Genomic DNA, 72,089 nt, shown 5'->3' on the forward strand with positions numbered 1-72,089 from the left:
GCCTTTTCAAGGTCAATAAACACCATATGCAGGTGACGTTTCTTCTCTCTATACTTTTCCATCAATCTTCTTATAATGCGTATTGCCTCTGTGGTGGAACGCCCCGGCATGAAGCCAAATTGGTTCACTGTAACCTGGGTTTCCCGTCTAAGTCTAACCTCAATCATTCTTTCCCATAACTTCATAGTATGGCTTAGTAATTTGATTCCTCGGTAGTTACCATAACATGGGGCGTCTCTTTTGTTCTTATAGATAGGGACTACAACGCTACTCCTCCACTGGTCCTGGCATCTTACCAGATTTGAGGATAATATTGAAGAGATTAGTTAACCACATGACTCCTTCCTCTCCCAGACACTTCCACACCTCGATGGGTATGTTGTCTGGGCCAACCGCCTTAGCTCTTCCCATCCTCCTAAGTGCAGTCTGGACCTCTTCTCGTGTTATCCGTCGGCAGTAACAGTTATTCGGTTGTTGTCGTTGGAAGGGTGTGTTGTCATGTTCTTCTTGGTAAGCTCTCCCATTGTTAAAAAGATTGTGGAAGTAAGTTTGCCATCTTAGCTTGATGTCCTGCTCCTTGACCAGTACATGTCCATCTGTATCCTTAATGAACTTCACAGGTCCTAGATCTTGCCTTCTACGCTCCCTAGCTTTGGCAATCTTAAACATAGCATGTTCCCCCCTTTTTGTTTCTAAACTTTCATACATCCATTTATAGGCCGCGTTCTTTGCCTCCACCACGGCCTTCTTCGCCTCTCTCTTGGCCGTTTTGTAGGTCTCCCTCAATTCCACTCGCTCCTCCTCATTCGTGCACCTCAAAAGCTCCCTAAAACATCGTTGTTTGTCCCTTATCTTGTCTTGTACGGCCTCATTCCACCACCAAGACTCCTTATGCCCACCTGTGTTTCCTGTTGTTACCCCGAGAGTCTCCTTTGCTACTTGGATAATGTTTGTCGCCATAGCTTCCCATATATGAGTTGAGTCCTCATTTAGTCTAGCTCGTGTCTGCCTTATGAGTTTATCCCTAAACAGAAGGAGATTTTCATCCTTCAAGCTTCCCCATCGAATTCTAGGCGTACCTTTCTTCTCTCGAACAATTAGCTTATTTCTAAAGCCTATATCTGTCACCAGCAGTCGATGTTGAGCCACGATTGTCTCCCCAGGTATGACTTTGCAGTCTTTCCACCAACGTCGGTCTCCTTGTCTCATCAAAAGGTAGTCAATTTGCGTGTCGCGTCCGCCACTGCTAAAAGTATATGTCATTAATATATTAAATATTAATATTAATATATTAAATATATGTCATTAATATATTAAATATTAATATTATATATTAGGCTGAATTACTCTTTTTAAGTAAAATAGAAGATATTAAGTATTACATTAGTAAAGTACTTGATAAAGGGTGAGTTTACATGCAAACCCCTAGTCATGTGATGTTATACAGGTGTTAGTCTAGGGCTGTGCATTTCGCTTGTATAGGTCATGTATACGATAGTGCTGTGCATTTCGCTTGTATAGGTCATGTATACGATAATGGAACGGCATATGCTCGTATAGAGCAAGCGAATGTTTCCATCACCATCATCCTCTCCATCTAAAAAACATAAAGCTTTTAGCCATGCCCTCAAGATCCTCCACGTGCACTTTTACTTGATCCTTGACTCACCAGCTGAACCCTCAACCTCTAGACATTCTATCAACCCCTTAAACCCTCCATTTTTCGGTGCCCGTCCAACATATTTAGTAAAGGTGTTTATACAGCAATGTCCTTTATAAAATTAGATATCACATTGAAAATTAAATATTTTATGTTCGAGTTGGATCAATTGCATATGCTTATATATGCATGAAAAGGAGATAGGGTGTTCTTAAATGATATATTTAAATTAAATACATATAAACTTGTGACATCATATACAAATCTTAACAACGAGGACTCTGAAATCTATCATGCGAAAAAACTCAACTAATACCTTGGGAAACTCGCAACAGCCCATAATGATAAACCAAATCCGTGATGTTAATTCAACATACGGCTTCCCATCATGCGTGATTATGGCCGGGGCACGGATTTAGAAATGGTTCAGGCCACGTACATACTCTAAAACTTCATTTTGTAACCTCTTCGTGGTATAAAAATACAAACAAAATTGTGTGTTACTAAATATGACCATGTTATTATCGTGTGATCATAAATATGAGAAGAACCAAGCTGCATTATTCTTCTGTTGAGTTTCTTGAATCCTGAAGACATTGACATTCTGGAAAAGGGTGCGCATAGATTGAATTCTGTCTTGTTGATTTCTTAATTTTGGGTACAAAAACACCCTTGTGGTCGCTTTCGTCTATCATTACTTGCATTTCGTTCTTGAAGGCATGCCAGCTGCAAATCAAACAAAACTTTATGCTAATATGTTTGGTAAAAGCATTAATATATATTTAAAAAAGGAACTCACCTTATAGTTGTATTATCCAGCAAAACAACGAGCTTACGCTTATCTGGCATTATGCTCTTTGCATGCCCGTATTTGAATGTGCGGTGACCCAACAGAAAATGTGGGAAATTTCCTCCTTGTGTGGTTACAAACACTTCACTAAACAAACACACGATATAGTCCAAAGCAGCCAACCTTGAAGAATAGCCCTAAACGACCCGTAAATAAGATAAATTAAGTTCTAACACATATGTTTTTATTAGTGAGGTGAGAACCCATTACAAGTAGAACTCATGGGACCCCACAAATACCACACTAACCAATAAGATCATATAAAACACAACTTGCACTGGCCAGGTGGCCTTCCATGGGCCAATGTTTTCAGAACCGGTCCAGACATGAGACCAGACGTCTTATCGATCTGACGACTAGACCGGTTGGACCAAACGATGTCATATAAAAATAATAATTTAAAGATATGAAATAAAAAAAACTGCAACTTTATTTAGACATGGATGGGGAAAACAAATTATAAAAAACTGCATATGTTTTGTTACCCTTTTGTAACTAAATAAGAAGTACGAGTCCTGTATATATAAGATTTAATAGTAATATATAAGTAATCAATAATAAATATAAATGTAACAAATACAAACCCAATCTTGTAGATTACATAATTTATTTATATATTATTTTAAATTTAGTAAATTACGCAAATAGCGCTTATTATTTTTTACTAATCTACATAAATAGTCCCTTAGTTGTGAAAGGACTGAAATGCCCTTTCATATAACAGAAAAATCTAACAGAGTTGGCCAAAAGAACTCAAATGTTTAAAATTTTGAAACTCAAGCCACGATAAGAGAAAAAATGAGACTCCTGGTTAAATTGGGTAAACCTCATGAACAAAAACCAAAGTTAACCTATTATAATATATACATATTTTAGTTGCATAACTAATAAAAACAAGTTGATAGCTCAATTGGTTAAAGCCTTTAATACCTGAAATGATGCCAGCTCATCTGAAGAAGCAAGCAAGTCTTTGGTGTGTAAAAGGGGGAACATTTTCTTCAAAGGAGCTATATTTTTCTCAGCCTCATAAATTTTACCAGATGCTAGATATATTGGAGTTGTATTTGAAAATCCCATACCCCTTAGCATCATCCCTACCTATGCTAACAAATTTGACCAAAAACAACAAATTTACTTTCATATAGCCACATAATATAATAAGAAAACTAATAGTTTTTAAACTAACCTCCAAAGGGGTCATGGGGCACCTACCCATGATTCGGTTACGAACCGGATCTATGATATAATATTTGCGTTTAAACTTATCACCCCAACCCTTTTCGCGTATTTGCTCCATTTCAAGTTGTTCATATTTTCCTCCATCATACACACAACATGAAAATGCAACCATGTCCTGTATGAAATCAAACATATTGGAAAACTTAAAAACCGATTATCTAAATTAGAGGCGCGCATTGGTCGATTTCGCTCAAACTGAACAAAAAACCAAACATTCGGTTTTCGAAAACCGTTTGGTTTCGGTTTTATCTTGGTCCTTACCATTTGGGCTTGAAAATTTAGGGCCGAAAAAAAATGCCCCTAAATCCTGAACTTGGGCCTAAATTTTTATTATAATTAATGATTGATTGATTATTACACATTTGGATCTAAAATTTTTGGGCTACACACCTACACCATTTGTTAATTTCTTATAAATTACTTAAAGTTGGTTTGTTCAGTTCGGTTGACTTCCAATCGGTTTAGTTCGGTCTTTGGTTGATAGCAAAACCAAAGTCCAAAATAAAATCAAAAAACCGTCTTTAATAAACATAATACCAAACCATCATTTTTTTACTTGGTTCGGTTGCGTCAATTATTCCAGTTACGGTTCGGTTATTTCAGTTTTTCGTGCACGCCCCTAAATTCTAATTTGATATATGAGTATACAAAAACACGACAATAAAAGAATAACAAAAAAATAAAAGATTGCAAAGGTATCATATCATACCTCTTCAAACCTAAGGTGGACGGAAACATATTTACCACCCGAACCTGAACTTGAACTATCACGGGTCATTCTTCGTACTAGAGATTTAGCAAGTGTTGTGATGGGGATAGAGAATCTTAACGCATGATAATTTGTTAAACATCTAAGATATTGGATATGAGGAGGGAGACTTGTAGCCAATCTATTTGCAAACGGAGCAATCCGAATGATCCTGCATTTTATTTGTTTATAAACCACAAAAAAAGTGATAAGTTCTTTTAAGAACACTAAGTTGCTACATTTCTAGCAGAAACCCTCAAATTCATGTGAAAATACTGACATGGCTGCTAATGTGTCCATTACTTTTGGCTATGTTGACTTTTTTCTGATGTGCCATTTGGAAACTGTAATGGATGACAAGTTTAGAGGATAATCAGAACTATTTAAAGTTCCGAGGGTTTCTTGTAGGGGTGAAAACGAGCAGAGCCCAAGCTCGCCACACTCGAGCTTGGCTCATTTAGGCTCGAGCTCGACTCATGAGTAGTTTACAAGCTTGCACTCGGCTCACTAATTATTTATTAATTAACTTAAACGCATTTACAAATATTTTTATATATATTTTTTAATTTTAATTTTTGTACATAACATACTATATATATAGTTATTTTTAGCATAATTTTATATATAAATATATAATAATAACTATTAATATTAACTTATATATTTAATATATTAAATAAAAAGTAGATAAGTAACATACTTAGGCTCATAAGCCAGCTTGAGCTTGATAAGTGAAGCTCGGGCTCGGCTCGCTTCAAGCTTTATTTCTAAAGCTCGAGCTCGACTCGTTTATTATTTACTCCGTATTAATTAATTTATATACATTTATAATTGTTTTTATATATATTTTAATTACAATATTATATACAACATAATATAAATTTAGTTACTTTTTAGCATAAATTTATATAAAGTATATTATTATAAGATTATGGTTCTAAATCATAGGCTCGTTTACACTCACAAGCCAGCAAAGGCCTGATAAGTGAAGCTCAGGTTGGGGCTCCTTTAAAAAAACTTACTTTCAGCCTCGAATTCATTTAAGCTCGGCTAGGTTGAGCTTTTAACGAGCCGGTCACAAATTGCTCAGGAGCAGCTTGGCTCATTTACACCTCTGGTTTCTTGTGGGGCAAAAGGTTATTTATCAGAAATACTCAAAACACTCAATATTTAAAAGACCAACCTTTCTCTTTTTAGGACAGGATCAACTTGTTCCAGATAGTAACTTGCATAAGCCCAAGCCGGAACTCTAATGGTCGGTATATTACTTATATTGAAATCATAACGTTCCATTAATTCCTTTGGAAGCTCCCGAACGACATCAACGTATTTTCTAAGGGTGGATATGAAATGTTCTTCATCATATATGTCCCCAAACTCACTATGAAAATGTCACATTTCAAGGGGCGATTTAACAAAATAGGATAATATGAAACTGTTGAAAGATAATTTATTAATTAACTTGCCTTGAATCCCTCCAAACGTTATGGAAATTAAGACGAGGAATAAGTAGTGTTGCATTTAAAAGACCTGCCACAGCCACCGCATTACATATCTGTCATTTAAAGGTTTACTGTTACCTAACACATCTAGAGAATAATATTAAGTATTCATTATTACAAATTTGCATCAATATATATCCAATTTGTGTGCTACAAGTCAAGAAATAAAGCCCTTTATATAATCTAAAAATTATAGAGCTAAAAACACATATAATGGTTACAAGTATGTGGCCTACCGATCCACGTTGCTGATTTAGACCACCATTTGCCGCGATAATCAAGTACTTATCAGCTAAGTATGTCTCTGTGACAAAAGTTTCGTTGATTTATAGCTACAAATAAAGAAAATGTTATTATTCAATAAGTTCTTCACAAGTATTAGTACCACGAGACTGTCGAGTAGTTGGTGTCACGCAACGCTTGTTCTCTTTCAACTTCATTTTATATCTCCATACATTAGACAACTAAAGCAAAAAGATACAACTTTCCATCAGATTCAAGCAGATAAAGCAGTTATCATATATACTCCACATTTTGGTCAAAGTAATCATATTCAATAACTAGCAAAGGATTATCAGTAGGAAAAGGTGATTACTGAGACAGGTTTAGCAACTTGTTATCTGATTATCTTATTCCCATTTTTCAAGTAGCAAAATCCTATTAAAAAAAACAAATGTCTTGAAACTAACTCTGATACATATAGACGGAAAACAGGACAGGAATACTATTATTGCAGCATAAATGATGAGCGTGGATCAAATCAAGTACAAACTCGAGCTTTCAAGAGAATTCTAAATAGCACCAGCAAACCTAGTATTCATGCATATACCAAACAACATAATCCAGTGCAAAAGACAATTGCCAGTTTGTCTCAACTAAACACCACTAACATACCATACATACATTTTTGCCAAATCATATGGGCCTGTGACCCTATAATACAGCATATATTATAGTAGTTCAGTACCTCTGTGCTAAATAAACACCACTGACATACTATCCATACACCACCAGCAAGTCATATGGAGCATATGACTTCTTCACCAAATCACACGGGCCGTATATGTGCCCATAATACATGGCGAAAGCGTTCATACGGGCCAAATAAGGTGTTATACAAGCTGTTTATACAGACTCGTATAACTTACTAGTGGTATGTTGTGTCAGTAGTCATTCAGGCTGTATGAAGTACAAGTGTGCTTAGGTTTGTGGTTTGTAAAATTCATACTGCGACTGATATGATATATGTACATTATAGCATAGTATTGACTGCACGAGTGAATAATCAGAAGTGTTTTAAAGCCTGCTTTGCATATATATAAATATATATATTTAATAATCATATATGCTTACACTTCAACATTTAGACCTACATGACTGTCTTACTGTACTAATGCAAATTAGGTATAAACAGATTCAATAAAAATAACAACAATAAACAATTGAGCCTGAATTTCTGATGAATTATCAAACTGAATATCAGTGAGAAGATTCTGGAACACCTCATGACTCCGGTAAATCGATCCAGGCAAATAATAATAATAATAATTAGAGTACAACAGCTCGAACAACGGACTTACGAACGTGATCGTACCGGACACGAACAATAAAAGCAGTAGAAGCAAGTACCGACATATCCGTCGCCGGAAAAACTTTCCGGTCAGAAAGTTTTCACGCCGGCGAGAGGTTTTAGTTTTAGTTTGAGTGAAATGAGGAGTGGGAGAGGTGGTACTACTGCTGCTGTTATAGTATTTGAAAGTGGCATCCATTGCATTGTACTTGTGTGACTCAGTTTGTAGATTAGTCAGATACTCAGATCTTTTCACTCTTGTTTGTTTCCCCATTTTATGGAGGCAGCTCATGTGAATTTAATTCTCACTAATTTCATACTGTATGGGGGGTTATTATTATTATTATTTTAATGATTGTTTTTAAGCTAAGTTGTTTATTTTTCTATTAAGTTTTATTGTAAAATATAAGATTCTACGATGTATCACATAATAGATCTTTTTAGGAGTATGGAGTGTATACGTTTAATGTGTATGTATAGCTAGGATTAAGAGAGGTTGGAGATCAAGAGTTCCGTCCTCGACATGGTACAATAGAGTGAAGGATGACTACGAGCTCTAGTGAGCTTAATATGTGTTGGTCGAGAATGATACCATTATTCCTTGATCTTTACATGTGTGCCGCGTAGTGTACCATGACTCATCATAGCACCCTAGGAACACATTCCTTCTCTTTATATGTGTCACACAATCTAATTAGTAGATAGGTAAAACATGTCAATAATAAAATACATTTATATGTGATCACATGAGTTATGATTGTTTGTTGTAGACAACACATACAGATAAAAAAATAACCATTTACATGTGTGCACATGGAAAGTCAACTCCTAGTACTGGCATGCCTTTTTGCTACTAATTTAATAGAATACGCATTGGTGACAAGGTTATTAAATTCTGAGACCACCTATTCCAACAAAAAAAATTAATAATGATCGTTGCGTATCAATTGTTTCCAAAAACCATGCCCAAACAATGATAGGCTATATTTGAAACACAATAGAGGTTGCCATTTTTAAAACTAAACAATTGCTAGTAAAAAATTTCGAAGTAAGTTTGTCGATAATGATTCTAATCCAACAAACACATGTTTGATGATAAATATGGTTTGAGTCCTAATCTCACCCTATTTTACCGGATCCTTGCTGTCGTGCCGTTTTGGCGGGTATGGGGGTCAGGTTTTATCCGGGGAATCCCTCAATAAGTGGACCGCTAGGGGCTCCGTCCGTCCGGACTCGTGGCTGGCTCGGGCTACCTTTAGCCAATGGGGGTAGCGTACGGAGTACCCGACGTTACTTAGTTGGTCGTTCCAAAGAAAAAAAAAAGAACAAACAACTAAAGATAAAACATGTTAGATTAAATAACTGGATACTCATCACACAAGTCCTAAGCAGATGTGGGGTTGTTTTATGGACCCGAACCATGATCGAGTTTATCAATCAAATTCATAAAAAATAGAAAAAAAAACAATTTTGCTCACTTAAACTATTAAAAATTAATGTATAGGGCAATATTGTGACATTCGTCAATTTCGGGTCTTGTTTATATTCGTTTTTTGTATTCGTTTAACATGTAAACCGACCCGTTTTGTAAACCGAAACTCATGATATATAAAATATTGGATTTTTATGTTACCAAATCATTCCCATTTGTTCAATTTGAAAAACTCCTTTTATGGATTCGAAAACGGACTTAAAACGAGCAAATTACATCAAAAACGAACTTCCGGACGCACAAACGAACCACAAATGTCACACCCCGACTTAGGGCCTAGGCGTGTGACCACGAGTTGGTACCAGTTTTGTAAATATATCAGAGTTTATGGGTTAATTTTAGCGGAAGACTTTAGGTTGAATATAATATTAATTTACATTGAAAATTTACTCGGGAATTAAATACCCGAGTATTTGTTTACAAAAGATATGTTTTCATATTACAAGGATTTTATATCAAAAATTGAGCCATCTTGTACGCGCTTCTATCTTCATTAAGACTCCAATCCTTGTTAATGCTACTTATGCTTAATTACCTGCAATGGGTTGGAAAAATACGTCAGCTATATGCTGGTGAACACGTATGACTCAATAAAACATTTTGAATGACAATATAATACAAATGTAGTTTTCTTGACAATCTCAGCGGAAGCATTTCTACTTCCGGTATATGTACCACTGCCCTACACACACAACGGTATTCCCCGAGCCAAACGGCCCTAAACTGAGAACTGGTCATGACCGTATAAGCTCGCAGCTTCATTGCCTTTGATTGATTGATTGAGCTTTAACAGTTATGTTTGGATCCAGACACATGCGTATTCGGTCTGAGTTGATATTATTCTCTACTTTGTATTATAATGTTTTAGAGATTTCATTATCTCATGTAGACATTGATTGACTCGTTAAGACAAACACCCGTTCGTCTCATTGAGTATAAATATGTTTTGACTGATTAAAAAGGTTTGAACGTATTCACCTGTACCTTCGGTGTTGTAAACCTTGACTGGTTGATTGATCGACTGTGAATGATATTAACCTATACATAAATAGGTTCGTATGAATGTTTTGAATGATGTTAAGCTATGATTGTAAGCTTAACCTTGAAATCGTTTATCTTTGATTGTGAATGAAAACACTTAGTTTTATGTGACGTTTGATATAGCATGCTTTGGCCTAATAGGTTCTATCACGTTGGTAAGTTTCTCCAGGTAAGTAAACGGGTCCCTCGGTTGATTGGGTTTTATGCGAATTACTTTTCCTTAGGTAAGAAACTTACTACTAGTGATATCTCTCTTCCAGTTACTACATGCCCGTCAAAATATATCTTTTGTTTAACATTACTTCATCATGAAGTAACGTTTATGAAAACATGATTGTGAATGAATGTTTGTAAAATACGATCAGGGTTAAAGGCCATAGCCTCGATTGATAGTCTAAGCTATAATTCAAATAACTTAAACATAACTCATATCTTAATTCGGGTGCTTAGTTTGATAACACGATAAGGCAGGACTTGATCTACTCGTTTATGTGATTGCTAGCTTAATTCCAACTTCGTTTCTTGCACGTATTACGAGAAAATGGCACGTCAGCTTGTTACGGCAACGGGGCACGTTTTCCAAGGCTATGTGTGTATAAAGAAAGGTGTGTTTGGGATGAAATGAGCTTATGCCCGTCACCCCCCTTTTATAGCCCATCCTGGACCCGTCGCGTACCGCGCCCGGTCCTTTGGGACTGGTCGCGTACAGCGACGCCGCAAAAATTCACCGCCTTATGCGGTGGTGACACGTGGCCTGTCATAATGCGCCACGTGTCGACACGGTGTTCAACACGTGTCCTGACTCAGCAACCCCATCGCACTACGCGATGGGTTGTTTGTTACCCCCGTCGCGGTATGCGACGGGAGAAGATTTTCAGAATTTACAATTCTGGTCCCTGTACTTTCTAAGTTAATATATTTAAGCTTAAATTAAGAGGGTTAGGAACGTGGTGTTACATCAAAAGACGAGCTGGGCCACCCCCCCCCCCCCCCCCCCGAGGCACGCCGCGTCACTCGACCAGAGGGAAAGGGGAGTCTGCGCAGCGCCTAGGGACCCCTGCACACATATTTCGGATTTTTCTTGTGTTTTGGGATTTGCTTGTTTGTTTAACCAACATATTCTCATATAAACATAAAAGAGAACCTTGTAAAGAAGCCTTGACTCTTACCCTATATATACATATCTATCTTCTTCATTTTACTCTTGCTACATCTCAAAAAACTCTCTCAAAACTCCATAGATTCAAGGTTGTTATTTTCTTAGTATTCTTGAAGTTTTTACTTTCAAATGTCAAACTAAGTTTAATCTTTATTTCTAATTTATTCATCTAACTTTACTAACACTTGCTTATGGTTGTACAACATATATATAATAATACCCCTTGTTACCTTTGGTAGTTACTTCTCCGACTCCGGTTAGTTAAGTTTCGGACCTCGTAAGGCAAGGCTTCATGGAGAACTTCGTGTTCTTGATATATATATATATACACTTACATAACTTGTTTATACATACTAACCATGTTTAACTTATGCCCTTTATAGTTTGTTTGTCCTATTTATGAAGTTCCATGGTGGGGGTTTGTAGAGACTAACCTCGGTTTAACCGTAAATAGTCCAAACCGTGAACCGAACTTGTTACTAGTTTTGTTAAATAATTGTTTTAAACATGCTTTATGTTAGATTTAAGTTTCTAAAAATTAATTTATACAAGTTCTTGGTTATTTGGGCATGTGGAGACCATCAAGGAACGTATTGTGAGATGGAAACCGAACCGATCCGATTTTTACTCGCTTAATACACACAAGTGTGTTTTTAGCTTTCAAGACTTGTATATTTCTTTGAAAACAGTTTACAAACTGATTTTAATTATTTTCTTAAGAACTTGGAAATGTTGGATCCAACTTGATCTCATAACAAAGTTTGGACCAACAAAACCGAACACCCGCTTAACGTACGTTGTTAGTTCTAAAACAATAGATCTACATACTTGGTTAAGTCTTATAAAGTTTTATTGAGTTATCTCATAACATTCATTATTTTGGAAAGTTGACTTTGGGTTTGACCAATTATCAAGACCCGAACCAACAACCCGAACACTCGTTAAAGACCCGTTTTAGTATCTTTAGCCTAACGGAACTTGCATTTTAGCATGTTTCCCACCTTATTACTTAACATTGGTTAAGTAAATATTAAGGTTAGATACTTTAACCCGGTTTCGAGCAAACTTACATTTTTAAAGGGTTATTATTCTAAATTCTTAAATAGTTACATTTTAAACCTTAAACTTTAATTGTTTACTTTTTGCAACAATTATTTTATTTAAAGATCTTCAAGGCAACCTTTCTAAATCCAAGACTTTCTTTTATTTAGGCTTCATACGTTAAACCCGTCGTTCCGGCAAATCTCCAAATTATCAACCTTCCAAGTTTATTACTTGAACGTGAGTAACTTCATACCCCGTTTTCTATCTTTTGTTTTGGGGGTGACATTTCATCTTATCTAAACTAAATGTTTTATACTTGGGTCTTAAACCACAAACGTTGTTGTATACTTTACTTGAATAATTGTTTGATTTGATGTTCTATGCTTATTTGCTTATGTGTTTATCGTTTTTGGATGGTGGAACTATAAATCCTAGACCATTTGGCAACCCCTCATGGCAAGGTGTCGTTAACGTAATGCAATTAACGATAACTATAAAATCCTATACTATTTGGCATCCCCTTATAGCTAGGTGTCGCTAACTTGTTTAGCGATAACTATTTTATCCAAGTTTATAGCTTTTATTTATTGTTTCGTATACTAGTTTTGTGGATTTTTCTTACTATATACATATATGTTCAAACTTATGAATTGCTCACCAACCTTTGTGTTGACACACTTTATTTTATGAAATGTTATAAGTTTACATCTTGGTTGATTTTGGATGCTTGAAGAAAACGTCACAAATACCATTAGGATATTAACAAAAATAAACAATATTTGATTTGCTATATTTTGTATTATTTTGTTATGGCTTGTTATGAATATTGTTATGTGAAATTTTCGATGTTGTGAAATGAATTGAGTTTATTAAATATTGTCGCTTAAATAGTGTCATGTGCTTATGGGCAATCGTTACACCTTGGCATGTTCCACCGCCTTTGGTCGGGGTGTGATAAATATGTTCTCCTCAAATGTGTTACAATATAACATGATATATTTAATAATAAATAAAATGCATTATTTGAATTCAAATCGAATCAAAATTCATAAACTGGTATTTGATTTGAAATTCAATTACTTACATCGAATCGAATTCGAATACTTGAATTAAAATTTGAATTCGAATTGAACCAAATTTAGATTTTTAGCACGACATGAATACTAAACACGCCTATGCCAAACCTATGTCATTTTTAAATATAACGTGTTCTTTAAAATATTACAATTTTTTCGAGTTGCCCGTTGGTAATTACCGACAGAATCGTTCCGTCAGTACTTGACCATTGGTGATGGTCATTGGTTTAGTAGTGTCTATCTATCAAGTTGGAATTTGAGCTCGAACTTGGTTCTTTAAAAGCCGAGCAACATTCAGTTAGTACAAACTTTGGAAGTTTAGAGCCTCTCAGAAAAGGAATAGCAACTAAAGAGAGATTATAAAAAAAATAGAAATCCCCTACATTTGAAAACCTAAATCCAAATGCATAATAGATAATACTCATGTAATTACATGACACGAATAAGAGGAAACAAATAAATCAATAATCCATATCAAAATTCATAAATCACACATGTAATTATAACTATATAAAGAGAAAATTCCAATTTGCTTCTCTGGAAAATATCATCGCGAGATGAAATAACCACTGAAAAAGAATTTGCGCATGTTGCGCTGCGCACCTGTGTTTCTCCGGCGGGTTTTTTTGGCTCCTTCCGTTAGTTGACTTTCTGTTGACTTAGTGAAGTTACCATTATGCCCTTTTATAATAATAATATCAACTGTAACAACAAATCTTCATCATCTACCCAGATTTTCACCATCATCATACTAACTCAAACCCAGATCTTCTTCTTCATCATCATCATCATCATACAACACCAAACCTAGATCTTCATCATCATCATACTCACACCACCACCAACGTACCCCCTTCACCAAACCCGGAAACCCTAAACCCATAAACCCCAAACCCTAAAACATAATTCCGACGGAGGTGACCGCCGGAAAATCAAGAATACGTTTCCAGAAGTTCGAGAAAGATGTCCAGATTTGAATTTGGGCGGAGGTGACCCGGAAACCCTAGCCGCCGCCACCACCACCCCCGTCTTCCTGTTGCCGGAACCCTAGCCGCTGCCACCACCACCATCTTCATCCGGTAACAGTTCATGCTGGCGGTAACCCTAGCCGGCGCCACCACCGCCATCTTCCTGTTGCCGGAAAAACGAACCGGTCTCCTACACCATGATGGAGCCATCTCCGCCACACATCTCTCTCTATCTCTCTCTAGCCGCCACCACCACCGTCTTCCTAATTTGTTCAATTTACAATCTTGATTTCAGAATCTTGAAACCCTAAACTCACTAGTTGGAAAGGGTTGAAAGTTTGATAATTTCAAACTGGTTTATGTTATGGATATGAGGATGATAATGAGATTCAGATGAAAAAGGAATCGTTATGGATGGATATGAAATTTAAATTCTGATGATTATTATTATGGATATGGATACGAGGACATGAGGATGATATAAATGATGATGATGATAAGATTATTATTATTATTAAGAGGTGATTACCAAAATGCCTTTGGCATCCGTCAGTCAACGACGGTCAACTGGCGGAAATGAGCCAAAAAACCCGTCAGAGAAACACAAGTGCGCAACATGCGTAAATTCTTTTTCAGTGGTTATTCCATCTCGCGACGATATTTTTCAGGGAGGCAAATTGGAATTTTCTGTTACATAAATTCTTATTAAACTTCTACTTTTAGAATTAAGTGGGTGTGCGGATGTGGCTAAAATGGCTTCTACAAATATATGTAGGGTTGTCTGAAGCCTTGGTGGACTATAAATCTATAGTTTTATTTTTTTAACATAAAATTCTTTAATTCTTATGACTTGAATAAAAAATCTTTGGGTGTTTACAAGAATTTCTCTTTGACATAGAGTCACCAACCCCAAGACTATTAAACTCGGCTTGGTCTTTATATGAGTCAATTTAGCTTGAACTAGTGTTTTTAAGCTAATTATAAGTTAACTTTAAGCCATTAGTTATTTCAAATTCTAAAAAATTCAGAGCCTCTATTATTGATGTTAGGTGTATTGATGTTCTTGATTAAATTAATACAAGTTAGTTTTTTAAAGTGTTTGAATGGCTTTTATCATTCATATTCGGTTACATGTTTCGTTATTCATTATGAGCTAGAACCACTACACTATTTGGAATTTTTATACCTTTATTTGTGAACGATGAAATTTTGTAAAGTTTTATCATTTATGGGATTTACACTCAGAATTTCTTTTAACTTAATCATTTATGTGATTTGCATTCAAGACCTTTCAAATTCTTCCAACCCAGTATGTTTAGAAGGCTTTTACTTTTACCAATAGAACAAGATTTTTATACCTAAAATTAAAATTATTGAAACTGGTATTGTTATTGTGATGTCAATAAATAAGTTTTATTCGTAACTTTGAAAACTAAACAATATAAAATTTTTGGCCAGTCATAACTTGACTCATAGGTGAAAGAACACCACTTATGACCTAACGTCACTTTCTGTTTACAATATAGCTTGTGTCCAAAAGATCTTTAGACGATCTTTTAAATAATTTTTTTATTAACAATACAATATATTAATTAAAACATCATTGTCCATGCCTTCTTTTTATCGAATTATTATCTTAAAAAATATAAGTTAATGTAACAAACTAAAAGTTACAATAAATGAACATGGCAAGTGGTTTCTTTGCTATGGACCACTAACCCCAACACTAATCTAGAAATAAAACATCCATAATGCTTTTACATGATTGGTGTCTATTTATTTTATTATAAATTAATAATAGTTTCTATGAATACAAACTACATAATTTTATTAGAAAAATGTTATCTTTTTTTTTTTAATATGAGGACTATGATCAAGAAATTTATAAATTTTGGGGTTGTAATCTGGCTTGCTAGTGTTTGTTCGCCTGAGTTTAGCTGAATAAACAAAAAGAAAGTTAAACAAAAAATTGTGTTTGTGTTACTCAGTAAGAAGATAAGAAGTTTGTTTCAGGGCCAGCCATAAGGTGTGGTCGGGTAGTCGACGGTCACATGTCGACACCCCGTTAGGTTCGAATTTTTTTTAAAAAAATTATATGTATTTATATTACTACAGTATGCATATTTAGTGTTTAAACTCAATTACATAACCAATATCTTGGTCTAGTGGCACATATGTTTTACTCCCAATCCAAAGGTTATAAGTTCTACTCTCATTTGAGGTATGTTTAATCATATTTTTATACAAAAGTTTTTATACAACTCAATTATAATCAAGTAAACTTATATAAAAATTAAATTGTTTAAACACAATAAAAAACTCTTTTTACATAAGGCCCCAAAAAATTTCGCTTTTGGCCTATATTTTTTTTGCTTTCTCGGAGCCGGTCTTGATTTGTTTGTATAGTGTAATTAAACAACACATAAACAGACAAAAATATGAATAGAAGTAACTCGAATAATTAAACAAACAAATATAGATAGACACACACAAAAGTATAAATAGAAGAAATATGATGTAGGGCCTTTCCAGAAATCCCCTAAAAATTCTAGGGGTCGGGGCAATTAACAAAATATGGGCCTCTAAAATAAATTCATCATTCTTAGTATTTGTACTCGAAACTTTTGGTTTCATATACAACACTTTTTTATTGCACGAAAGTGTTATTTTATAGATTTTTGTTTTAAAATAAATTAATATATAAAATATATTGAACTTCTATTAACGATTATAATGTCTCTGGGAAGAGCGGGTCTTAGACGCCCGTCCACCTCCCCACCATCCTCTAGGCCGGCCTTGATATGATGCAAGCCTAATGTTGTGAAACATATAATAACCTTAAATTATTTATCCAACATTTTTATTCTAAACATGCTTAATAAAATATAATTTTTATAGTAAAAAATTTATGAAAATATATATGTACAAATAAGTTGGTATACACTGAATAGGCTTTTAAATCTTCTAAATTTATTTTTCAGGCCAAGTATCATTAAAATGGAAGATTGAATCAGTTATTTACTTATGTACTTGCAGAAAACATGAAGATATTTATTGAATGTAAGTAACCTCCATTTGTTAAAATGCAACAAAGCGATTGAAAAAAAAAAGACAAAATAATCAAACATAAGAACCATGGGCTATGCATTTGAGATCCCATATCGATTGTCCAACCTCTTAGGAAATTGCTCAATCATCAGAAGTCATGTCGTTGATGCGTTGAACAACCAACAGGTCGTATATAACAAAACTCAATACAATTCATAATCAGACCATGGTCAATTGAAACAATTCAAATCCATATAAAATATGTCTTAAGTACAAAATATATTTAGAAGAAATCGTCGATAGGAGGATGTTTTCAAATAACGAATGCTTAAACCACTAAAGCAATAGTAAAAACCTTTGGAAACAAAAAAAGCCTCTATCCCGCTTAAAAGAAAACGATATGGATCTATTTTGAGCCAAGACTCGATTCACAAATAAGTTTTTAACTCGTTAAAACAAATAGACATTTGTGAGAGAGAAAATTTCAAACAATATAAGGGTTAATGCACAAAGCAATTTGTGGATCGAAGGTGAATCATGTGTTAAACTTTTGATTTTCTCTCTCAAATGTCTATCTAGCCAACTATCCTTCCAAGTTCCAACTAAAGGTGCAAACAAAAAATCAATTAACCAAATCAAATCATAACCGGACTGATTGAAATCGTAATTTCAGGACCGGTATGGGGTTTTAGGATAGGAACCAATTTGAAACCGGTGGTTCACGAACCAATGCGCCATAAAACAGTTTGAAACCATTACAAGTAAATATAGCCGTTGAGATTCGATTCTAGTTGTTATAAGACAGCTGGAGATCGGTTTTTGCACTTTTTTCTTGATCATTTTACCCCATATTTTAGTCCAAATAGGTATTGGTTGTTTTGATTAATCACAACACTCAAAAGTGCATATGAACACTCTAAAAAACGTAAAATCACACTAATTTATACACGTTTTCACAAGTCAACACTTTTAAAAATGGCAATCAAGGAATCCCAAGCATTCGTTAATGTTGGTGTTTCATTAGCGGCCTCCAAGCAGTAAATATTTTACCCACCATTACAAACCTCAATCTTTTTTAACATTTCGATTTATGCGAGATGTCGATAGTTCACGACGTAATGGGTACAAAAAATGTGGTATGTTTTTCAAAGGGGAGTCTAGCTCAACTATAAATAGTCATATAGGAAAACATTGCACGATGATTAAAAACACTTCGCTAAAGGTCAATCATTAATAGTGTTCATTGGAAAATTTTTGAAATTTTGACATTAATATGTTCGGCATCAATTTGCAAAGTTCGTGATTGAAGAGGGTTTGTTATTGACCACTTTAACAACCCACGTTTGACAAAAACTATTCAAGAAACTCTGCAACCTTTTCACAATCACGCAAGTCGTTCAACTCTTATACGTCATTGTTTACATTTATGCAAATAAGCAAAAAAAAATAAAATTAAAATTAAACTAAGGTTTTGAAAATTTAAAAACCAGTGTGGGACTATCGATGCTTGGTCGGCTCCTCACGGTTTACCAGAATCGTTCCTTTGCGAAATGCTCGTTGGGTAGATCCCAAATATAGGGATAAACAATATGATTTTGTTTCGATTTTTTTAATACTCACATACCAAAGATAACTTATTTCATATTTTGATCATATTTTGAACTATGTGACGCCTCGAACCCAAGGATGTATTAACAATTTAGTTTACACATATAACATATAGTTATTATATTTTGAAATCTATAAAACTTGCAGCGGAAATATAACGTCATTCATACTCGAAGGTATCGTACCCATATACAAAGTAAATTTTATGAAATATAACATATATAATAATAAAAAAACATGAATGCCATAGTCCCGTCGTAGTGCTATCCATACCCTCATACAATCACACCTGTTATATGATGTGTATACTAAAAGTCAATCTTGCTAAGTAGTTATAGCTTCCGTAACATTCATGCCTTCATGATTCATCCATTATTAAGTAAATTAATAACACATCCGTACTACACAGAGTACAAAACAATATCTTATGTTATAAGTAGTAAGGAGTTTAGTTGTCTAGATTTACCCATATTTCATATAAGGCCGTGACACCCCCTCCCCCCCAAGTCGACTATGGCATTCGCTCATCGCTAGTTCACGCATACCTCAATCATTAATGTATCTATTAAACAATGACTGCGTGAAAGAGAAAAAAAAAGTAAATGAAACTCTAGCCACACGTAGTTAGAAATGAAGTAAGAAGGATGGCATGCCTTAATGGCGTATGCCTGGCATGCGACCTGTCGGCCTTCAATTATCATGGACGAGTGTAAAACTATAAATGTTGACGTAAAAGTCATTCTTAAAGACATTTTAAACCTAAGGTTGACTAATTTATAAAGTACTCCCCGAAACATTAGACATATAACTCTCATTCAAAACACATCATTCCATTATCCATAAAAATATAAATTTAATAGTGAAACCATTGATTATGCCAAAAAGTAATTATAAGTTGCATAACTAGAAACAAAATCAAAAAGGTGTAACACAAATATAATGTTGTTCAAACCCACCCAGGGTGTCCAGGTTCATCCTCCCAACAAAGTTAATATATTAATCACCATTCCACTAAACCAACCAACCCATTGTCTTGTTTGTCTTCCTCATTCTTCCTTCCAACCTGCATCAATGGCGGCCATGACCCATCTTTCAATCAAAACCCAATTTCATCCCAAGACCCACAAAACCCATTTCAATTTCAAACCCAATTTCTCAAATTCGACCACTTTAATCTCATTCAAACAAAACCCAATTCGGAAACCGATCCGGGTCTCTTGCGGGTTAATCGAACCCGATGGTGGGAAGCTGGTTGACCTGGTGGTTCCGGAGTCAAAGAGGGATATTAAGAAGAAAGAAGCAATGGGTTTGATTCAGATTAAGCTTTCAAGGATTGATTTGCAATGGGTTCATGTCCTTAGCGAAGGCTGGGCCAGTCCGATAACCGGGTTCATGCGAGAATCCGAGTTCCTCCAAACTCTTCATTTTAACTCGCTCCGGTTAGGAGACGGGTCGGTTGTTAATATGTCGTTGCCGATTGTCTTGGATGTCGATGATGCCCAGAAGGAAAGGATTTCGGGTTCCGGTGCGACCGCGGTGGCCCTTGTCGATGGGGCGGGTAACCCGGTTGCCATTTTGAACAAGTAAGATGGTTTTTATGAATACTATAATTGCATATGTTAGTTGTGTGTTTTGTATGATTAGTGTAGTTAAAAAAAAAGAAACTTTAACGGTTTGGTTTACGGTTTGAAGCTCGATTTTTTTTTATTTAGATCATGTAGTTAGAGATGGTTATTATTAATTAGTTTTTTATTTGGTATTTTTCTTAAATTAGAGCATCACCAATTGTCGGTTTTTGGGAGTGTGTGACACTGACTTGGCGCCGACGATGGTTGTTTGTGACCAACGTGGCGTTGAGTGCGGTTGGACCAGGAATTGGGCATGGAACTGGTTTGGTTAAGCCTAGTTAATCGTTTTCCATTTAAACCGAGCGGTTACTGGTCAGACAATGAACCGGTTGAACTGGACCGGGCGTGGGACCGAATTCTCAATTATTTTCACCTTTTGTTTTGATTCCAAATCTTATTTTATAGTTTTAATTTTATATTATAGTATGATGTCATCCGGGTCTTATGTTTAGTCCAATCTATCTTAGCAGTCCAACCATTGAACCAATAAAAGACTTCGTTTTTAAGCATATGTATAATATTAATAACCTCGGATGAAGATGTTTAAATCATGAAACTGGCCCGTTTTTGCTGACCCAAGCAACCCGACCCGTCTACTTTACAGTTTGAACCTTAGTTAATTGTTCAGCCGAGAATTTTCATCAAAACGGGTTGACTGTACTGTGAACGCCTTTATAAAGTAGGGATAGTTTTTAGTTTTTGCATGTTGTATCCCTTCTCTTTAATAGCCACTAATCGTTTCGATTTAGAAAACATATTTAAAACGTGAAACCGAACCGTTTCTGCTAGTCCGGCTGATCCAACCAACCGGGTCCCTTTACTTTGGTGGGGGTGATTATGGTATTTCACAAACCAATAACAGGAAACAAAATACAAATTTTGAAACATAACATTTGTTTTCATGACACCAAATAGAAAAAAAACAAGTTATTTTGTTACGTGTAGTCGGATTTTCTTAGTTGTAAACATAGTTTATTCAAGGAATCATGATTGCGTATTTACACTCTTTCGTTTTGTGTATCTACTGTTTAGTATCGAGATCTATAAACATAACAAAGAAGAACGGATAGCGAGAACTTGGGGTACAACAGCACCGGGTCTTCCTTACGTTGAAGAAGCCATAACTGGTGCGGGAGACTGGCTAATTGGGGGCGATCTTGAAGTTCTAGAGCCGATCAAGTATAATGACGGTCTTGACCATTACAGACTATCCCCTTCAGAACTGCGTGCAGAATTTGAAAAGCGGAATGCAGATGCTGTTTTTGCTTTCCAGCTCAGGAATCCCGTGCACAATGGTCACGCGCTTTTGATGACCGACACGAGGCGTAGGCTTCTTGAAATGGGTTATAAGAACCCGGTTCTTTTGCTTCATCCACTCGGCGGGTTTACGAAGGCAGATGATGTTCCGCTTAGTTGGCGCATGAAGCAGCATCAGAAGGTAATTTTTTGTTCCACTTGACTCAGGTCGGTTTCAGGTTGAACCCACCAACCTGTTTAGCTAAACAGGATGTGCTGTGTCAACCTTGCGGGTTTGCAGGTTGACCTGTTTGATCAATATATTTTTGGTTTCGTTTATATGCCAAGATCTAGAACTTAAAGAGGAGTTGACGTAAGATTTTATTATCACTATGTAACTCTTTTATATACATTTGATTTTTTGCTGTAAAATTGTGATTTTAAAATGTAACTTGCAAAAGATAAAAAAATAAAAAAGATTGGGTTAAAGGGGTGTGCTTGTGTCAACCATCAATATTCGTTTTGTGTTCGGGTTGGAGTGTTGGACCCGCCAACATGACTTGTTTAGCACCTGTACCCAACAAGACCCATAACTCCACAAGTATGTTCATGCAGAAGAAATCAACCATAGCCTGGAATACCTAAATTACGCAACCCAAACACGGCCTACTTAACCCATTTATCTAAACGGGTTCACGGGTTTTATGTATGTTGTAAACATGTTAAATAGGTTATAAATGGTTGGTGGGTGTAATAAATAGGTCGACCTATTTAATTACACGGGTTGAACAGGTAAACCCGAACACAACTTGTTTAATACACAAGATATATACAGCCCAAAGCCTAATTATTTTGTGTCATGTTTCAACTTATGTCATGGATTGCACCCCTAAAGGGGGCCCGAAATCCAAACAGTTAACATTTTTATACACAATCAAAATGTCAAATATGATTTTAAATTATATTTACTGTAATAATCTAGTTCTTTGAATAAAACATTTAAGAAGGTTTATGACAAACACACTTTTGGCACTCTTGACCTGCGTTGTATTTCAAACACAACCCGAATGAACCATTAATAAGTATGCAAAGTTGAAATGCATGAAAGCTTCCAAATTGCTTTATCAAAATAAACTTTAGATCCTTGTTATAATATTATAGTTTTCATATTCAAGTATTTTACATTAATAATTCAAATCTTAAAAAAAAAGGGTAAAAATGTTTTGATGCTTATGATTATCAGGTACTAGAAGATGGTGTTCTAGATCCAGAAAACACAGTGGTCTCAATATTTCCATCTCCAATGCACTATGCGGGGCCCACCGAGGTCCAGTGGCATGCCAAGGCCCGTATCAACGCAGGTGCCAACTTTTACATAGTGGGCCGTGATCCAGCTGGCATGAGTCATCCGGTCGAGAAAAGAGATTTGTATGATGCTGACCATGGCAAGAAAGTACTTAGCATGGCACCCGGACTCGAACGGTTAAACATCCTCCCTTTCAAGGTACTTTCTTTATAAACATCATAAACCACTAATTCTTTTACATTAATTTGTTTATTTATTTATTTATTTATTTATTTATTATTTCAGGTGGCGGCGTATGACAAGACACAACAGAAAATGGAATTCTTTGATCCGTCTAGAGCACAGGATTTCCTATTCATCTCGGGTACCAAGGTATTTTACCGAAAATAGACTTAACAATATACACTTTAGCCGAATTGTGATCGTTTTGATCTCATTTGACCTGTTATATTCTAATCTATTGGAAACTAAATAAAATATATAACGCAACCTGACCTTTATATCAGTAAATAATCGAAATATTCATCTCTACATCTCGAGTTATTTTATTTTTATTCTAATTTCTTTTCGACTTTTTGAAAGTATAGTAACCCAGGTTGCTAACCAACTAACCAAGTCCTATCTGGGCTCTCCTCTCATGGATTTGCGACTAACTTACATTCAAAATATAATAATTTTCTTTTCTGTTTCTTTTTTAAATCTTCATATAAAACATACCTTTACTTAACATATGGTCATACAGCTAAATAGGGTTAATATCATAATAAAAACCAATGCACTTTCTCATTTTTCACGAAATAGTTTCTCGACATTAGTTTTGTCATTTTGAAGTCCCTAAACATGTAAAGAAAAATTAAAAAAAGTCCCTCAATATATTAAAGTCCTTAAAATTGTCTACAATTGTGGAAAAGTATTCAATGAAGTGATATTCAACAAATCAATAATTTTGGGAAAAAAATTTATTTACATTATTTTGTCCAAAACAAGAGGTAACTAGTCAGTGTTTGAAATAATTTTTACAACTATATACGTTATAGACTTTCATGTAGCAGAGCGATGGGGAATTAGACAGTGATGTGACCCACCGATTTAGGATCTTTTGTACAGAGCGATGGGGAATTAGACAGTGATGTGACCCACCGAGTTCAGGTAGGATGGTGTAGATGGAAAGCAGCCACAGGTATATTGTGCGACAAGAGTTTCCCGACTAAACTAAAGGGAAAATTCTATAGGGTGGCAGTTAGACCTGCAATGCTATATGGAACAGATTGTTGGGCCATCAAGAAGGCACAAATGCGGAAGATGGAGGTAGCAGAAATGAGAATGCTACGTTGGATGTGTGGGCACACAAGGCTAGACCGAATAAGAAACGTTGTGTTTCGCGAGAGATTAGGGGTGGCGAACATAGCAGACAAGATAAGAGAGTGGAGATTGAGATGGTTTGGACATGTAAAGAGAAGACTGACGACGAATCCTGTTAGATCCGTAGACAACATTACTATAGAGGGGAGGAGGGGTAGAGGACGACCGAAATTGACTTGGGATGAGAGGATTAGGCATGATTTGATAGACCTAAACCTCTCCGAGGACATGGTTGAGGATAGGAATTCGTGGAGAAGTAGAATTAAAGTTAAGGATTTTTAGAGAGAATTGAATACCTTAGGGCTTAGACTTAACTTATTTAGGTCACATACCATAATGGTATTTCCCTTACATATATTATTATTATTATTATAATTATTATTAGCTTTTATATAGCTGTTAAACTGTGATCTTATTATTAATATTATTATTAATATTATTATAATTAGTAGTAGTTTTTATATAGCTGTTAAACTTTGATTTCCTTTATTTTGCTTCATACACATGTACTTAGAGCCGAGGGTCTCTCTGGAAGCCACCTCTTTATTCCTTTGGATAGAGGTACGGTGTGCCTACATCCCACCCTCCCCAGACCCTACTTATAGCTTTGCTGTCGGTGGGATTTTACTGGGTATGATTGACTGACTTGACTGACTGACTTTCATGTAGCAACAGTGGGTTGATGGATCTTTTACATATTTTGAGACTTTAATATGCCTAATGCAAGTTGAAGGATTTTTTTTTTTTTTTTTTTTTTTTTGTAAAAATAATAAAAGTATGTTGGTTTTTTATAATACTAACTCATCTAAAATACGCAGTTTTATTCATCTTTTTCTCTACAGTTAGATACAGAATTTTATTTAAACCGAGTTTCATCCAACAATAAAGTATACTTTGGAACTACGAGACTGAAAAAATACTTTACGCTGGATTTAACTCAGTTTTCATTCAACTTCATATTGTAGCAAAAAAACCTGGAATAAAACTAAGTATTTTGATTTGTATTAAATGTTTACAAGTACAATAGTCTTATAAAGATTCTTGTGCTATCTAAAGTTTGTGGGCTGTTTTTTCGTGTGCTTACATCCGATTTCATTTGTGTGACACAGATGCGGACACTTGCAAAGAATAGAGAAAACCCGCCAGATGGATTCATGTGCCCGGGTGGTTGGGAAGTGCTAGTCGAGTATTATGATAGTTTGGCCACAAACGACTCTGGTAGGGTCCCTGAAGCCATCCCAGCTCGAGTCATTGGCACGTGACACAAATGGTTCAGTCCCCGAATCATGGTCCATGATGTGGGCTTGTTTTAGTAAGTGTGGGTTGTTTTGATAAATGCTACTTATCCAAATAAGTTGAGGCTGTAGCCTCCATGTGTAAAGTCATGTGCTGGTTCTTGGGCACATTGTAACATATTTGTATTCGTGCTTTAGACGCAGTCATTTACTTGTCGGGTGTAAAGAAACTTTTTTCGTTTTCTTCTTGTGTACTGGTCACGTTTCCTTTGTTTATATATTGGGGAAATCAGAGAGTAAATATTTGCAGGGCCGACCCGAGAATTCACGTGTCCCGGCCGAGCCGGAAAAAATATGTCTCTTAAGCCTTAACGTACTAAATAAGGTAAACACATTTTTATACGCTGATTAAAGTTATGACAATAAACATAACAATTATCAAAATCATAGTATTAGAATAAGTTTATGACATTCTGAATATGCTAATATATAGCTAATCGAGGATATAAGAAGCTCTCATATCATTCTTGATAGCAAATTGGTGAATCCACTCTTTGCAGTTTATGCTCTCTAATATTCCGTTCTCGGTAGCTATAATCGCTAACCCGCTAAGTTGGCATTGTGGATCGTAAATAAGATTTCAATAACTATAATATTTCGAAAAACTCCTTTTCGCAGATGTTATCGTTTTGCAAATGTTATCGTGACTGTTGGTGTTCGAAGTCGACTTTGTTAATCCCACCTATTCGTTTATTTTTCCCCCTTCATTTAACTTTTATTGATTAATCAAAAGTAATGGGTTTTTTTTTAATATTTTAATGGACTTTTAAGTCATTGGATAATCTATAAAAGTGAATCTTAAAGTTGTTTGAGTATACAGTGAGATTAAAAACATTCGGGTATTTTATATATATAACATCAAATTTTAATATTTTTTGAACCCCCAAAAAAACCATGCCCCTGCCGGACACCCACGTCGCACACCCTTGAATATATTGATCAAATGCATATAAAACCAATCACAAGAAGAATGTGACACAACATTTGCATTAAGTGGTAAAAACGTACAAGTTATAATAAAATCAATAATGGTGTTTTATGAAGTCAACATCCTTATTTTCTCGTGATTTTAATATATATATATTTAAGTGGTCACATGGGTTCATTTAGTGAAATATAAAGATTGAATATTTATCAACTTTGATGACTTTTGATCAATTATCAACCTTGGGTGTACTAAATTGTCTGCCGTAACTTTGATGAGTTCACATCAAAGGCTGAAATGAAAAACATATGGGTTAAGAAATTGACAATTGATGGCGGTAGGTGGTGAATGGTGATTGTGGGCCTTCTGGCTGTTGTAGTTGGTGGTGATGTTGAATAGCATTCATACATAGTGATAGTACGAAATCAAGATCGGACTAGACTCGTAAATATGGAAGAGAGATAGCTCATGAATAAGAAGAGAGGGGAGTTATTGGCACAGACTTATCATGGAGGAAGAGGGCCGTTTTGTGATATTTGTAGATGCTTTCGGTTTGGTTGATATATGTAGAGAAATTTATAGTTACCTTAAGGTAAATGTCACACGTGTATAGTATAGTCTCCGTATACCAAATACAATTTCCTCTATATATCCATCACCAAATATTATTCGACAAATCCACCAAATTTACGCCAACTCGCTGCCGCAATGCCACTAGTTTTACTGACTAAATAAACATCGTTTAATTATTATTTTGTATATAAGCTATTATTTTGTATATAAGCTATATGAATATTCTGAGCACCTACTAATTTAATTTTTGGGTTTAGTGTCAGGACGTAATGAACCTAACTGATACCAACTAAACTCATACAATTTTGATCATAACTTGTATTTATTATTTTTTTAATAATGCTATTTATTATTATTATTATTATTATTAGTTATATAAGTGTCTCTTAGTGGCGAACTTACTCTATGGAGAAGGGGAACACCTTTCCACCTTAAATTTTTAAATTTTTTTTGTTATATTTTGACATCCCCATTAAATTTGGTAAGCCGTAAGCGTCAGATCTGTGCTTACTTGGAGACGGAGTGTTGACGAGTAGTGGTGATAAAAATGGTAGGATTTTTCATGTTATGTTCGAGGAAGATGAATGTGATGGGAGTCTTGAAAAAATCACAATTTAGAAAAAGTCAAACTTCATTGAAATATATTTAACCAATTATTTTGAAATCCAATTGCTATAATGTTTTTAAATATGTATTTTTCTTCTAGTTTACCAACTAAATGAGATTTTGTAGGTTGTTAACCCATAGTTATGGTTTATTTTCTTATTTAAATAAGTCTATGCATATTTACTATTGTTCTCATATAACTTATTATTATTTTAGGTTCTAAATTGTTTAGTCTTCATCCAATGCTTATCAATTACTAGAAGTCTAGAATGTATACTCGATTTTTATACAAATTGTTTTTGAAATATATCAATTTACATGTATTTCACTCTTAGCATTATAAATAACTTTTAATATATTATGTTTCTTTGTTACTTTTATAATATTATATATTTTGATAAAAATTTTATTTAAAAATGAACAAGTCAACTAGTCTGATCGTTCCAACCTGTAGGCCAATAACATGGTTGGTTCAATCTCCGTTATAGTATAAAAAACAGTTATTGCTAGATTTCAGATACTGAAAACCCGTAGAAAACAATTTTGAAAAGTTTAGTTTTTAATTATGTTTTTGTAACGACGTTTGACCCGAACTGAACCGGAAAATTTATCTGATAAGCAATAGACAAACGACCCCATGAAAATATTTTATGCATCCGCCACTGATGTCTCTACAATTATTGTTTTAATTGTCATTTAACTTAGTATCTATATTGTAACGAACTTAAAGGATACCATAAAATTCATATTAATGCACCGTCACAACGCAACATATACTAGATAGAAACTAAACGCGCCTATATATGTACGTATTCTGATTCCTTAAAATACTTTATCATATCCGAATCAAATACCTTTTTTATGATGCAGCTTTTCCAATAATTGAGGTTCAAAATTGGAGCCAAGTGAACCATCCTGTTACATTACATACTAATAATAGTATAGTAAAAGTGGGATGTGAAACCAAATAAATAAATAACTTCATTCCTAGCCATTGAAAACGACGGACCCTTGTTTTATAGACACACACACATAAAAGAAAGAAGGAGAAGATGACTGCACTGTCGATAGATAATAGAATGTGTTTTGTCTTTATCCTTCCTGAAACAACAACTACTGCCACATTGTCATCTTCTATCAACAATAAATAATATTATTATATTTATAAATCCCCAAGCTATAGCCACCCACCCACCCCATATTCATTCTATTCCAATACTCCTATTTACTACTCCCTCCAACCACATAATATTATTATTATTATTATTATTATTATTATTATTATTATTCATACATACTTATTTCAGCAATATCCACTACCTGCAATTTGCTAATGGAAGATACACTTACTACTACTACTACTACTCAAAGTGAAGCAACGGTTACTTCTTCTCTTCCGATTCGTCAGGTGCTTTTGATCTCTGCTGGTGCCAGTCACTCCGTTGCGCTTTTATGTAAGATTTGTTTGCGAAACCCTAATTTATTCAATTGAATGAATTTGAATATGTGATGTTCAAATTAGGGAGATTGACTTGTAACGGCTTTGATTGACTTGAATTTGTGCTTCATTTTTGGTTCAATTTGTTTGATTTGAAGACGAATTATTAGGTTTTTTTGCTTTAATTTGTTAGGTGTTGAAGATTGACTTGAATTGTGTCACTGATATGATGCTTATGTGAGGTCTTTGTTTGTTTGTTATTAAAAAATTACTAAAGAAATACATAAGAGAATAAAATAAATAAATTAAAAAGAAAAGCTATGGCACTACCAGAGAGTTTTTATGTATAGCCAAAATAAGTCTTTATGTGTACAAGTAATCAATCTATCACAATCTATGCATAAACTTACTTTAACTCAGAAATGCGTGTGTCGCACATTATGAGATTTAGAGCGTGTCAGACCAATTGCATGCATTGCGTATTATGTGATTTACTCTGTAAAAGACCATGACATACTATTATTGTTTTTTATCAGCTGGAAATATTGTTTGTTCATGGGGAAGAGGAGAAGATGGACAATTAGGGCATGGTGATGCTGAAGACAGGCTGTCGCCTACACAGTTAAGTGCTTTAGACGGTGAAGAGATTGTATCTCTTACTTGTGGAGCTGATCACACAACTGCGTTTTCGGAGTCACAACTCAAAGTATTCAGTTGGGGATGGTTTGTTCTTTTATCTCTTTAATAGTTTGCTTCAGATTCACATGTATGAGAAATGCAAACAAGGGTAATTTTGGTGTCAGGGGTGATTTTGGGAGATTAGGGCATGGCAACTCTACTGATTTCTTTATTCCTCAGCCAATAAAAGCATTACAGGGGATACGGATAAGACAAATTGCTTGTGGTGACAGCCATTGTTTGGCGGTCACCATGGAAGGCGAGGTGCAGAGGTTTGTATTATATTCTATTATTATTATTATCATTATTATTATTGTGTTAATCCAATAATTAAGGAATTTGATTATGTTTCTTGTTTTTGACTTTAATGTAGTTGGGGTCGGAACCAAAACGGTCAACTTGGTTTAGGTACAACTGAGGACTCTCTTGTCCCACAAAAGATTGAAGCTTTTCAGGTAAAATTTAAAGATTTCTGTTTTATTCTGATTATGGTTGTGTATAACTATAACTAAATGCCCTGTGATTTTTTATGTGTTTTAACTAGGGTATAAATGTGAAAATGGTGGCCGCTGGTGCAGAGCATACAGTCGCTATAACTGAAGATGGTGAGCTTTATGGCTGGGGCTGGGGGAGATATGGTAATTTGGGGTTAGGTGACAGAAAAGATCGCATGATTCCCGAGAAAGCTTCAGTTATCAGTGTATGTAGCCATTTGGTATATTGTCAATCGTTAAGTAACTATCACATGGGTTGCTATATAATGGATATTGCATATTGGGATACTGTCTTTTTAAGTAAACAAGCTGACTTTGAAACAGGAGGAAAAAATGGTGCTTGTTGCATGCGGTTGGAGGCATACCATCTCTGTGTCATCTTCTGGTGATCTTTATACTTTCGGTTGGAGCAAGTATGGTCAACTAGGTCATGGAGATTTTAAGGACCACCTTGTCCCTCATAAACTCCAAGCATTGCAAGGCCACTTTATATCACAGGTATTTGTTTTTCCTTTAATGTCTGTCATATTATGCCATTATTGAATAATTGTGTGTGGATGTTACAATTATTTTGATGTTTTTAAATGTGCCTTTTGATATCCCAGATCTCGGGTGGCTGGAGGCACACAATGGCATTAACATCAGAGGGAAAGCTTTACGGATGGGGATGGAATAAGGTTAGAATGCTAAGATTAATATCCTATGTTTCTTTATTATGTTTTTTTTTTTTTTTCATTAGGGTGTGCATGGGTCGGTATTGGGCACAAACCGAACCAGAAACGAAACTTCAGTTTTACTTATGGGCCTGGTTCGATGCATGGGTCGGTGTTGGCCTAAAAATGTTTTTAACCACTTACTCATTAGTTTGGGCCTGAAGCTGTTGGCCCAAAATCATATTATCTTTTGTGAATTTGGGCTATAAATTACTGACTTTTGTGAAATATCATATTATCTTTTTGTTAATTTATCAGCATCGTTATGCTTTATTTACATAACTTGAAGATTGTTGGTTCTAATATTTCTAATTAACTTATCCTGATATATGTGGACAGTTTGGACAAGTCGGTGTCGGGGACAATATAGATCATTGCTTTCCTATGGAAGTGAAATTTCCAGATGAGCAGGCACATCATTTTTCCATGTGATCTTACTTTCTTTCATGTCTAGGAGATTAAATTATCGTATGTATTATTGTGTAACATTTATTCATCTGTCTTAAGTTTAAGTTTTTTTTTTGTTGTCATTTATCTGTTGACAGAAAGTAGTTCAAATATCATGTGGATGGAGACACACACTAGCTGTTACTGAAAGGAGCAATGTATTTTCTTGGGGCAGAGGTACAAATGGACAGCTTGGCCACAAGGAGGCTATTGACAGGTATGGTAAAAGGCATTTTAGTCATTTGTAAAGCTCTATTTTCTTCGAGCTTGGCTCGTTTCGAGTTCTATTTGTAAATTTTAAGTTTATAAAATAGTAAAGGTTATTTTAGTCATTTTACTATAGAGACAAAAAAGTAAAGGGGATATTAGTCATTTGTAAAGCTTTATTTTTCTCAAACTTGGCTTGTTTCGAGTTCTGTTTGTAAATCTCGAGCTTATGGGGGCTTTATGACTACACCCTATTTTTGTAAAGAACCATAACTCTGACTGGGTGCCACGTGGCGCATAACGCCTAGGGGGGTGGGGCTTTATGACTACACATGGTCTTATATGTAATACTTGCAGAAACATTCCCAAGATAATTGAAGCTTTGAGCATGGATGGATCTGGTGGACAACATATAGAATCATCAAGCACAAACCCATCTGCAGGTATTGACTTTTCATATTTCTTAGTTTGTAAACTTATGTTTAATATCATTATCATCTGATGTTAACATTTTAACTATGATTATTTTGGCAGGGAAACTTTCAGTATTACCATCCGATCGATATGCAGTTGTACCTGATGAAACCGTATGATTTAACTTTAACAATACATAAAATTAAACTTTTTTTATGTGAATAAACGAGGTTAAGATGGTTATACGCGTTGTGCAGGTTCAAGGTGGTGCTAATGGAAATGACGCTAATGTCCCTGAGAATGATGTGAAGAGAATGAGGCTATGAATTTTGCAGCTCCAAACTAACCACAAAGGTCCATCATGTTGTTAGGAAATAAAAGGAAGTTTGAATATTAATTCCAATTTAGTTTAGTTTTTGTGCATCTTTTCCACTATGTTAAAGAGTGAATGTTGTGTTTAGCTGGTTGCGATTGTTGTATTATATGGTGTTGTAATCATGTTGTATGAGGATGTTGATGTGTGGAGTATTTGGTTAGACTTTTGTGCGGCCAAGTTATATTTTGTTCTCTTGCGAGTTCTCTGTGGGTTTGGGGTGAGTAGGCCAGGTGGGCGACCAGGGTGAAGCGAGTAGGTTGGATTGGGTTGGAGATCGAGTACCATAAGGGAGATGGAACTCAGATGATGTGTGAGGATGGATGGAAAAAAAACGTCAAGCGAGTATTGGAATTGTATTGTGGGTACACCGCCCTCTCTAATTTGGGTTGTTGTGGGTTAAACACGTGGCACATCATAATTATCGTGCCATTTGAATAACCCTTAAAACGAATAAATAACATTACGCAAAAAAGAAAAATAGACAAAGTAATAAGGAATACATTTACAACCAAATAAAAACCCCGAATAACAATGACAACAAAGAAGACGAAAAAAATACCCTGAATGTGGTGAGAGATGGCTAGTTTAAGGTTTCCGTCAAAGCAAAGGAGAGCGACTAAAATTATAATTTGTGTTTCGAATGTGTAATGTGTTGCCAAACATGTTGCTTTATTAGAGCAGGGAGATACTTACAAAAAGGAGTTTTCCTACGAGAACGACATTTAACTTGAAAATCATGAAAACCACTACCAAGCAATCGAAATTTTTTAAATAATTTTCATTTATTTTAATTTAAGGTTAGTATTGTAAAAAAGATTAAAAAAATACAAAAATATATGTAGCTCATGAAGTTATTTGCATATATCTCATAAGAGAGTATATATATGTAAATTACGAACTGCATATGCGTGTGTGTGCATATACATACTAGCTTGAAACCCGTGTACTACATGAGTTTGGTTAATGAAGAAAAAAATATTTAATAATTATGCGAAATACAAAAAAATGATAAACTTATCTTATATATTTTTAAAAAACAACCGTTGTACAATGGTATTTTCTAATATTTATTTAAATATTTTCATCATTCAATTTAGTATTTAGAAGTTATCAGTTAACAAATAAATAGTAATATATGGCTTTAGGGATTTAGTTTGTTTTAAACTTGTGAGGATTAATATGAGAGTGACAACGATAAGTGCCAAAACATGGTCATTAAAGGATACGGATATATATAGTTTAAAAAACTATTAAAAACATCCGTGTTAACAAAATAAATTCATCTAATCGTCTATAATGAGTTGGATGATTAAATAAAGTCTCTCACGAGTGCATGATTCCTCTCATACCATTCCACATTACTTTCTATTTTTTATTCAACTTTTGTGTCAAGCATACTATAATAGTTTAATAACTAAACATGGAGCATTCCAATTCTTTTTTATGCTTTTGGTAACACAATTATATAAAATGTTCCTAACCAACAAGACATAGCTAAAGAAGTTGTACTCAAAACCAAATTTTGTTAAAAACTAATTATGAACCAAAGGGTGCATGAGTACATTTATATACATTATCTTAAACACCCTAATAATTAGGAGAAAGTTTGGTGGACAATTATAGGTACTCACCTACTATCAAAGAAAACAATTCATCATCAAACCAACCTGTAAAGCATCAACATCATCCTTCTTAGAACATACCTAATAACTTTCTTGTTATATACAACCATATAATAAGCCCACTTTCATCATATAACAGTTAACATTTAACAAACATTCAGAATATGAGGAAAGGAGGTCGAAAAACGTGGTGGGCGAAGAAGAGTTTGCCAACCGAATCACGAATGGATATCGAGCAAATACTTAAAGCTAAGCTTGAAACCATCAAAGAAGAATCTGAGGCTATGGAAGATAATTGTATGATGCGTGTTACGAAGCATAGGTGTTCGGTTATGATGAAGGAGAAGAAGTTTTATAAGAAAATGGCGATGGGAGAAGCGTTTCGGCCTCATATTAGCTTGAATTTGAAGGATTCTTATATGTTGTTCATGTCCGGTTTTGGGTCCAAACGGTGTTTGGGTGCGATTCCTCAGTGTTAGTACACATTATTATTATTATTATTATTATTATTATTATTATTATTATTTGTGTTTAATTAGTTGCTTGTTATTAACTTATCAGCTTCGCGTTTGTACTTTTATTACTACGTACACGTGCTTATGTTTTCTAGGTACCCTTTTATTCAATAATTGGATTTAAATCTTGTGGATATATGTATATATTTTGTGATTATAATGGGTTTCAAGATTATAATCCATCTATAAACTACTACCTCACACACACGGATAACTTTTTAGCTTTTGATGATGAAATTGATCATTGTGTTCATGATATCCAACTATGCCCTAAATATTTACATATTTGTGTGTTACTTAAGAGTTGAAATTTTAAAATTTCAATGAAGATCTGATTTATGTATAAGAAAATTTATTTGTACATCAGCAATAAATTAAGTTGAGTTTTACCATTATGTTAGGAGCATATACCTTTCCTAACTCTAAAATCAATTTTTTTTTCCTTTTTAACGGCATAAACCTAATATTTCGGGGCTATGTCCAAGGCTGACTCCTCGATCGTCGTGAGACCGTACCCCTGATGTGCGGGAACCAGATGAAATCCGTATGCCCTCGCCCCCCTGTTGGATTCGAACCCGAGATTAAAACCGTGATTCATCCCTGCACTTATATGTCACTTCAAATTGGTCCAAGTGAAAATCGAACTCACGTCTCCATTTTAATAGAACAACCCTCTCTTACCCCTAAAACAACTTATCATCTAAATAACATAGAGTTTGGTGAAATAATAATAAGGATAATAATAGAAACATAACAATAATAATAAACTATTTAGACAGGCTCAAGGTTTTAACAATATTTTAATAAAATTACACGAGTGTGGATTCCGTAACTCAAATAAATAAAAAGCTAAAAACACATAAAATTAAAGCTTTTTATGAATTTAAAATTGTTAAAATGTTATCCAAAATGATTTTTATCGATATTATAGTGTAATTTGTCAACTGATGTTTTCATGATTCTATTCAACTATAATTATGATAACTTTATTTTATTTTTTCAAATTTAACATATATGTTATATGTTATTTTATTTTATTTTTTCAAATCTGTAATATATATAAATAAAAACATAAAAATCTTATGTGTCGCAATGTGGTTGCTCCATATTTTTTAGAGTCGCCGGATTTGCTTGATTTTTAAATGGAGGCTTCTCATGCATTTGACCTGAATTCATGAGTATGGGTCTTATCAAACCCAGATATTTCTTAAACGGGTTATAACATCTCATTAAATTAAAAATTAATCTCACCAAATATTTGATACAAAAATCCCATAAAGTAGGAATATACCAAAAATTAATATATAATTTATTTAAAAAAAGATATATATTATTTATAATTAAAAAATCAATTTTATAGTAAGAAAAAATAAACGGATCTTGGATCTCATCAAACTCATATAGCTTTTAAACCGGGTTATAATATCTCGTTTATTTGTGAAACAGTTTAATATCAAACTATAAGTATATTATTAACTTTCATAAAATAAAATAAATAAAAATTCAAAAAATAGATAAATACTAAAAACAAATAATATAAAACAACCTCGTAATATGGGGGATAAAAACTAATACTCCCTCGGTCCCATTTTAAATGTCCTAGGTTGATTTTTCAAGTCTTTCTTGTTTAACTTTGACCGACAATATTTTTGTTTGTATTATATAATACTTGATGTAAAATATATAAATGGATTGGGTTCTAAATGTATTTTACATTGATATAATTTTCATCAAGTACTATATGACACGAACAAAAATATTTACGGTCAAGGTTGCAAAAGAAAGACTTGAAAAGTCAAGCTATGACACTTATAATGGGACGGAGGGAGTATAATATACGAGTAAAGTTAAAATACAAAGGACAACAAAAATGAGAAATGTGAGAAGAAATTCAGCCTATTGATCTTAGATTTGAATGACTGAGATTAATTTAATAAATAAAAATTGATGAAAAGGGCATTAAAGTAATAACACATTTGTTTACCTTTTCTCTCCACATGCAAGACACATTCCAATTCCTCCATCATTTTAAAATGTCTATAACTTTTTTATACGACATTATTTTTTTTTAAAAAATACACCATAATAATAAGCGTTTTTTTATCTTTAATATGAGTATCATATTGTTATATAAAAATAAAAAAAAATTAATGGGTTTTTAGTTGTGTTTTTTTGTTGTTCATTGTGTCATTGTGTAATATGTTGTTTCCATTGTGTTTTACATTTTAAGTCATTGTGTTATATATTTTCACCATTGTGTGTTACGTTTTAGGCCATTGTGTTATATGTATTCGCCATTGTGTCTTATGTTTTAGGTTATTGTTTTATACGTATTCACCATTGTGTTTTACGTTTCAAGTTATTGTGTAACATGTATTAATGGCGAAAAAAGACACAATGGTATACGAAAAGACACAATGACGAAAAAAGACACAATGGTGTGTGAAAAGACACGATGACGAAAAAAGACACAATGATAAGCGAAAAGACACAATGGTGTGCGAAAAGACACAATGAAGAAAAAAGACACAATGATAAGCGAAAAGACACAATGGTGTGTGAAAAGACACGATGACGAAAAAAGACACAATGATAAGCGAAAAGACACAATGGTGTGCGAAAAGACACAATGACGAAAAAAGACACAATTATAAGCGAAAAAAAAACAATGGTGTGCGAAAAGACACAATGACGAAAAAAGACACAATGATAAGCGAAAAAACATAATGATGTGCGAAAAAGACACAATGACGTGATTTTTGTTTTAAATTTTATATAACAAAAATCATACTCATATTAAAGATAAAAAAACGCTTGTTATTATGATGATTTTTTTTTAAATATCATACGAAAAAGTTATAAACGTTTTAAAATGATAGGGGTATTAACATGTGTCTTTCATGTGGAGAGAGAAAATGTGTACAATTACATTTATACCCTTTTTCCTTTGGTCCCCACTTGACACATGTCAATTATTTGTGGCTTCTCACACTTCTCATTTTTATTACCCTTTGTAGAATAACTTGCTATATGTTTGTTTTTTATATGCAAAATATTGTTAAAGAATTTTTTTGAGAAAAACATAAACTAAATTTTATGTTTTTATGTGAAAAAATTGTTCATAAACTTTTAATAGAAAAAATAGAAAGTACTTTTTATGGTATTTACCATATTAAAAAAAACACATTTGCCAAAATAAAAAAAAAAAAAGTAAAAGAAGAAAAATAATAATTGAAATAATTTTTGGGAGTTTATAAACTCAAATCCAAACATCAAGATCCCTTAGTTATGCAATTGTAATATGTCCCCCGTGAGTTTGTTCCCACAGGCCACAAGACCACAATGATTGATGGCAGTGGCCGTGTGCTACTGTGCCAATATAAAAACAGAAAGAATATTATCATTTGCCTTATATTCATAGCCATAGCCTATATCAGTTCCATATGTGGGTTGTAGGTATGGGTACTACCAATTCACCGGCCAATCATAAATCGTTATTTTATTTCTATCATCAAGTACCTACAAACCAGAAAATAAATGGAAACACCTATCCATAAGTACCCTAAACTTTTTTTTTTTTTTTTTTTGTAATATATGTAATAAATTGATTATTAATGGGTATTTTAATCTCTTCAAAAGTCATATAACCACACGGTAAACTTTCGCCACAAATTGTAATTTGACAAACTACACATACCATTAGAGGTGGATTTGCCATGTGATAAACTACCCATGAACCTTACCCGCATTAATGTCCCGGCCACTCTTAATGTTAAACCTATTTTTACATTCTGCTTATTTATTGATGAATATTATAACTAATTGCTAACAGGTGTATAGCAAGTATAAATAACATTCCAATCATCTATAAAAACATAGTAAGTTTTTCCAAGTCAACATGAAAAAGACGCTTAAGTTTCCATAGAAACTAAATATGTGCGTAATAAATATTACTGGTCAGCATATATAATACGATCGGTGTTTTGTGAATCATTTTATTTTCAACATGTGTCTAGAAAAGGTAGTGTTAGCAACCTTTTTATGTTCTGGGATAGAGGAAATGTTTGCTCCATCATACCCTTTGACGATAATTCGCTGTGAGTGGAATTTACTCATGCAATCATCTATTTCCTACTTTTAAACTACACCAAGGGAATAATCAATTTCATACAGGATTTGAACGCAAGTCTTCTTCCCTAAAGATAAGAGTCTTTACCATCCAATCAAGGCTAAATAACAAAAATGACTTTATTATTTGTCTCACAATTTTACCCAAACCAAATGGTGGGGGCAGCCATAGTGAGAGTGTTTTTTGAAATCAAGGAGATATTGGGCAGAGATGAAATTAAAAAGATAAAACTCTTTAATAGAAAATAAAACTCCTCTTTAAAAAATATAAATAAAGAGGAATGTCAAAGGAAATAAAAAAGTTACAGCTCTTCACCAAGTCCAAGCCTAAGCCCAAGCCCACTATCATCTTTTATTATCACCCTCATATCGTGAACGTCATATTCTCGTCCTCCTCTTAGGGTGACCCTAACGATAATGTTTTGAAATCTAGCAACTATACTAGAGTCGATGATTTGAAAGTTTGATTCCGGTAAGAAGATATATGAAGATGAAAATCAAAAGAAATATTTGCATAGTAATATTTTTATCTTTATCATTATGGAGTAACAACAACAAACTTATCGATAAACGACATACTTCTCATAAAATGCTCAAATAAATCAACACTTTCAAGACTATATATATACTGTTTCAAGACCCTCTACATATATCGATCATCGAAAACAAGAAAGATAGAGTTCACAAAACCCACACAAATTACATTTAGAGCAACAAACTTAAAAACTTAGTAGCCTGAGGAAAACAAAACAAAGACGGGTTGTACGAGAGCAATAAGCTGTTGTGCATCTATTACTTGTGAATGCACGAAACGTAATAAAAATACTTATGGACCATTAATGCTTACGACGAAATTGAAATTCCTAAAAATTTATAAAAGAACGTAATTAAACAAATCAAAAGGTATAATAACACTGTTAAATTGACCGTATGATATTATTATTATTACGTTAAGGTAACACACTCGACTTCAATCTCCAAATCCCCAATCTTCCTTCCTTCCGTATAATAATAATAATAATAATAATAATATCATCATCATCATCATCATCATCATCAACATGCTTCTCGATTACACGCCCTAGAATCAATCAATCAATTAATCCTGCTTTCAATTTACCTGATACTATTACAATCACACACCTTCTTCTTCGTTACACTCGTTGTTGTTCATTGCTTCAATTGCTTCGGTTAGAATACCTAATTTCATTCTTTTACTTTTATCTCTATTTTCTTATTAACATTTCTGATTTTAACGAGGAAGAGGAAGATATATTATTATTATTATTATAGGTTTAGAATAATAATAATATTAGAGGAATTATTATTATTATTTTACAAATTCAAGCTTTATCTATCTCTCTATCCCTGACTGAATTGATTGCAATTAGGTTAGGTTTTTGAGATTATAATAATAATAAGAAGAATAATATTCAAGGCAGATTCTGATATAAAGATTCCACTTGCATTAGTTTTAGGTTGCTAAATTCATCTGCTAATTGTTACCTTTTATTTCCCTATTTATAATAAATAATCTGATGTACACCAATAATTCTAAAGTCTAGGAAAGACATGAACTTGATTCAGTTTTCTGCTTGGTTTCATTAACTCTAAATGAACTGTAAATACATGAAAATAAGTAAACGTGCAGATGCGTACAATACAAACTACATGGAGAACATGGATGATCATGAATAGAATGCAAAATAAATTGTTCGGTTTAACTCCAATCGCGTATCATTGTGGTTCTGCTTTGGAATTATTGAGTTACTAAGAATTTCTTATTATCTGTTTAGTTTAACAAATAAGTTAAAAATTATGGTGATTTATCATAAATATTGAAACTTGTGATGAGTTTTCAAGAAATTATGTTTATAGCTAAAGTGTTAGGTTTGAGATTTGACTCTAATAACTGAAAAAGTTTATCATCATGTAAGAAAATTTATGTGTTTGCAGTCTCTGTTTGGTGATTGGTTATTGATATCCCAATATCCTATAGTTCTTGTTATAAATATCTTGGTTCTAGAAGTTTAATGCTTAGTTAATTATGCATATGTTTTACCCAAACTGCATTATGAAAATTGCATGATAGATGTTTAAAAGGTTTTCACATATTTTTTGTGAATTCTGTGCAGTGCATTTTCTTTGTTAATGGATGGTAAACTGATGGACAGCAGTCCTTGATACTGTATTGAGCACAATATTTGTGGGTAGAGAGTTTGATATGATTCCTCGGTTTCCAGTGCCAAAAACTCCTGGCCTTAGTGGAGAAAGTATGGATATTGATGGTGATCCTTTTCATCAATCAGTAAGATTATCTTTCTATAACTGCTAATCTTTTTATGGATTAAATTGTCGAATCTTGCCAATCAACTTGTTTAATTATTTCATCGTGTTTGTGTGATCTTTCTGTTATAAGAGCACATAGTCTATGATGCATTTTTGCATACTGTTCATATCAGTTGTAATGTTGTATACTATGTCTATATAACATAATATGATATGTATGCATGTGTTTATATTGATACTTTACAGGAGGCGGCGGTTCCAAAGATACTGGAGGCTGATGTGGAATTATCTCGCCATCGCATATCTGTATTTCTTTCTACACATACTGCATACGAGTTGCTCCCAGAATCTGGCAAGGTTTATTATCTGAAATTCTCTCATCGTCAAATTATTGTGACATATATGGACTGCTGTTATAGTTTTTGAGTGTTCGCCCTTTGCATTGTTTAGGTAGTTGCCTTGGATGTCGCACTACCAGTTAAGCAAGCTTTCCACATTCTGTATGAGCAGGTAACACTGCATGAATCATATTTTTGATTCTAGCATAGAAAATTGAGCATTAAATCTAGTTGCTGTGTGTGTCAATGAGACATTGCATTAGCACATTGATAAGCTGAATTTGCTATGAGGACTAAACTACTAGGTAGTAGGCTTATGTGTTGTAAACACATTACGTTTTGTAATTACACATTCAAATACCATTTTACAAACATAATTTATAAACCATCTCCCGAATCCTTCAATGGCAGTAAAGTTAAAAAAATACATTTTGTTAGTTGCGACTAGAGTTCTTGATTTCATCATATTCCATCGATTTCTTATATCATTTGCATTTTTTTTTCACACAATATCATTTGCATTGAGTAAAATTTAACAGTTATATCTTAATTTTGAGCATATGGTTTATTAACAGGGAATATCAGTTGCCCCCCTTTGGGATCATGATGTTGGTCGATTTGTTGGAATACTCAGCCCGTTAGACTTCATCTTGATACTTAGAGAGGTATAACACTTTCCAATTAACTTGTATACAATATCACAATTGCTATTTCATCATGATTTTGCATAATCTTTTTACATAAATTAGGTTCCATTACAATAACAAAGTCTGTTTACTTTTATTAATCTTTAGTTGGGAAATCATGGATCGGACTTGACTGAAGAAGAGCTTGAGACTCATGCCATATCATCCTCGAAAGAGGGGAAATTACAGCTTTCCAGGAAATTTGATGGCAATGGTTCTTTGCATCCAAGACACCTCATTGATGTAAGTCCCCTTTTTGTAGTTATAATAATTATTCACTTACTAGGGGTTTAAACAAGCTGAGCTCGTCTCATGAGAATTTTTTCAAGTTTGAGCTTCGCTTCTTATTTATTAAATTATTCAATTGTTTTATTCATATACACGTATCATTTTTATATATGTTTATGATTAAAGTTATATGTATAAAATAATTTATAAAAGGGGTAGCTTCACATAACAGGTACTAAGTTTTTCAAGTGTTCCACTAAAGTTACTCAGATTTTTTTGTTCTTCTGAAGTCACTCAACTTTCATTAGGTGTTCCAATCCTAGGTAGTTATTTTAAAAATGTTAAAAGTTAAGTGAGACAAACGGAGCATATATGGATCTTGGTTACTATATATTGGCTATTTTCCAGTTTGAATTAAATTTAACAATTATGGAACTTGGTTATTATTTAATGAAAAGTTCACTATTATCTCATACATCAAGTTAATTGGAACTTAATTCTCACTTTTTGGTAACGAAGATTCATATATGTTTCATTTGACTCAATTTTAGAAAAATTAAACATTTATAAAAGCATTACATAGGATTAGAATATCTAATAAAAGTTCAGTGACTTAAGAGGGATAAATAACTTTTGGGAAACTTGGTTACTAATGAGTGAAGTTCTCTTATTGGTGTTATATTTATCATGATTATATACAATAATAGTATAGTATTTATTATTTAGTTATATATTTGTTTATAAATAATAAGCTTGTTTAGCTCAAGTGTAGTAGCATGGTATGCGGAGCTCGTGCTCATGGTAGTTTATTAAATTAGCTTTGATTTAGGCCCATGCTCGTTCAACTCGGCTCAGTTCAAGATTTTAGCGAGGTGATCTTTACAAGGGGCTCGGTTTGTTTACACCCCTAACTTACACTAAGAATGATTACAGGGCTAAACTAGTGTTTTCATGCAGGCTGGGCCTCACGATTCGTTAAAAGACGTTGCTTTGAAACTGTTGCAAAACAAGGTCGCTAGTGTTCCAATAATCACACATGATGGTTCAGTCCCTCAGCTGCTACATTTGGCATCCCTAACTGGTGTTCTAAAATGTTAGTTTTCTTTGGAAATATTGGTTAAATACATATGCATATGATACGTCTTTACTAACAGAAAGCAACCAATTTCAGGCATCTGCAGACATTTTAAACATTCACCTGCCTCTTTGCCAATTCTACAACAACCAATCTTTTCAATCCCGTTGGGCACGTGGGTCCCCAAGATCGGGGAATCAAATGGACGACCCTTTGCAATGTTGAGACCAAATGCATCACTTAGTGATGCCTTGTCTTTATTTGTTCAAGGTACTTATTGAAGTATACCCATTAAGTTTTTTTTATTCAGTATTCTATATATTTGCAGTTTTTTTAATCTTTCCTTTTTATCACAGCTGAGGTGAGTGCAGTACCTATAGTGGATGATAATGACTCCTTGCTTGATATATACAGCCGCAGGTAAATTTATGTGTACTTTAGGAATGTTTGAGATCTTGTTTCTATTCTTGATGCATTTTTGGCATTTGACATTTGACATTTGACATTGACAGTGATATTACTGCTTTGGCAAAAGACAGAGCATATGCACAAATTCACCTTAATGAACTCAGCATTCACCAGGTAAGTAATTCAAGCTCAACATTAATTTAAGGTCATTTAGTTCATGATTTGTGGTTCTGTATAATTAATGTCTTTGGTAGCGTGTGTTCCATTCAAAATGCAATGTTATATCATGTAGGTTTATATCCTAATAGACATGCATATTGTATATTCAGGCATTACAACTCACTCAAGAAGCAAGCGCAACGCACGGCTTTTTTAATGGACAAAGATGTCATATGTGCCTGAGATCTGATCCACTGCATAAAGTTATGGATAGGCTTGCTATTCCTGGTAATTTGTCTCAGTAACCAAGTTTAAAATCCTCACCTCAATATTGCTTTAACAATTTCAACAATTCAACCCATTTACATTCACTACCTATAAATGGGTCCATTTTGACTGTATTTCATATCAAACTGGTCAACTCAATGAGTTGGGTTAAACTGATAATGGGTCAAATGGGTTATTAGGCACCCATTGCCCATTTGGAAGCACACAACCTCAAAGATTTATGCTCTTGAGTAAACATAATTTACACACGACAAATTGATAAATGTTCCAAGGTGTGTGCTCATGGGTCAACCCCATCCATTTTGAGTTGTACTGAAGATGACTCGTTTCAACTCATTACCCAACTAGCCCGACCCAATCATCTTGCAAGCTCTATTCAGATGTTTTTTTATTTTTATTTTTTTTTATTCGTAGTCTCATTGTCTTTAGTAATTTGTTTTCAGGAGTCAGGAGACTTGTTATAGTGGAAGCAGGAAGCAAGCGTGTAGAGGGCATCATTTCCCTAACCGACTTATTCAGGTTTTTGCTTGGATAATTCAACAACCGTTATAGTCCTCATCATTACCGCTAAAGGAAATCAAAGTTCTTTGCTATGACGAGTTTTTGGTCGGTACAAGTCTTGAGACATTTTCTTTTTTAATTTGTTTTTAATTTATTGTACTAGTTTAAACAGAAATTTCTGTAAATTTCAACAAGATTCAATGTTTTTTGTTGTCCTGGCTTGAATGTAAGGCATCATTGTCAAGTCAAACCTTTTAAATTTTATAAGCAATTTCTGTAAATCTCATTCAACGTCGTGGTTTTTGGTCAATAACTGTTTGCAAAGTTTTTATTAAGATTGGTAAAATGGCGGGTCGGGTTAGGTAACGGGTTGAAATGAATTCAGATGAAATTTGGTTCGATTCGACGTAGTTAATGTTTGCTGAGTATTATTTGGATTAGATCTTGGTCTCTTGTGTTTCTACTTTTAAACGGACACATCAAAATTTAAATGTGGTAGTGTTTGGTATGCGGGAATGAATGACAAAATGAAATGAATCATTGCAAAAATGAATGAAAAAAAAAATTGTTTGATTGCTTAACGAAATAGAATCATCTATAACCTTGTCCATTTCATTACATGAACATCTAAAACACTCAAAACTCATTACCATGCCTAAAGAAAAAATGTAGATGACTCATTACATGTGTTATGCCTTATGTTGGAATTGCGAATCCGACGGTCTAAAGTGATTTGAAGCTCTATAGTTCATGAAATGTTCCAACAACGTACATGGTAGTTATGCAAGCTCTCACGTTTTGAAAACGAGAAGCCATATATGTTTAACATCTTGAGAAATTTGATCTTTCCTCAAGCATTGAGCTAGTTGTGAATTAATCTGAGTTCTATGGGACAAGTCATATTGCAGTTCATTAGAATTATAATATGAAAGGTTGGGGATGGCCTAATTAATGGTCAAGTTAGGGTAATAGGTTTCTTATTAGTTAGAGTTAAGAGTTAACATTATAAATAGGCAACTTGGTTAGAGTTAATTAAGAGAGAAACCGAGTTATGGTTTGATTGACTGTAATCGAAGTTAATTTTGAGTTATTTTCTTGGTTAATAGAATTGGAGAGTTTATTCCAAAAGCAATCGTTTCACTCAAATACGTTTATATCCATTCACCACTGCGAGAATAGTGCATGCATTGATCTTGCATTCCATTCCACAAGATTAGACGTCCTTATCGTATATACATTAGTTGAAGTAAGTTTTATATAAGTTGGAAGTTAAATAGCTTTCTTTCAGTTCAACTAATTCTTTCCTGCATTTCCCTTCTATATATTTACTGTAAAATTACACATACCTCCTACATATGCTTCTTTCTGTGTTTTCAATAGAAAATTCGATTGACTAAGCTAACAGTAACGTACACCCTAAAATTAAAACTCAGATTGTAATAAACATCATGAGATATGCAGTCTTTTAAACAAATGTACGTTTTCTTGTCTAATTCATCATCATCATCATCATCATCATCATCATCATCATCATCATCGTACTCAGTATATCCCACCAATAGCAAGGCTATGGTAAGGTCTGAGGAGGGTAAGATGTAGAAAACCTTACCTCTACCCCATTGGGATAGAGAGGCTGCTTCCGATGAGACCCCCGGCTCGATAGTAGTTTTGCATCCAACCTTGGACATAAGGCACGTAGCACTCAATCATCGGGACGCCGGCTGATTGGTGCATGTACCCTTGTCTTTCGGCTATCAACGCCACCACATGATGCCTGATTAACATTCCGTCACTTTTAACGTTATATTCACGAGATTAGTAAAATAACATCAAAATTAGTGCAATTTTACTTTTGCCCACCCGAAGGTTCACACATATATACATTATATCCGCGCACCGCAAGCAGGGCACAAAGCTATGGTATGGTCTGAGGAGGTTAAGATGTAGACAGCCTTACCTCTACCCCATGGGGATAGAGAGGCTGCTTTCTTGTCTAATTCAACGTACGTATATTGTTACATTTTAGGCTTCTTCATTCATAAAATTGTAGGCGAACGTACTCAACACATCTCAAACGTGCATACGATAAAAGTAGAACACAAATCTTACTTGAACATCAAATGGGATCATATATTCATATCACCTAGATGTACTATATGATATATGATAAAAGAAATAGCCAAAAAATTATAGACAAGAAATCTTTGTAAGAATAAAGCAATCCCTATTGCCCAAATCTTGATAGATGAAGTTGTTGGATATGAGGGGTTTATTTATGAGATATTGAATGATTATTCTTGATCCAATATTCGTTTAGTACTTATAATACTAATGAAGGTTCTGGGCGATATGAGAATAATCTCTTTTTAGAGTATCCAAGATTCTCAAAATCTCTCTTCATCGGTAGAGGTATATATCACAAAAGCTAAAATAAAAAATCATTTGAGAAGTACTCACTAAAGAGATAAAGGTTATCCATAAAGATAATGATTTCCAGAAATCACAAAATTCACGGTAACATTTTTAGAACATCCCTTTCGTGTAAAGAGACATGTCATGCGGTTCAATCTATCTTGGCTGCTACGTATTGTATGATTCGGTTATCTAGACATGACAACATTCTTAAGAACGTCCCTTTTGTGCATTCAAAAATAGTGAATGACGTTAAGGCGGCCTCATTCTGTGGGTGAAGCAAATGAGCAAGAGAACAAAGATTGGAGAAATGATGCCGGATTACTTTGTTAATTTTCCACTATAATTAGTTGTCTGGTTGGGTTGGATTGTGTTTTGTTTTGCTTCTTTTGTTTGGGCTACTTGCCTCTTATAGTCTCTCTTTTGTTTTTTAATAAAACAGGCTAATAAAAAAAATAAAAATGTAACACTGCAAATTCATTGAATATTATGCAGTTGTAAATAAGATACAAAACTTTGACGCAGAACTTAATTCCTCTGTTGCTTCTTTGCAAATTAGGAATTAGAACCAACGGCAATTGTTTCATTTATCACATTAATTTGTTTACATGATTCATGTAGTATAGTGTTGGAGAATTTCTTCAAACGATTATCTTTGGATATCTGAGAGTCGTGACACTATCAGATCAAAATTATTTGTGGTTCCCAAATATTTTGACCGGATGAAACTCAGAAATATGAGCAAGAATCAAGTATGGATTTGTGTATGTTATGATGAACCAGAGAAGTTACGTATGATCAAGATCAATAATATATTAGGGTTGGGTCAGTTATAACTGCTTAGCAGTTATAACATAATCATGTTTGAAATTCAAAAAACATCAGATGACGCTCATGTTGTTTCATTAGTATTAATAATAATATTAGTTACGAAATTTAATATAATTAAATTTCTGATACGTTTTTAATGAAACAACAAATGTCCGAAATAAAAAATTTCCAAGCTGACTTCGCAGCTCGACCCCAGCCAGGGGCGCTGCCCCTTGGACGTGCCAGGGGCTGCCGCCCCTCGCACCCCGCTACCAGAGGCGCTGTCCTCGGACCCCGCCAAGGCGGCGTTGCCCCTTGGAACCCCCATGACACAGGGGCTTCGCCCATATGTACCAATAGGATTATAAATTATAATAAGATCAAATAAGTATGCACCCCGCACCCGACTTATTTAGATTCGTATTACAATTAACTTGATCAACAAGTTAATCCTTAATTACACTAAAATCACTAACATATTGTGCATGTACATGATTCATGTTAACATTAATTAAATCTTTCTAATTAAAGATATGATGTTTTGTAATCATGAGAATCTGTTAATGGAAAACTTAATGGACCTTGTCAACACTCGTTTAACCTAAAAATCATAACTTGCACCTAGGCATGTGGTTTTCAAAGGTCATGATGGAAAACCGTGGGAAACAAATTCGAACGTCTTCTAGAGGAGAATATAATGTTCACTAATGAAATGACCACTCTTTTAGTGTTCTTTTTTTTTTTAAAGATTTTTGTAAAGAAACTTTGGAATTTTTGACAGTACGGTTATATATAATCATTTATTTTCTAAAGAGATGTGTCAATGAGCTTAACTCAACTGATATTGGAGTGGAAGTGCATAGTTGGGTGGAGACCATAGGGTGTTAAGTTTGCGTCTAATCCCAATTGGGTTTTACTGTAGTCATGAGCTGTTAGACAACGGGTTTTCCCCATAACAGAAGCTGATGGATTCGGGGTACCCAATGCTTCACGAACGTGTAGGTCAACTTTATCATTAGGTTACCCGAGATAGCCGAGCTTTATTTGCAGAAAAAAAGAAATTTCTAAAGGAATGCGTAAATCTAGGATTATATCGTTTAATAGATGCATAATTATGTTTCATTGGTATTGCCACAATTGTTTCACCAATCACATGCTGTGTATGTGCAACTAAAAGGTGGCTAGCAAGTGATGTGCTGACACATTGTAGCATATAATTAGTTTATATGATATAGCAATCTCATCTAGGATCATATCTTTATAACCTAATATAAATCTATTAAAGGAATTCTTTGTTCCCATATTTAGGGACAAAACCCTAAGCAAGCCTATGTTGATTTTCATATATCCATTTAGAAAAAGTACACATATGTTGGTGGACATTTCATGTCCACACACTTTATGCTAAAGAAGTATAAGAAAGTTTATAGGTAATAAGGTAATTAAAGGGTGTATGCTAGCTTACCATTATCTAATTAGCTGATCATACTAGAAAGACCAAACAACTAATTACCCTGAAATCATGAGAAATTAATAGCCTGATTTACATAGTTATCATTTCATATAGTTTTCATAATCATATTTGTTGGTGCAGGCTATGCAATGTTTTCAAGAGTTGTAGTAACGTATAGAAGAAACACATGTTGGAAAAGAGTACTTTGAATTAATGTGTGGCACTAGCACTACAAGCTCAAGATCTTAGGCTGAGGGGTGTGGGGCGCTAACCTGGGCGCGTGAGCCCCTCCGCTCGCGCCCCCAGGCGCTAACCCCACACCACCGGGGCGCGAACCGGGGCGCGAGCGCGAGCCCCCAGGCAGGCGTGAGTGTGGTCGCGGGAGAAGAGAGAGAAAAAGCCGGTGGGCCCGCCCAAAAGAGCCGTTGGAGCTCATTATTTAAAAAAAAAACCTTAAAACCCTTATATAATATCCCAAACTCCTATATAATACCCCATTTCATCTATAAAATACCCCATTTCACCCATATCAATCACCACAACTTCAAAATAAAACCCAAAATCAACCCATCTTCCCAATTTTTTTTTAAAAAATAATGTCGTCGTACTCGTCTGATTCCGACTCCTCCGAAGAGGATGATTTGCTTCTTCATGTAGGGGGAGTTTTGACCGCAACCGTGGTCGATCTCTTGCAAAATCAAGCCCATCAACCTCGACTCCCGAGGGTTAGAGCACCACCTCGTGATCGTGATCGATCGGGTGCTAACGATACTTTGTTTATGCATTATTTTAGCCCTCAACCGGTATATGAGGATTCGGATTTTCGAACTCGTTTCCGAATGAGTAGACAATTGTTCATGCGTATAGCAAGTGATTTAGAGGCACGGTATCCCTTTTTTCAACAAAGGGAGGATGCTAGGGGTCTCCCCGGTTTTACCCCTCTTCAAAAATGCACGGCTGCTATCCGTCAATTAGCGTACGGCATCTCGTCGGACGCTTTGGATGAGTATTTACAGATGTCGAAAAGGGTTGCACGTGAATCCCTTCATTTTTTCTGCCAAGGTAAAAAACATTAATTTTACTTTTTATTAAATATTTATTACATTTTGTAATATATATTATACGTAGGAGTCATATCGACTTACGCTCGGAGATATCTGCGTAAACCTACAATGTATGACATCCAACGCATATATGAGGTGCACGCAGAAAAACATGGTTTTCCTGGGATGCTAGGTAGCATCGATTGTACGCATGTTGGATGGGCTATGTGTCCAACGGCCTGGCGAGGTCAGTTCCACCGTGGTGATCATGAAGGGCCGACCCTTATACTTGAGGCGGCGGTGTCACAGGATCTTTGGTTTTGGCATGCTTTTTTTGGTGTTGCTGGGTCAAATAACGACCTTAATGTTATCGATCAGTCAAATTTGATCAACGACCTTATCGACGGGGTTGAACCACCTCAATCTTTTGTTGCAAATGGAGAACTCTTCAAGTACGGGTACTATCTGGTCGATGGTATTTACAACGAATGGGCTTTGTTAGTTCAAGCTTTTACAGATCCAATCGCCGACAAACGGAAGTATTTTACGAAGAAGCAAGAGTCTGCTAGAAAAGATATTGAAAGAGCTTTTGGAGCTATAAAAAAACAATATTATGTTCTGGCGAACCCGATACGTTATTGGACTCGGGAGAGGATAACGGACGTCGTCTACACGTGTCTGATCCTACACAACATGACGTTAGAAGACGAGGGCAAAGCTATCTGCCAAAACTACCAAGGTGACATTCCGCCACAACCGTCCACAATCAGTGATCAACAAAAACTTCATAACATAGCAAATATCAAGAGCCGTGAGATACACGGGGATCTTTGACATGAGTTGGTTGAACATTTGTAGGCGAGGCGACCCGATGATCTTGTATTAGATTAGTGTTATTATTAAGTATTATTGTTTGTTTAATTTTTAGTATGTTTTTTTTTGTAATTTGAATTTTAAAAAAAAATGTGTGTTTTTTTAAATAATTTATGAGTTTTTTTAATAATACGTTTTTTAATACATTTATAAAAAAATAAAAAAAAAATCCGCTGGAGCCCCTGCTGGAGGAGCCCCTCCACACCAGGGCCAGGGGCTCCAGCGGGGGCTCCAACACCCCCCTTATCCAGTTTCTCTCTCTGCCACACGTCACAATATTATTGGCTGGAGCCCCCACTCGCGCCCCCGTTAGAGCCCCCCACACCCCTCAGCCTTATATGTTTATCATGACACCCCAAAGTAAACTAGGAACATCATCACTTTTTGTATGCAGTTTAAATGGTTACCAAGGAGACAGGAATAGAATAGAGTAGCGGAAATGATGACCTAGCTAATTAACTAGCTTTGGATACATATTAAGGAATGTGATTCACATATAACTCTCTTTTAGTTAGTGTCATCCTCTTTTTTGTCGTTTAAGCATATTTATATTGATCACAACTGATTAACTAGTAATCTAGGTTAGTCTGTTTGTTTTAGATCAGTAGAGTTCCTTATTCCACCTAGCTAGTCATTGTAAATTTCCTCTACGCTGAGCTACGCTAAACGTATCCTCTCTTAATTCTATCATCTGATTTATTCCATTTTTTCAAAAATCTTATACCCCCAAATACCACTTGTATACGCCCACATCCCACTTGCATGTACCCGTATAATACCGACATAAAAGTGCCATACGCCCGCATACATTTTTTGTATACCTACATATGTGGTACGTACAACAAGCACATATAGAGAATATATTAGGGTTGTTCAAAAAGCTCGAGGCTCGAAGCTCGGGCTCGTGGCTCGCTCGATGAAAACTCGAATAAAACTAGCTAAAAATACTTGATTTGAAACATCCTGAGGTGAGTTGGCTCATTTTTGTGACCGAGCCGAAATCGACCTAGGCTCGGCTCGATCATGACTCGGCTCGATCTTAACCCGTTTAACTTCAAAATCGAGCTAGAGCCTTAGTTGAGTTGCCTCGTTTAATTTCGAGCCCGACCTCGAAACCATCCAGGCTCGACTCGGGCTCGACTTGTGAACAACCCTAGAATATATATAGCTAAAACCTTTTCTAGATCTCCAAGAAGATAAAAACAATTGCTAGTTGTATCCTTCTATTATTCAATTTTCTTAAACAAACTGTATATTTTAATTTAAAATTTGTCTTTATAGCGCAAGAGAATATATACATTAAGAGACCCGTCAAACATGGCAAATAACAAATCTATATACACGCATAAAGTACTTCAATACATATACAGAATTAATATACATATATATGTGTGAAGATATGGGTATCATATTATCCATGTACACTATATAAGCAAGTAACATGTGTGCATTTGTTTTAAAGATTGAGTACTAAATCTAGATAAAGATATATATGATGAATGAGCATGATAAACTACTGCCCATAGCAAATGTGGGCAGAATCATGAAACAAATCCTACCACCCACAGCCAAGATCTCCAAACAAGCCAAGGAGACTATGCAAGAGTGCGCCTCGGAGTTCATAGCTTTCGTGACCGGGGAGGCGTCTGAAAAGTGTCGCAGGGATAATCGCAAGACGATAACTGGAGATGACTTATGTTGGGCTCTTGCATCTTTAGGGTTCGATGACTGCTCGTATGCGGTTATGAGATACTTGAATAAGTTTAGGGAGTTTGAGAAGGATAAGGCAGCTGCTACCCAAATGACTACTGAAGAACATAATATTATTAATGAAGCTCCTGCAGGACCTTCCAATAGTAGTTGTAAGGAGTTATCATATAATGTAACTCGTCATTATCTTTGACAAGCATTTATTTCAGTCCTTGAACAAATTCATCAATAAGGTAATTGTGCAAGTTCTATGTTATTAACACTTACATATACACTCCATCAAGGCACTACCTTAATTTGGCCGAGCTATCATTTTCATTTTTATTATTAGAAAATGATTCTACGTACATCTATAAACGCTGACCACTACAAATCACCACAACAGCGCCACATCATATTCCAAGCTTATCTCAAAAACCCCCACTTTCTTCCACAACACCAGACCTTCACAAACTTCATAATAAATAATACAGTATAATTGTATATATGTATGTGAGAGGGGGGGGGGGGCTATTAGAACTATAAACATTATTAGAATATATTTTATACTTAGCATTTGTAAATAAACATTAGTACTTAGGTTATTGTTATTATCATTATTGTAACGTTGGTAATTATCGGTTAACTTGTCACAACCAATGACAGTTATCTGGACAGTTATTACAGTTATGTATAACTGTCATAACGGTTTGGTTAGTTGACAGTTAAACCGCCAAAACCTTGTGTATATAAGGGTGAGGGCCGACACCTTTGAAAATAACCCCAAGATTGATCTTACATTAATAATACAAGAATTTTAGTTTATCAAATTGTTGCTGTTATCATAAATCGTTCAACCTGTGTTCTTTGATTTCCAATAAATTGGTATCAAAGCCACGGTTATCTTCTATCAAATCACCCTACACACATTTATTTCAACTCTCGCAATTCGTTTATCATCATGATGCCTTGCCAACATTGCATCATCGAGCAACGGAAAATCAAACAGAGAAGGGGCAGGAGGAAACAACAACGTTGTTATTATTGCAAAGAACTTGGGCACTTCATCGCTTATTGTCCGGTTAAAGAAGATAATGAGGCCCGAGAATTAATAAATCAGTCCTTAGATGCAGGAACCAGAAATCATATGAACACAGAAAATCATCACGAAGATCTATTGGTTGCAGGTTCAGACACAGGTTTATGGGCAAATATGTGGTATATAAGCCACACTGTCAAACATCATATATCGGGTAATTTATCAATGTTTAGTTGTATCAAAAGTTCGTTTGGAATAGAAACATGCATCGAAGGTACAAGGAAAATATTTATTAGGGGATTAGGAACAGCAAGTGTTGAAACCGAACAAGAAACTTTATTTATCCCTAACGTGTTCTATGTCCCTAATATTGATAAAAATACCCTAAGTTATGATCAATTAATTCTTCAAGGATATATAGTAAAGGTTGACGGGTTTATTGGTCGTGTATTTCAAATCTTTAAAGATCCAAACATTATTAATAATCTGGATGATATAGAGGGTAACAAGGAAAGAAGGCTTACAGTGAATATAGAAAAGAAAGATAAGAATCAGGATTATGTTGATAGATGCAATAAGGATTATGAAAATTTCTTAAAGTTTGAGACGGGAAAGTTTGTGAAGAAAGATAATGGGAGTTCGTTAGAAAATTATATAAAGAACATAAGTTTTGATTGTGAAAGATTTAATTGGAATGAAGCAATCATACATGCCTTAGAATTTAGAACATTTGAAGATTGTGTTGCCCTCATAAATCTAATCGATGATTCGGAGTTTGTCGTTGAATATAAGGAACTTTTAAGAAGCAAGTTCGAAATGATGATACATTGGTTTCTTAATGATCATCTTTCATTAAATCGCCTAGTACCACCATACAACAACCAAAACAAAAAGGTGGAACTATTTGATCTATATATTGTTGTAAAAAGAGAAGGAGAGAGTTGCGGACAGTGGTTGCAAAAGATATTGGTTTTGAATGGTATGAAGGACATGTTATGACTAATCTATGCAAGATATTTAGATGTATTTGAGTTTGAACACAGGTTATATTCAAACAAAGAAGAAACAAGAAGGAGTCTGATATAATGCTAAATATATATGTTTCCCTTGTTCATTTTAATTAATATTTTAATAGTTTTTGTTCGTTTTTAGTCGAGATTTGTATACTACTAACATTTCTATGTTTCGTAGGTTCCAGGATTTGATCGTGATTAAAAAGGGTGAAAAACGAGCTAAAACGAGCCGAAATGGAGATCCGAAACGCGTCAGGAAGAACCAGAACAGAGAACCGGTCAGACCGGACCGGCCCCCATGGAGAAGCACGCCGCGCCGCGCGAAGGGGGGAGGCCAAATGCCCTTCGCGCGGCGCCTAGGAAAAACTGGGCTTAATTAATTTCGTTTTCGCTTAATGTCGGGCCTTGTTTTGGTTATTTAAACACATTTAACTTAAACCTAACATAACCTGAAACCCTTGGCCGATTTTGGAGAGTTCTTGGAGCTATCTTTCGCGTTTGTTAGTGATTTTGAAGGCGAGAGAACATCCGGTGAAGAGCTACACGTTCACGTTCGAGTTTACGGGTTTTATCATCTTCGATTCCCCGTTTCTTATACTTTCACCATGTTTTCGTTATTATTTGTTTTGTTTGATTTAGATTTTAATATGCTAGGCTAAATTCCATAGACTGCCTAGGTCGTGATGAACCTTAGTTCGGTTTGATTTTATTTAGATTTTCGCTTCGTTATGGATATTATGTTCTAAGTAAACGGTTGAGTTTGATTTAGTTGATGCGTATGATTGCTTGGTTTTGTTTACTTGAATTTATTGTTTCACATTGCCCTTGTTGATTGTTTCATAGGATAGGGTTTTGTTAGGTCATTTACTGTGTGTTCTTGACTAGTTTATGATTGATATCGATTAAGATCATAGAAACAATAAAATCAATTAAACAAATAAAAGTGAGCGGCTAGTCTAAAAAGCTGTAAAGTGATAGGCTATTAATAGATCTTTGCTTGTCGGGATTGCTAGATTTAGTTCTTCGTAAGGAGTCCGTCTAGATTTGATTGTCAGCTTAGTCTATTAAATTAATTGGGTTTGCTTTACTATCTTTTGAATTCCGCGCAGCAAGGTAGGTTTTCGTCATAAAAGATACTTAGACATAAGCAATTAAATAACCTTAAGGAAGTTTAATATAAAACTGGTGAGTCTTAAAACTTGTTAGAAATCCATAGGCGTCTTCTTGAAGTTCAAGGGTCCTGTTCGGGTTTTCTGTCAAGGGTCTATCTTATAATCCCGGTTCCATAACTTGCGGTTTTTCATTTAAATTAATAACCATAACTTTGAGGATTCCGGCCTGGGTAGTTATTTTAATCATCTGAATTAATCCAAGTTTTCTAAATTGTTTATTAGTTAAAACTAATTAGGGTTTAAGTTTTATTAATTAATTAATAAGTAATGATTATGTTTTATTATTATAATAATTAGGGTTTGTTTTATTATTATATTAATTGGTTTATTAATAGTTAAATTAAAGTAATCATTAGTTAATTATTATTAGAGTTTTAATTAATTAGTTTTAAAATCCCCTCAAATATTATTAATAAATAGTCGTGTCTTGTAGTTGAGTCTAATTTTGCTAGTTTCGTAATTTAAAGAGTCTCGTGGGTTCGATATCCGGACTTACTTAGCTGTACTAGATTCGACCGGTTCACTTGCCGGTTAGTAGTTTAAGTTAAGTTTAAGGGTATAGAGTATTACTTAGTGTCTAGATTAGTTTATTTTTAGTTAATAATTATTTGACTACTTCAAGAACATCAAGTTTTTGGCGTCGTTGCCGGGGACTTCTTAGCGATTGCGTTATTTGCTTTATTTGGACTTAAATTGCTACATACGTGTTATTTGTTTTATTTTCGTTTGAGTCGTAGGAGTCTAAGTTAATTTTAGTTTATTCTCGTTTTTAGCTTTAAATTTTATTTTTTTTGGTCTACTCACTTGGTCTGTTGCGATTACAGGTTTATGCCACATCTTCGTTCGCAAGGGCCACCGCTGGTAAATCTGGATTTTTCTCCGTTTAAGACCAAGATCAGCTCGTCAGCAGAGAAACCACCGTCAGAAGCTACTTCTTCACAAAAATCGTCACCACACAGTTCACCACCAGAAAGTCCAAGAATTCAACTAGACATTCAAATGGCCGACGATAGGACAATTGCTGCTCAAGCCTTCGATGGTTTAACCGGAAATCAGTCATGCATCGTTTTCCCCGCGATCGACAACCCCAACTCGTGGCAGATTCCGTCATACGTCATGAACAACATTGTTCAAACTAATCAGTTTCATGGGAACGATGACGAGGATGCGCCGGCTCATATTAACCGACTTTACCACGTTTTGAAAACTTTTAAATTGCAAGGTGCTACTGAAGATGCAATTTTCTTACATCTTTTTCTTTTTTCACTTACAGGTAAAGTAGCTATTTGTCTTGACACACAGCCACCTGGCACGTTCACCACTTGGGAAGCACTACGTTCCGCATTTATCAAGAAGTACTTCCCACCGGCTAAAGCGGCTGTTCTTCGCGATCAGATTCACTCGTTTCACATGGAGCCGGATGAGCAATATTGTCATGCTTGGGAGCGTTTTCTGAGCTTGTTATCTCGATGCTCACAGAATGGTCTCACACCATGGGCTCTCGTGGAGAAATTCTACAATAGGTCGAACTACGAAACTCAAGTTCGGTTCGACACGGTCGCAGGAGGAAGTCTACTGGCTAGGAAGAATGTCGCCGAATGTAACGATATGTTTGAGAGCTTCGCTCAATCAGACCTCGCCAAAGGGCCACGACGCGGGAATTCCACTCCCGTTAGCAGTGCATCCTCATCTTCTCGAGTTGTACACCAGGTTAATCTGGATATTACTGTGGCTTCTGCTTTGGAATCACTAACTTGAGATGTGAAGGAACTCAAGACTAAGGTGGACAAGTGTGAGTTTTGTAGAGGTGGACATGGCACCTTGGAGTGCCTGGTGATGAATCAGCAAGTCGATTATGTTGGTGCTCAGAATAGGTTTCCCAACAACAATTTCAACAATAATCAGAATTGGAACATCTACAAGAATCCGAATCAGAATAACTCCAACTGGCGTCCGACAGGCGCACCACCCGGCTACCAAAATTCTTACAATCAAGGACAAGGTCAGTATAATAATACTAATAATAACAATGGTACTAATGTTCAAAATAATGTGCAGGATTCTAATGGAGGAATGGGACGTCTAGAGGATATGATGAAGCAAATCTTAGAGAGGGATCAAGTTACACATAAAAAGTTTGCCGAACATGATATACTCTTAAAGAATCAACAATCTTCTTTGCTTGACCTTCAAAGGACCGTTGGTGACATTGCTTGTCGTCTCGATGAAAGGCCTCAAGGACAGTTTTCGGGTTCTACTCAAACGAATCCGGTCGCTCAACTGAAAGCAATTACTACTTGTAGCGGAAGGGTTTTGGGTCCCAAGGTAGTTAAAGAAACGGGTGGAGTTGAAGAAGAGGAAGCGGTGGATGAAGAGATCGAGTTGGAGGCTCCGGGTAAGTCACAAATTAAAACACCAATTATCGAGCCACAAGTTGAGAGAGAGCCGGTCGTATTTCGGCCACCACCCGAAATTAATATTGCCCATGTTCCTTATCCCGCTCGTCTCAAGAATCAAAAGTACACGCGGGAATACAGGCACTTTCTAGATATGTTCTGACAATTAAAGATTAATCTTTCATTTGTTGAAGCTCTCCAACACATGCCAAAGTATGCGAAATTTTTGAAAAATTTACTCAAGATAAATGATAGGTTGGGAGAGATTTCATCTATTCCACTTAGCGGGGATTGTTCGGCGGTTGTGTTAAACCGGGTTCCGGAAAAGTTGTCGGATCCGGGTGTGTTTACAATCCCGTGCACGTTCGGAAGTGATATGATGAGTCAAGCGTTGGCGGATTTGGGTGCGAGTATTAATCTTATGCCGTATTCGTTGTTTGAGAAGTTGGAGTTGGGTGAGCTTACACCGAATCGTACGTCGTTGTCGTTGGCGGATCGTTCGGTTAAGTATCCGTGAGGTATTATTGAAAATTTACTAGTAAAAGTTGACAAGTTTCTATTTCCGGTTGATTTTGTGGTACTTGACATGGAGGCCGACGAGAAAGTCCCCATTATTCTCGGTCGGCCGTTTTTGAGAACGGCTAAGTCTCTTATTGATGTGTATGAGGGGCGAATTACACTTCAGGTTGGTGACGAGAATGTTACTTATGATATTGCGAAGTCGATGAAGCACCGGGATGAAAGTGACGATGTTAGTGGTCCATGCCGTTCGGTATATTTTCTTAATTCTTTTATTCCGGGTTTTGATAAGTGTCTCGATTATATTTGTGGTACCGATTTGGTTGGGATGGAGATGGATGACGAGTTGACGGAAATTATGGAGGATGGTGAGGAAAAATTGGTAGATGATATTTCTTGTTCGGCGGAGATTATGGAGGTTAGTGAAATTATTTGTGAAAAAGAGGTCGAAAAACCCGCTCCGTTGGAATTAAAGGTTCTTCAGTCACATTTAGAGTATGCTTATCTTGAAGAGGGCTCGAATTTGCCTGTTATTGTTTCGTCTAAGTTGAGTGAGGAAGAAAAGTCAAAATTGATAGAAGTATTAAAGATGAATAAAGGGGCGATTGCATGGAGACTTTCGGATATTCAAGGTATTAGCCCCGCTTATTGTACCCACCGGATTAAAGATGAATATAAACCGGTGGTTCAACCCCAAAGGCGTTTGAATCGAAATATACAACAAATTGTCAAGAAAGAGGTTCTTAAGTTGTTGGATGCCGGGGTGATCTATCCGATTTCGGATTCTCCATGGGTAAGTCCGACTCAAGTTGTTCCGAAGAAAGGGGGGATGACGGTTGTCATGAACGAGAAAAATGAACTTATCCCTTCGCGTACGGTTACCGGTTGGCAGGTTTGTATTGACTACTGGAGGTTGAATGATGCTACTCGAAAGGACCACTTCCCGTTGCCGTTTATTGATCAAATGTTGGAGCGTCTCGCGGGTCAACAGTTTTATTGTTTTCTTGATGTTTTTTCAGGTTATTTTCATATTCCTATCGCACCGGAAGACCAAGAGAAGACGACTTTTACGTGTCCGTATGGTACATATGCGTATCGTCGCATGCCGTTTGGGTTGTGTAATGCTCCGGCTACCTTTCAGCGTTGTATGGTGGAAATTTTTCAAGACATGATAGAGACGTCCATGGAGGTTTTTATGGATGATTTTTCGGTGTACGGTAATTCTTTCGATCATTGTTTAGTTAATCTTGAGAAAATGTTGAAGAGGTGTATTGAGACGAAGTTGATGTTGAATTGGGAAAAGTGTCACTTTATGGTGACGGAAGGGATAGTTTTGGGTCATAAAATTTCAAGAGATGGTATAGAGGTGGATCGGGCGAAGATTGACACGACTTGTAGGCTTCCTCCACCGACAAATGTCAAAGCTATAGGAAGTTTTCTTGGTCATGCGGGTTTCTACCGGCGGTTTATTAAAGACTTTTCAAAGATTACCCGCCCGATGACCCGATTATTAGAGAAAGATGTCCCTTTTTGTGTTCGACGAAGATTGTTTGAAGGCGTTCAAGTTTCTGAAAGATCAACTTGTAAGTGCTCCTATTCTCGTGTCACCGGATTGGAATTTACCTTTTGAGCTCATGTGTGATGCGAGCGATTATGCGGTTGGAGCGGTTTTGGGGCAAAGGCGTGATAAACATTTTCACCCTATTTATTATGCAAGCAATACTTTGAATGATGTTCAAGAGAACTACACCACCACCGAAAAGGAATTTTTAGCCGTTGTGTTTGCATTTGACAAGTTCCGGTCTTATCTCGTACTTTCTAAGACCACCGTTTTTACCGATCATGCGGCATTGCGTTTTCTCTTTCACAAGAAAGACGTGAAGCCCCGTCTCATACGGTGGATTCTTTTACTTTCCGAGTTTGATATAGAGATTAAAGACAAGAAGGGGGCAGAAAATGTTGCGGCGGATCATCTTTCTCGTTTAGAAGATCCGAAGAGAGAAGAGATTCGCGTAGAAGAAATTGGTGATAGATTTCCGCATTAGTCGATTGATTTTGTTACGGCTGAAAAGCAACGTTTGCCATGGTTCACCGATTTTTCTAATTTTTTTTATCTACGGGCCTTGTGTTGAAGGGGATGACTACTCAACAAAAGAAGAAGTTTTTCCGGGATGTTAATCGGTATGTTTGGGACGATCCTTATCTGTTCAAGATTGGCGGTGACCGAATTCTTAGAAGATGTGTGTCGAAGGAAGAAGGGTTGAATATTCTAAAGCATGTTCATGAAGGTCTAACGGGAGGTCATCATGGAGCGCATGCCACGGCTCAAAAGGTATTTGATTGTGGTTTTTATTGGCCATCGGTTGTAAAAGATGCGGTGGAATTTGTTAAGACTTGTGACGCTTGTCAACGCACCTGAAATATTTCATCAAAGAACGAGATGCCTCAAAACCCCATACAAACTCTTGAAATTTTTGATGTTTGGGGCATCGATTTTATGGGACCGTTTCCCGTTTCCGGTGGTAACAAGTACATTTTAGTGGAAATAGATTATGTTTCCAAGTGGGTTGAAGCCCAAGCATTGGCCACAAATGATGCTAGAGTTGTTGTGAAGTTTTTAAAGAAGTTATTTACTCGGTTCGCAACTCCACGGGCGATTATTAGTGATCGAGGTACCCATTTTTGTAATTCCGTCATGGAGAAAGCATTAGCTCGTTATGGAGTTACTCATCGCACCTCTACCGCTTACCATCCTCAAACGAATGGTCAAGTCGAGAATGTTAATAGAGGGGTGAAGAGAATTTTAGAGAAGACGGTTGGGATAAGTCAGAAAGATTGGTCGGAGAAGCTGGATGACGCGTTGTGGGCATTTAGAACCGCGTACAAGACACCGTTGGGTACTACACCATTTATGTTAGTTTACGGTAAAGCGTGTCATCTTCCCGTTGAATTGAAACATCGAGCGATTTGGGCATTGAAGACGGTAAATGTTGATGTAGGTTCCCAGCCGGATCTACACAGGAGTATCTTGTAACACGAGGGTGCGGAATCCCCACGTATACGATACGAGTGTTAAGACGATTAACAAGTAAATCACACGCAAAGAGCATGAGTAAGTAAGATAATACTTGTTATATTGTAAAGGTAAACCAAAAACGTAACACTAAAGTGTTACAAAACAGCCGCCCAAAAGATATGTCAACGAAAGCCGAAGTTAGGAATATATAGCACGACAACTTCGCCTAACATGCTAGGCGAAGTTGTCCTAACTTCGCTTCCTCAAGTTCGCTTAAACACAAACTAACAAGTTCAAAACAATCAGAACAGTATAACGATTACAGACACAAATAAACACGAGATAAATGAACTACTGGCATCATACACCAACAGACTCCCCCTTGGCAGTAGCTTCATATCTCTAAACTTTCTCGTGTCTCGTAATCCAAAAATCAAGTACCCACCATCTTCAAGCATGAATGCCCTGTCTCACATAGACAGAGACAACCCTCTGGTACTTCTTTGCTTCATCCTTCCACGCAGGGATATAGAAAATCTTCTTATCATTAAGTACCTGCAAATCAGCTTGAGACAAGTTAACCAAGTGCATTGGATCATACACTCTCAGGATCTCCTGTTCATCCTCATCTTCCATCACGGCTTCAGCAGTCTGGCAGTCAACGTACCACCACTTGAGATCCTTTAACACATTCTTGGGCATCAGCTTCATCGGAACCTCTTTCAAACATCGAATCGGCTTGTATTTCATCACCATCCAGGGCTTACCATCAGCACGCATACCTCGTTCCTTGTCTTCAACCAACTTTCCTTTCTGAGGCTTCAACAACTCAAACTTTTTCTCTTTCACACTTTCCTTCCACACAATCTTTCCAACCCATCTTGCAAAGTTGTCATCACTTCTATTAATCAATCTCAACTGAGCCAAATCTTTCACCTCACACTCAGGCAAGGTGTTGAGCGATCTCAAAGCCTTCTTAAAATACTGAACCCCATCATATCGCTTTATCACAAACAGTTTTAGTTGTTCATTATACAACCAACAGATAATACCTTTCTTTGATTCAGCATAGTCCTTGATATTGTAACTTTTCTTGAACATTGTTGGTACCGCATGTTTCTTTGTCTTAAAGAACCATTGAGCACAACCTTCTTTCCATCTTAGCTGTTCTTCCCATTCAGAATCACCCAACACATTTTCATCTTGACCCAGCTTTACCTCATCAACACTTGGAATATCATGCTCTACTCCATCATCAACTATCTCTCCTTTTTCTAACTCATTATCAATTTCTATCTGTTCCCCAATCTTCTCAATCTCACTAGCCGTCAAAACATCATCAACTAAATCATCCTCATCATTACCCAACAACTCCTCATCGTCTACAACCACCACATTCTCACCACCTGTACTGCCAGACGGACCAGCAGACTCCCCTTGAGATGTGGAAGTTGTAACACCCTTGACAAACACAACATCGTCCCACTCTTAGGCTATTCCACATCGGCCGTGTACAAGAGAGATCTCTGGTTCATAAGTAATGTCCTGCCTCTTAACATCACCAACGCGTTTTGGGCAACCAAAAACAAATCCGTGGGCAGAGCGGACAATATTGGTGGTACGAGAGGCCGGGGTGTTACAGGTGGTATCAGAGCCACTCTTGTGCCGTTCGGGATTATGGGACACGCCTCATCGAGGACGATGATTCCAAAGGGGGGTTGTCTGTAACACCCTTGACAAACACAACATCGTCCCACTCTTAGGCTATCATCAAAACACAACAAATCCTTGACGAACATAACATCGTAACACGCCTCATCCGGCCCCTCGCACCACCAATATTGTTCGCTCTGCCCACGAAGAGCTCACGGATTTGTTTTTGGTTACCCAAAACGCGTTGGTGATTGAAGAGGCGGGACATTTACTTATGAACCAAGGATCTCTCTTGTCCACGGCCGATGTGGGATAGCCTAAGAGTGGGACGATGTTGTGTTTGTCAAGGGTGTTACAGACAACCCCCCTTTGGACTCATCATCCTCGATGAGGCGTGTCCCATCATCTCGAACGGCACAAGAGTGGCTCTGATACCAATCTGTCACACCCAACCTACGGCGGAAATGCCGGGGCGCGAACTGATTGTCACAGCTCTCAAGGTTATCATGCACAATATTTAAATGACAATATCTATTAATTGAATTCAATTATCAAATAAATCAAATATAAACAGGTACATAATTCGTACAACAATACAAATTTTATATTTCTTGATTAAAATATTCTTCTAGCTAAATTCTTCACTAAGTCTTCACCAACCTGCATATGCGTATAAAATAAAGTTTTGTCAACAACACATGTTGAGTGAGCAACACACCAGTTTAGTTGTACATATAGTATATATAACAAAATACGTAACTGCAACAAGTCATATGAGAATAACAAAATAACCAAATGAACAAGTATAACAAGTATAACTGAGATGTTGAGAAGCACAAGGCTATAACGACTGACGTATGATCATACTAGACTGAGATTATGTTGGACTTCTCCGAATGTGAAAGCATACAAAGCAAATAAGCACATAAACAAGTAAGGTATAAGTTGTTAACACATAAGACAAAGTTGCAGTTTTGTGTATAAGTATACATGAAAAGTATATTTACGCATATGTTCTCAAAACATTGAAAGCGGTAAAATAGGGGAATGCGGTACTCACCTCGATAGACGAACAAAAGATGATTAAAATAATGAGAATGCCGGATCAGTCAAACGCGAACGTTAAAGCCTAACGAGAAATAAGAGCAAACGGATACGCTAAGTAAAGTGCGATATTTATTACAACAACTAGTTAAATAATATATAAAAATATATATAAGGTTTTATTATACAAAATATTATTTTAGTTTATAAAAACACAATTTAATAAATATTATTTGTAGTTTTATAAAATTAGTTTACTTGATTTATATATTCATTAAAACATTAGTTTTTAAGTTATAGAAACTATTTCTTAATCTCTTGAAGCTGGTAGCACAGTTGGTTAAACATGTTGGCTATGGGGGCAGAGGTCACGGGTTCGAACCTCTTCCATCCCGTTTCCTTTTATTTTTGATAAATGTTTATTAAAATCATTTTTTTTGTATAATAATAATAATAATTATTAAATAAATTACTTTATTAAAAACCTGGCTCTGATACCACCTGTAACATCCGGCCCCTCGCACCACCAATATTGTCCGCTCTGCCCACGAAGAGCTCACGGATTTGTTTTTGATTACCCAAAACGCGTTGGTGATTGAAGAGGCAGGACATTTACTTATGAACCAAGGATCTCTCTTGTCCACGGCCGATGTGGGATAGCCTAAGAGTGGGACGATGTTGTGTTTGTCAAGGGTGTTACAGAAGTCCCAAGATTTTGTTCAGTTCTTGGCAACTCACCACATGCATCTTTCGATGCATTGGGATCATCGTCTCTGTCTTGCCTCTTCTTTGTCCTCAATTCATCCCCCTTGCAACTCGTCTCCCCCTAAGATGCTAAGAACTGCTTCAGCTGATCAAATAGCTTACCATGCTCAATAAGCAGGGCAGTCTGGAGTTGATTCTCTGCCACCAGACGATTAATAGCCTGAGTCTGAATAACATTTACCCGTGACTGTTCAGCAACCACCTTTTCAAGAGCCGCAATCCTCTCAGAATCAGACAAATTTGAATCAAAATCGAAGTTCATGTGAGAGGTATCCTGAGCATACGGAGGTGGAATATCCAAGCTAACAGGAATATCGGATGTAGACTGAGTAGTAACTAGGGGTGGCATAGAGACAGATAACCCAGAAGTCGCTACCAGTGTAGACTCAACAAATCTAGCAACCACCTCTGATGGAGTGAGGATAGGAGGCGGTAAGGAAACAATCTCTGGTCCTGTAAACTCGAACGTAGTTGGAGGAATACCAAATGATGACGACACTGTCATCAAAGGTACACTGGAGGTGACTGGTAATGGAACTGGAACAACCGAAGAAGCAGGTAACATAGACATACCCGATAATGTTGGTGGAGTAAAATGAATAACACTTGAACTTTCTCCAGCCCTTGCCCTCTTTGATCTACGAGCAACACGATACAACTCATCCTCAAAATCTGACTCACTAATATCAGAGTCCTTCTTTCGTTTACCATGAATTCTCACTTGTGCAACCAGAACACGGTGTGCTTCCACAGCGTCATCGGTGGAAGAATCAGATAAGGTTTCCTCTGAATCCTCCACGGAAGCAATAGATGGTCCCACGGATGGACCAACTGTAGAGGCAGGCATAACAATAGCCTCACCCACCAAGGCTTGAACTTCAGCTACCGGATCAACTCTGTCCATATCAAAGAAACCTTGCCCTCCAAAGGCAATCTCAAGATCAACTTGTTCTTCAGCAGCTGCAACAGGGAAAACAACAGGTGCCTGTTGTACCACGGGTGGTGGTTGAACCACAGGAGGTGGTTGAGGGATATCAGCCTGTTGCGGTGTTGGATCATTAAATTCATCTCCTGGAGGAGCAACATAATCAGGATTCACCAAGTACCCAAACAAGGCAGTGTGCCTTGGACGTAGCTCTTCCTTACTACGTGCACTAGAAGATCGACATTGAGCAAAGATTCTCTTAGAAACACTCTCCACATAAGAAATAGGACGACGTTGTGGCAGATTGGGAGCTACATGATTGAGAATCATCTGTAAGAATCTCGGGTACATCAAAAACCGTTCTCGTGCCACTGCGCGTCGCTGACGACCGATCTCATAGAATATCATCTGACTGAAACTGTAAGGCTTGTTGTAAGTCAACGCAGTCATCGCAGATTGCATCGTCGCACCCATACCATCTGTACCAGCTTTGCGACCGGACATGCACACAATCATCACGTGCATAAGGAACCGCCACTGATCTAACAAAAACCCCTTTCTTCTCTGAGAGTCTCCCAACGGACCTGAATACCCCATACGCAGAAACACACCATTTCTGAACGTTGCCGGAAACTCAGTGGGATTCTCAGTTGTCTCACCCAAACTGTAGAGCTTCCCTTATCTGATTTGCCGAGAACTGTACCACCTGATTGTTAACTGTGGCATGCATCACTGGAGGTTCAACCCTACAGTCATATTCAACGGTTCTCCAAAAGTCTTCAATGTTCGGTAGTGAAATAGGAAGAGTAGTAGTAATGGCATGAAAAATACGGGAGCGAACTAGAAATGAAATGATCTCCCGATAGTCCTCAATTCCATGAGCATCCGGATCCAAAGTGATATACATGTTGTAACCCGGGAAAAACTATCTCATATCATCTCAACCTCCATCACCACCAGCGCCACCAGCACCTGCCACAGCAGCCATATCTACACAACAAACGAGCTAAGTTAGACAAAGGTATGAGAACAGTGAACAACTTCGCTAACGTTGGGGTGGGCGAAGTTGTGAATGTAGCAGATGACAACATCGCTCTTCAAGATACAAGCGAAGTTATATCAACTTCGCTGAAACCTTAACTTCGCCACATAAATGGCGAAAAATTCACACCCAGTTATGGAAAGGAATGGCCGATCAGAGAGTAGTAATACGAAAAGAGTAATGCGATTAGTGTATCGAAACAACTTATTATCAACAAAAAACCTTTAATCAGACCGACAAAGTGGGAAAAGGGTTTGATACACAAACGATTGCAAAACAGATGAATTAGAAACCGATTAACAACATACAGTAAGAATTATGAGTTACAACGATCAGACCAACCTTGATTACGGATTAATAACAGATAAAAATTTTGTGTGATTCAATGTATAACTTCTCCGAGGGTTTAGTGAATATAAGTTTTGACCAATTTTGACCACTGTCTCGTCTTATATAGTTTTGAAAAAACCCTAACTTCGCCCCATCAGTCAACTTCGCTAGTTAGTCAACTTCGCCCATAGTCAAACCAAAGTCAACTTCGCCTGTAAACACGTTAAATAAAATTAAGAATGAAAGATCAACAACAAGTAACCAAGTGTTTATGAAAGCAAACCATAAGAGAAAACACATAGCAAAAGTTAAATAAAGGACGGGATCAAATTTCAGTCTTGACGAAACCCTGCATGTTTTTAGAAAAGATCCGAACAGGAATCATACTGACTAAGAGGCTGTCACATGGATCCATGTTCAGCGGTATTATGACATAGAGAGACAGGTTGTAGGCAGGTGAAACTTATTATGGTTTTCATCGCATCAGTGATACGAATTAGGTTCAATTAAGCTCAAAATTTAGATGGACATCACATGAGAGATTGTGATGCCTCCTATCTATTCTCAAGGCGTATTTGGCTTTCCCCAAGTCACCCCGAGTTGACTTCGACCCGTAGTGTCTGATCAATCAATATTCACTTGTCGGCTGTCCGATTCGTCTTCTAGAAGTTTCTTATACTTTGAAATATGCATTCGTGCCTCTTTCTTGATATTTAAAACAAGATAATCTTCATAAGGCTTAATGATAATAGTGAAAGTATATATATATATATATATATATATATATATATATATATATATATATATATATATATATATTTTTGATAATAATAATACAACTGCATGTCCCGAATCTGGATCACTGCAGATACATAACACTATCTTCGCGGGAATCAGAACACTAACGGGCTCGTGTATGACTGGGTAATCACTTTTCTGCCTATCATTCGGAGAGATGTATGTGGAGACATGCACAACTCAGAATGACTCTCCACAGTATATCGAGAAGATTTAGTTTGTATCACTTCTACTTTTACGCACCATAGAAAGCTACCATAACATACAATGACTGTTCTAGAGTCTTTTAGGCCTAATTACTTCACCGGTTAAGCACACAAAATCAGTTTATCTATCACTTTCCAAGGTTGGATCAATTTTCATTTTAACACCAATAATGAAACTTCTTGCGAAGTTATAGACTGAAAAATAATATCATTTCCCTAAAAAAGGTTTTAAATTCAGACGCCCCGATCAAGTCAAAGTCTTTAGGTAAACGGTTATCCTGAAGATCCAGTGGATCAGCAGGACCAACCACATATAAATATGTGTCCCTCCGACTAAGTACAGCGAAAGAATAAAAACTCATCATAAACCGCCCCGGTCGTTTTCAGTCATCTGGTCAATGGCTATCCTTATCGTCTACACGTAGATGTAAGGACCAAACATATTCATGGAATATGTCCGTCAAACTTGAGCAACCGACATAATTTTAAACGATAGTGATGTGTTTTTTTGTTTTTGTTTTTTTTAAGAGTAAACAGGAAACAAGGTTACTCGGGATTGATCATCCCATTTAACTCAACAAGGTTGAAAACTGGATCGGTCAAACGCTTTTGTAAAAAGATCGGAAAAATTATCCAGTGAATCAACCTTTTCAAGCAAAATTAATTTCTTTTCAGCACAATCCCATATAAAATGATGACGAATGTCAATATGTTTAGTTTTACTATGTTTAACGGGATTGTTAGTTACTAAGATAGCAGCAGTGTTATCAATGCAAATAGGAGTTTGAGTGAAATTCAGACCATAATTGCGCATTTGTTGTTGTATCCATAAAACCTGGGAGCAACATTTCGATGCTGCCATGTATTCTGCTTCGCAGGTGGATATGGCTACTGAGGTCTGCTTCTTTCACTGCCACGACACCAATCTTCCTCCAAGAAACTGACATCCCCCGGTTGTTGACTTCCTGTTCTGATTGCAACCTCCATAGTCAGAGTTGGTGTATGCTACCAGATCTAGCTCTCCTCCTTTCGAGTACCAGAGTCCCAACTTAGGCTTTCCTTTAAGATACCGCAAGATCCTCTTCACTCCCTTCATGTGCGATTCCTTCAGGTTTGCCTGAAAACGAGCACAAAGACAAACTGCAAACATAATGTCAGGTCTAGATGCAGTTAGATACATTAAAGAACCTATGATTGCCCGATACTGAGTGGGATCCACATCTTCATCACTGTCGGAATCAGCACCCAGTTTGTGGTTGACGCAGATTGAAGTGTCAAACGGGGTACTATCGTCCATCTTAAAGCGCTTAAGCACATCGTGAACATACTTAATTTGATGAATGAACATGCCATCCTTCTTTTGATCTACCTGTAAACCCAAAAAGAAAGTTAATTCTCCCATGGCGCTCATCTCAAACCTCTTCTTCATGACTGCTTCAAACTCCTGACACATAGAGACTCTTGAGGCAGCAAATATAATATCGTCCACATAAACTTGAACGAGTAGAAAATTACCCCCTTTCCGTTTGACAAACAAGGTACTGTCGATCTTCCCTCTCTCAAATCCATTCTCTAGCAAGTAATCTGACAAAGTTGCATACCAGGCTCGAGGTGCCTGATGTAGGCCATACAATTCTTTTCTCAGTTTGTACACATGATCAGGAAGATCTAGGTCAGGGAAACCTGGAGTTTGTTCCACATATACCACTTCATCGACTTTTCCATTAAGAAACGCACTTTTAACATCCAGCTGGAACACTTTCATCTCTTTGTGTGCAGCAAATGCTAGAAACAGTCGAATTGCCTCCAATCTTGCCACAGGAGCAAACACTTCGTTGTAATCGATTCTTTCCTGTTGATTAAACCCTTTAACTACCAATCTTGCCTTGTTGCGAATGATTACTCCCTTCTCATCTCTCTTACACTTAAATACCCACTTTGTACCGATAGCGTTCATATCTTGTGGTTTTTTAACTAACTACCATACTTCCATCTTTTCAAACTGTGCCAGTTCTTCCTGCATGGCTTCAACCCATGAGCTATCCTTCAGTGCCATTTGATAATTCTTTGGTTCTATCTGATTGATGAAGCAGACAAACAAGCATTCATTTATAATACCCGTCTCTTTAATGCTTGCATACACACATGTGTTTTCATCCAAACTTCTTCTAGTACGTATACCATCAGAAGGATTCCCGATCACATTTTCTAAAGGATGATTCTTGTGAATTTTGGTGGTTTGTACTGGGCCGACTTCCAGATCATTCTCTAGATTTTAAGAGAGTTCATCAGAGTGATGCTGAGTGTGAAATAGATTGTAGAATTCATCTTCATTCGAGACAGCTGGAGTTTCAACCGCACTTGACGAGGTTGGTTGATTTTCACTATATTGCGGATGTTGTACAATGGCCTTGTCTTCGTCAAACAGCATCTGTGTGGCCATTTTCTCATCTATGTCTGCAAAATCCAAGTAAGGCACATTAAAAGATTTGAATAGCTTATCATAGTCGAAAGCCTCTGCTGGTCCCATGCTAGGCCTAGGTGATTTGTAACTAGTGATGTCAGTGTTACAGACCACCTCAACCTTGCTGTTTGATAGATTAAAGACTCTTCTGTTGGGTGTCCCAACAACATAGCCAACTAAGATACCTTCGTCAGCTTTCTCACCAAATTTAGAGTTAGTCTTTAATATCGAACATGGGGACCCGAAAGGTTCAAGACCTTTCAAATTTGGCTTTCTACCATGCATAAGTTCATAACATGTTTTATTTAATCTTTTAACAGTTAAGACACGATTAAGGATATAACAGGCTGTAGCAATAGCCTCAGCCCAGAACACCACGGGAAGTTTAGCATCTGCCAGCATTGTCCTGGCGCCTTCGATTAGAGTTCTATTCTTCCTTTCAGCTACCCCATTTTGTTGTGGAGTATATGGGGCACTGTACTGATGT

The 72,089-nt window shown here is 35.9% G+C and overlaps 5 protein-coding genes across 5 annotated transcripts; 4 read left to right on the forward strand and 1 right to left on the reverse strand.

The window, feature by feature from the left end:
- Positions 1-1,736: 1,736 nt before the first annotated feature.
- LOC143634009 (O-fucosyltransferase 10-like) lies at positions 1,737-7,768 on the reverse strand. Its single transcript, XM_077102201.1, has 10 exons — positions 7,448-7,768; positions 6,385-6,463; positions 6,236-6,303; positions 5,960-6,052; positions 5,681-5,874; positions 4,459-4,669; positions 3,697-3,864; positions 3,441-3,608; positions 2,460-2,647; positions 1,737-2,386 (listed from the first exon to the last, which is right to left on the reverse strand). The coding sequence occupies exons 1-10, from the start codon at positions 7,766-7,768 to the stop codon at positions 2,221-2,223; spliced, it is 1,656 nt and encodes a 551-aa protein (XP_076958316.1). The 3' UTR covers positions 1,737-2,220.
- Positions 7,769-20,001: 12,233 nt separating this feature from the next.
- On the forward strand, positions 20,002-26,015 carry LOC143634013 (ATP sulfurylase 1, chloroplastic-like). The gene is made up of 5 exons (XM_077102205.1): positions 20,002-20,588; positions 21,666-22,071; positions 23,113-23,373; positions 23,461-23,547; positions 25,647-26,015. Exons 1-5 carry the CDS (start codon positions 20,077-20,079, stop codon positions 25,797-25,799), a joined length of 1,419 nt encoding a protein of 472 aa, XP_076958320.1. The 5' UTR covers positions 20,002-20,076; the 3' UTR covers positions 25,800-26,015.
- A 3,191-nt stretch (positions 26,016-29,206) lies between these two features.
- LOC143631284 (ultraviolet-B receptor UVR8-like) lies at positions 29,207-32,865 on the forward strand. The gene is made up of 12 exons (XM_077100097.1): positions 29,207-29,390; positions 29,911-30,097; positions 30,178-30,324; positions 30,426-30,507; positions 30,597-30,752; positions 30,871-31,044; positions 31,152-31,223; positions 31,599-31,670; positions 31,805-31,923; positions 32,271-32,356; positions 32,448-32,500; positions 32,585-32,865. The coding sequence occupies exons 1-12, from the start codon at positions 29,270-29,272 to the stop codon at positions 32,651-32,653; spliced, it is 1,338 nt and encodes a 445-aa protein (XP_076956212.1). The 5' UTR covers positions 29,207-29,269; the 3' UTR covers positions 32,654-32,865.
- A 7,193-nt stretch (positions 32,866-40,058) lies between these two features.
- LOC143631297 (sucrose nonfermenting 4-like protein) lies at positions 40,059-45,173 on the forward strand. Its single transcript, XM_077100102.1, has 12 exons — positions 40,059-40,158; positions 41,104-41,276; positions 41,504-41,614; positions 41,708-41,767; positions 42,171-42,260; positions 42,390-42,524; positions 43,467-43,602; positions 43,681-43,854; positions 43,941-44,004; positions 44,097-44,166; positions 44,322-44,439; positions 44,883-45,173. The coding sequence occupies exons 2-12, from the start codon at positions 41,193-41,195 to the stop codon at positions 44,972-44,974; spliced, it is 1,134 nt and encodes a 377-aa protein (XP_076956217.1). The 5' UTR covers positions 40,059-40,158; positions 41,104-41,192; the 3' UTR covers positions 44,975-45,173.
- A 7,901-nt stretch (positions 45,174-53,074) lies between these two features.
- On the forward strand, positions 53,075-53,434 carry LOC143632802 (nuclear transcription factor Y subunit B-5-like). The gene has a single exon (XM_077101227.1). The coding sequence runs from the start codon at positions 53,075-53,077 to the stop codon at positions 53,432-53,434; it is 360 nt and encodes a 119-aa protein (XP_076957342.1).
- Positions 53,435-72,089: the final 18,655 nt, after the last annotated feature.

The sequence above is a fragment of the Bidens hawaiensis genome, unplaced genomic scaffold (genome assembly GCF_021521415.1).
Source record: "Bidens hawaiensis isolate Kalapana, Puna unplaced genomic scaffold, B.hawaiensis_p1.1 tig00000512_1, whole genome shotgun sequence".
NCBI classification, from domain to species: domain Eukaryota; kingdom Viridiplantae; phylum Streptophyta; class Magnoliopsida; order Asterales; family Asteraceae; genus Bidens; species Bidens hawaiensis.

Coding starts and splice junctions, on each gene's coding strand:
- LOC143634009 (XM_077102201.1), bottom strand. CDS start 7,768: ATGGATGCCACTTTCAAATACTATAACAGCAGCAGTAGTACCACCTCT. Junction 6,304..6,384: donor AACTACTCGACAGTCTCGTG/GTACTAATACTT, acceptor CTTTTGTCACAG/AGACATACTTAGCTGATAAG. Junction 3,865..4,458: donor TCCACCTTAGGTTTGAAGAG/GTATGATATGAT, acceptor GATTTCATACAG/GACATGGTTGCATTTTCATG.
- LOC143634013 (XM_077102205.1), top strand. CDS start 20,077: ATGGCGGCCATGACCCATCTTTCAATCAAAACCCAATTTCATCCCAAG. Junction 22,072..23,112: donor GCATGAAGCAGCATCAGAAG/GTAATTTTTTGT, acceptor TATGATTATCAG/GTACTAGAAGATGGTGTTCT. Junction 23,548..25,646: donor TATTCATCTCGGGTACCAAG/GTATTTTACCGA, acceptor TGTGTGACACAG/ATGCGGACACTTGCAAAGAA.
- LOC143631284 (XM_077100097.1), top strand. CDS start 29,270: ATGGAAGATACACTTACTACTACTACTACTACTCAAAGTGAAGCAACG. Junction 30,508..30,596: donor AAAAGATTGAAGCTTTTCAG/GTAAAATTTAAA, acceptor TGTTTTAACTAG/GGTATAAATGTGAAAATGGT. Junction 31,671..31,804: donor TGAAATTTCCAGATGAGCAG/GCACATCATTTT, acceptor ATCTGTTGACAG/AAAGTAGTTCAAATATCATG.
- LOC143631297 (XM_077100102.1), top strand. CDS start 41,193: ATGATTCCTCGGTTTCCAGTGCCAAAAACTCCTGGCCTTAGTGGAGAA. Junction 43,603..43,680: donor CCTAACTGGTGTTCTAAAAT/GTTAGTTTTCTT, acceptor AACCAATTTCAG/GCATCTGCAGACATTTTAAA. Junction 44,005..44,096: donor CTTGATATATACAGCCGCAG/GTAAATTTATGT, acceptor TGACATTGACAG/TGATATTACTGCTTTGGCAA.
- LOC143632802 (XM_077101227.1), top strand. CDS start 53,075: ATGAAACAAATCCTACCACCCACAGCCAAGATCTCCAAACAAGCCAAG.